At 33.1% G+C, this 71,455-nt stretch overlaps 5 protein-coding genes, 2 non-coding genes and 1 pseudogene across 13 annotated transcripts; 5 read left to right on the top strand and 3 right to left on the bottom strand.

The window, feature by feature from the left end:
* Window positions 1–11,567: 11,567 nt before the first annotated feature.
* LOC112324278 (putative RING-type E3 ubiquitin transferase C3H69) lies at window positions 11,568–18,911 on the bottom strand. 3 transcript variants are annotated; one of them, XM_024586107.2, is made up of 8 exons: window positions 18,538–18,906; window positions 18,015–18,102; window positions 17,124–17,911; window positions 16,714–16,783; window positions 13,188–13,276; window positions 13,007–13,070; window positions 12,731–12,825; window positions 11,568–12,009 (listed from the first exon to the last, which is right to left on the bottom strand). In XM_024586107.2, the coding sequence occupies exons 1-6, from the start codon at window positions 18,546–18,548 to the stop codon at window positions 13,034–13,036; spliced, it is 1,083 nt and encodes a 360-aa protein (XP_024441875.1). In that variant the 5' UTR covers window positions 18,549–18,906; the 3' UTR covers window positions 11,568–12,009; window positions 12,731–12,825; window positions 13,007–13,033. The 3 variants fall into 3 exon arrangements, with proteins under 3 accessions (XP_024441875.1, XP_024441871.1, XP_052311372.1); XM_024586103.2 differs by having other exon boundaries at window positions 12,743–12,825; XM_052455412.1 differs by lacking the exons at window positions 11,568–12,009; window positions 12,731–12,825; window positions 13,007–13,070; window positions 13,188–13,276 and adding an exon at window positions 13,283–13,597 and having other exon boundaries at window positions 18,538–18,911.
* A 1,065-nt stretch (window positions 18,912–19,976) lies between these two features.
* TRNAA-UGC (transfer RNA alanine (anticodon UGC)) lies at window positions 19,977–20,049 on the top strand. The gene has a single exon. It is a non-coding gene; the product is annotated as a tRNA-Ala (tRNA).
* A 7,892-nt stretch (window positions 20,050–27,941) lies between these two features.
* On the top strand, window positions 27,942–28,554 carry LOC18095109 (thylakoid lumenal 19 kDa protein, chloroplastic-like; annotated as a pseudogene).
* Window positions 28,555–30,554: 2,000 nt separating this feature from the next.
* LOC7480086 (uncharacterized) lies at window positions 30,555–31,272 on the bottom strand. Its single transcript, XM_002298402.4, has 2 exons — window positions 31,041–31,272; window positions 30,555–30,944 (listed from the first exon to the last, which is right to left on the bottom strand). The coding sequence occupies exons 1-2, from the start codon at window positions 31,240–31,242 to the stop codon at window positions 30,715–30,717; spliced, it is 432 nt and encodes a 143-aa protein (XP_002298438.1). The 5' UTR covers window positions 31,243–31,272; the 3' UTR covers window positions 30,555–30,714.
* A 5,759-nt stretch (window positions 31,273–37,031) lies between these two features.
* Window positions 37,032–39,874, bottom strand: LOC7463856 (zinc finger protein WIP2). The gene is made up of 2 exons (XM_002298401.4): window positions 39,004–39,874; window positions 37,032–37,764 (listed from the first exon to the last, which is right to left on the bottom strand). Exons 1-2 carry the CDS (start codon window positions 39,574–39,576, stop codon window positions 37,330–37,332), a joined length of 1,008 nt encoding a protein of 335 aa, XP_002298437.2. The 5' UTR covers window positions 39,577–39,874; the 3' UTR covers window positions 37,032–37,329.
* Window positions 39,875–47,968: 8,094 nt separating this feature from the next.
* TRNAA-UGC (transfer RNA alanine (anticodon UGC)) lies at window positions 47,969–48,041 on the top strand. The gene has a single exon. It is a non-coding gene; the product is annotated as a tRNA-Ala (tRNA).
* A 6,091-nt stretch (window positions 48,042–54,132) lies between these two features.
* LOC7463855 (ADP,ATP carrier protein 1, mitochondrial) lies at window positions 54,133–57,526 on the top strand. Of its 3 annotated transcripts, none has more exons than XM_002299912.4 (4): window positions 54,133–54,299; window positions 55,336–55,847; window positions 55,941–56,312; window positions 56,952–57,526. In XM_002299912.4, exons 2-4 carry the CDS (start codon window positions 55,347–55,349, stop codon window positions 57,246–57,248), a joined length of 1,170 nt encoding a protein of 389 aa, XP_002299948.1. In that variant the 5' UTR covers window positions 54,133–54,299; window positions 55,336–55,346; the 3' UTR covers window positions 57,249–57,526. The 3 variants fall into 3 exon arrangements, with proteins under 3 accessions (XP_002299948.1, XP_024441975.1, XP_024441968.1); XM_024586207.2 differs by having other exon boundaries at window positions 54,166–54,321; XM_024586200.2 differs by having other exon boundaries at window positions 54,166–54,421.
* A 6,756-nt stretch (window positions 57,527–64,282) lies between these two features.
* On the top strand, window positions 64,283–68,335 carry LOC7463854 (E3 ubiquitin-protein ligase BIG BROTHER). 3 transcript variants are annotated; one of them, XM_006369570.3, is made up of 10 exons: window positions 64,283–64,441; window positions 64,674–64,780; window positions 65,165–65,249; window positions 65,344–65,527; window positions 66,005–66,233; window positions 66,528–66,562; window positions 67,008–67,052; window positions 67,525–67,652; window positions 67,873–67,981; window positions 68,077–68,335. In XM_006369570.3, exons 4-10 carry the CDS (start codon window positions 65,387–65,389, stop codon window positions 68,125–68,127), a joined length of 738 nt encoding a protein of 245 aa, XP_006369632.2. In that variant the 5' UTR covers window positions 64,283–64,441; window positions 64,674–64,780; window positions 65,165–65,249; window positions 65,344–65,386; the 3' UTR covers window positions 68,128–68,335. The 3 variants fall into 3 exon arrangements, with proteins under 3 accessions (XP_006369632.2, XP_052308613.1, XP_024467145.2); XM_052452653.1 differs by having other exon boundaries at window positions 64,300–64,441; window positions 64,662–64,780; XM_024611377.2 differs by lacking the exon at window positions 64,674–64,780 and having other exon boundaries at window positions 64,300–64,441.
* Window positions 68,336–71,455: the final 3,120 nt, after the last annotated feature.

The following is a 71,455-nucleotide window of genomic DNA, read 5'->3' as shown; positions in this document are numbered from 1 at the left end:
TTCCTTTCTTCAGAATATTCATACCATTCAAACACCTTTTCAACCTTCTGAATCCACTCCAGGTATTCCTCAGGTGAACTACTTCCTCTAAACGGTGGAATCTTAAGTTTGAGACCATTAGGAGGATTATAATTCTGCCTTCTTGGTCTGCCCCTATCGTCGGCCTCATCATCCCCATTTGGATCTTCGTCAGCTTCTATAATATCATTTCGTGGCACCCTAAGTGCTTGCCTTTGTTGGGGTTGCAAATTACGTCTTTGCATCATTTGCATAAGGGTATTCAACTGTTCACGAATTCCAGTCATTTCATCCCGAATCTCAGCATGAGATCGTTGTAAGCCCATAACCTGTGCCTGTTCCAAACTTAACCCTCTTGGCAAATCTTCTTTATCTCCAGCCATAATTAAGTTTATCAACCTTAATTCCAGCAAGCCTTTCTTCTGTTTTTGGCTCCTGCCTTAGATCGCAACTGATGCTCTGATACCAGATGATGTGCCGTGAATGATTCGAAAATCGGCAACAATGAATCTGACGAAAATGGATGAAGGATGGGTCTGGTTGTGTTGTCTTTCTTTTGGTGTTTAGGCTGGATTATAGTGATTTCAAGGTAAATAAGATGGAGGATAGACTAGAATGATACTTTGATAAGTCGATCTGGACGCCACAAAGATCAATCTAGGATTTCGACGCCACACTCTTTGTGATTGAAGAGTGATAAGTCAGGTAGGGTTCTTCACAAAATCAATTTGGAAGAACAACTCTTAATTCTGTGAATTAAGTTTCAAATCTTGGCCAAAAGTTCTTTATTACATATTCTGATACTATATTTATAATTGGAACATCCCTCCAAAGTTAGGAATAATTCAACATGGCAGAAGTCAAGCCCAAAAAACAGACTTTGACAAACTAACCTAGACAAATTAACTAGCACACGTTTTTTGACCTTTCTAACACAAACAGACCAAATTTAAAACAACCATATCTTCTTACACAAAAGTCCAATACAATCATGGTTTGACAATCTAGAAAGAAGACGTTCTGAACTTGAAATCCACCTTGATTAGTCTTGTTTTCACATGCAATGGATGACTTCAAATTCGGGTTCAAATTCATTTGCTGTTCTGACCATAAACAACATCAATTCCTTCACTTATTTGCATATCAACCCAAATTCGAGTAGCCCAGCATCAAAAGAACAATTAAGGGCTTTTCTCATCTCCAAGTTCCAATTGTAGGCAAATAAACATCCTTGAACCAATTTCAAACTGATTGCTAATTTTTAACTCTGACGCAGCTTCAATCATTCCAATTTGACTCGTCAAGGCCCTTTGTAGTTGTTTCGCTCTCGCTCTTGTCATTGGACCATCTGAATCCTCTTGCACATTAGTTTTAGCCTTACAAGATGGATTATAATTCCCATGATGCACATCAAATTTCCTCAACCTTATGATCTAAAAATCACGTTGTCCTCCTCATTTGCCATTAGCTTAGCATCATCACATATAAAAACTAACGCGGAGAGAAGGGATGCATGCGTGGCCCATTTTGCCAAGTCAAAGCCCAGCAATCCAATCCCACACCGACATTCCGTTTTAACTACGTTAAATGTTCCGTATGGGGACTGTCTTCGTGTTAGGTTAACGGTTTCGAAGACAGGGTAAGAAAATTGGGACAAGTGCCCGCTAAATCAAATTTTTCTTAACAACCAGCCGTTTTCTTGCTGGACTCAAACTGGTTCCCGTTTTCTCTCCCTCAACGTGTCTCTACAGTTGTCCACGTTCTCTATGGCCCCACGCGTTTTCTTTCTGAAAACCCACACGTACCCTACTCTATAAAAACCCCTCCTTGTCACTTCTATTCTCATCACCATCAAGATCAACAATTGAGTACTCAAGATTTGGTTTGCACCCTCAGTACATTTCTTGAAAGATTTTTTTTTTGTGTCTCGAGATCCAATTCCCTGCTCAATGGAATTTGCCACAATGAAGTTTCTCGCTGCTGTTCTTGTAATGGCGATGTTTGCTAGCGTTCATGTTTCTGCTCAAGATTTTGGAGAGATGGCACCAGCGCCAGCACCAGCAATTGGCGCGGGCGCTGCTTCTTATTCTTTTGGGACTTCCGGGGCTCTTATCTGCTCTTCTCTCTTCTTGTCCATGCTCGCTCTTTTGAGGCATTAGATTTTTGCGATCTGAGGGTTATTATATATAGATTACTGGGATGGGGTTTATACATGTACTCTTTTGAGAGTGATTTTTCGAGGGATTCAGGAGTTCTATTATTTATTGGTTTGTCTATACAGTTGAATAAAGGTTTATTTATTACATATGGGTTCTCTTGTAGACTGGCAGATTTATTTTTACTGAGATGAGGGATATGTAATACACTGATTTACAACTACTTATGTATTTGATTATTTATTCTATATTTCATATATAGATCATTTCATTTTAGCTACTTAAACGGGCTTCGCTTGCTTTTCTTCTTCTTCTTCTTCTTTGCTATCATATGATAAGTTCTCTTTCGGGTGGATATACAGTGGTCAATTGCAAAATAAAAGGTATGTGACTGTCAGATCAGTGTTCACTCACTTGTTCATAGCGATAGACCATGGACCATTGAGCTCTGTTCCTGGTTAAGAGGATGAGAATTTTGAAAGAGACATTCGATGCTCAAAAGCTTGGCAATTTCTGCTTTGCATAGTAAAATAAATCGATTGAAGTGTATTGTTGGGAAAGAAAAAAAAAGGTACCAATTCCTGAGCCCTCCCCTGCTGTTATGTAAAAGAACGATTAATCTACGAAAAAAACTATTGTAATCACAAATATCCATATTCTATAACAAACAGTTATTCGATGTCATAAGAAAAAAATAGAAATTCAACAAGTTTCCTGAGCCCTCCCCTGCTATTCTCTTCCCAGGGGATATGGGTGGCTGATATGCAAATATGCACTTAATCACTCAAAATTATCTTTAATTTTAGATCAAACTAAATGAGTTTTTAAATTTTTTAATTTAACTATCATAAACGTGCTGGTGGCTCCAGCTAACACATACACCGTACAGAAACCATGAATAGCAAAGGTGAGCGAACTGCAGAGCAAAGGTCTCCAGGTCGTATGAATTTTGGATTTCTAAGCAAAGGAGAGGGAGAAGGGAGAGATGGGGTTGGTCTAAGGAAGAGGGTGGGTGCTGCTGCACATCATCATATCATACATTGGAAGTTTAAGACGTCATTGAAGCAGGAGGCGCGTTCAGATGGTGCTTTATAAAAGTTAAAGCTATGTTGTGTTCATTGGCTTGATGCAGGAATGGTGCGCACTGTAGGGAAACCTTTTTTTTTTTTCCCCTTTGAAGAGAGATTTACGGAGAGTGAGCAGAAAATTCCGATTTTGTTTTAAAAAAATATTTTTTTTTTCCGGCTTGGAGAAAAAGAGATGATGTTTTAGACACGTGTCATTTTTTAATAAAAATTATTTTTATAATTTGCATTTTTTATCTAATAATTTATATATTTAATGATAGTTTACATTCTTAACAATGCATTTTATTTAAAAATTTTATTTGATTCAAGATGTAGTGTAATTTATAAAAGTATAGAGATAAATTAAAATTTAGATCAAACTAAATGAGAATTTTTGTAATTATCCCTAGTTAAAATTGACAGAAACATGAAAATCTAAATAAAACATGAAAATATTTATTTTTTTATTATAATAATCAAATTAAAAATTTAAAGCTTAGAGACTCATTTTAGTTATTTTTTTTTTAAAAAAAAAAGAGTTGTATAATTTAACCTACAAATATGTTTGCATGGAACTTTGAAGAGAGAACATCCTACATCAAATCTAAGTCATGGTGGTTCTCCTTCTCCTAATGGTGTAAAAACAAGAAAACAAATTGATATATTATAAATTATAGATCTTAAACTGTTTTATTTATTTTTTTTAATTGATATATTACTTTTGTTTCTTTTAAATTAGACCATCTAGCGAAAATTTTATGTAAGATTAACCTTATTCACTACAACATCTTCATAATTTTGAATCATGACAAAGAATATGATAGTTTCTTCGGACATAATATTGAATTTGTGGAAAGGAAATTAAATTTGACATAAACTTGCAAATTCATCCTGGAAAACTTGTGGAGAGGAAATTGAATTTGACAACTAAAAGTCAGAATTATTTTTCTTTCTCTTGACCGATTAGCTGTCGATTTTCGTTTCATTTGGAGGACTTTTTCATATATATTTTTTTTAATTTTGAATAATAAAACACATATATAAAGGGTGGGCATGCACGAAAGACTTATTACAAGCATTCACACCCCGGCAATTACAATCAGCGAGACATTTATCAAGCTATTATTGGAGAATTTGGTGGAAACAAATGGAAATAGACAAAAATATGAGTGCTTTTCCCCGGTGTGTGCTACCCCTATATATAAGCCTTCGTGATGAGTTTAGATATTTTTAATAAATACCTTTCACCTGGTTATTTTGAATGATTTTGTTTATCAAATCAAATTTTCATTCAATCAAAAGATAATAAAAACAAGTACACATGAAATTGATTGAATAAAATAAAAAAATATTATCTAAAAATAAATATATTTTATTTATATAAAACATCAAAAAAAATTATAGATAAATTAGAATAATCTCTTAAAACACTAAATACATATGTCATTTAAAAGAAGCTATATATATATAAACAAAATAAAAGAGAGAATGAGTATTAATTTAAATATAAATAAAAATAATAATTTCAAAAAAATACAAATAAAAAAGCATCAATTAAAAAAAAAGATCAGGAGCTACTTGGCTTAGTATATTTCGTTAGGGCTATATTATTATTTTTTATTGCAAATTGGCTGAAAATCAGGGTTGACTGTTTTTTACTCATAAACTCATTTTGCAATCCATTTTTTACTCCAAACACTTAAAAAAAATATCATATGAACCTTGATAAACCTATATATCCATAACCTCAAAAAACTATCTCGAGACCTGAAATCAATCCGAAATAAAAAAATTTCCTGGCTGAAATTTGTTTTTTCAGGCACTTCCTAGGTAAAAAAAAAGAAGCACTTATACCGAGCTCCGCTCGTCAAATGGAACTATTTGACACAAAGATCAACTATTTTGGTGACCTAAACCGGCACTAACAATATTTTTCTCTCTACCACTGGAATTTGACAACCTCTCTCTCTCTTCCTCTCTCTCTCCTCTCTCAAATCATACCAAAATTAACTTGAAAAAATATTGAGAGATGGAATATGTATAATTTTTAAAGTGTGAGGACTAAATTAATTTTTTTGTGTGAACTTTGAAACCATCAATGTGGTCCCATGTCTTTCAATTTTGTCTTTAGTCAACAGATTTGATTTAATTTCCCTTGAATTTGGTCTAAAAATGATGCAATCAAACAAAAAAAAAAGGATGAAATTAAAAATAAAGCAAAATTTTAAAATAAAATTATATAGTTTTTAAAGTATGAGGACTAAATTAAACTTTTTATGTGAATTTTGAAACTATCATTCATTTGTGGCGCCTTTTTAAATTTGGTCTCCTGTCTTTTAATTTTATCCTTTGTCAACAAATTTGATTTAATTGCCCTTGGATTTGACGCAAAAGGATGCAATTGCATAAGAAAAAATTTGAGGATCAAATTGAAAAGAAATTGAGCAAGAAATCCACAGTAAAAGGGTTAGCCATGAAATTTGCACACGCCTTTTAGATATTTAGTTATAATCAATATTCTTCTGTAGGTGGCGCGTGTTGTTGTTGAACCTTCCTTCCATGTGTTTTAACGAATATAGCTGTAAAATTTGCTGAAGCAATCGAGATTTTATCGTTTTTAGACTCAGCTCACCTAATTAGAACGTGAAAAGTCAGAAATTGCACTGTCTAATGCGTTGTCGCAATCTGAACTAAGAATTATCTTGTAATTGGTGTTTGATTTTAATTTGATCATATCACATGTGACAGAAAATACTTTTGGACGGAAACCAAAAAGAAAGAGCATGCATTGTATTCAAAGACCCCTTAGAACTTTCACTACACGTTGAGGTCCTGAGTGTGGAAGCAGCTTAGCAAGCCCAGATCATGTGGATAGCAAGCAAAAAGTTGCCTTCACATGCTGGAATCAAAAGGTTCTCACCTGTGAACATGGCACAGCTGTTCCAGGTTTTGTTTTGGGGTCCCACAAGCCTCCACAAAACCTTTATAAATACCCCTCTGCCCTAAGCCCTCTAAGAGCACACAAACAGCACGAAGAAGAAGCACACAAGCTCTATAATATACTCGAAAACACCAATCTTTTCTTTCGCCATATATTTTGCTTTCTGTCTTCATGGCTCAGTTAGCGAGCACATTCAAGGCTATGGCCATCTTCTTTGTTGTGGCAATGTATTCTGCTACTGTTACTGGTCAAGATTTTGAGATGGCACCAGCACCTGCGCCAACAATGGACAAGGGAGCAGCCTGTTCTTTGGGGATGTCTGGGGCGGTGTTTTGCTCAACCCTGTTGTTGTCTCTGCTTGCTCTCTTGAAGCATTAAATTACTTTAGTTATGCTGCTGTTCGCTTGACATTCTTTTCGATAAATTGTTTGAGGGACTTGTGTATAATTATTTGGCCTTTTATTCTTGATTTCATTATTTGTTAATGCATAAAGAAAGAGATGGTTTGATGATGTACATGATTTTATTCTATGTTGATAAATAGAGTAAATAAAATATGGTTCATAATATATTATTTTTAGTGAATTACTTTATTTTTTGCCATTATTTTATTACGTTCATGTGATCAGGTGCTTTTTTTTTCCATATTTGTATTTGCTATACCTTTAACCGTCAGAATGATACTGTACATACATCATAATTCACATAAACTAGGAGATGGCACAAATCTTCGTGAACGCAGCCCTGAGAAGAACTCAACTTGCTCATCTCCTGAGTTGGAAGTAGTTTTAAGAAATCATGGACTGTTCCATATTTTTGCCTCTAGAGAAGATTCAGTTTTTGGTAATTGTCCGACCATTCGAAGAAATTCTAAATTATGACAAAAATTATTCGATAGGGAAAACATTAGTACTTGCAGTATTTGATGCTAGAAGCTGGAGTTCATTATTGTTTTTAGCATGTAATAGTAATTACAGACTTCATCTTACCAAACTATGGATCAAAGGTTGATTTTTATGAATTCACCGTCACAGTTGAACACAATAAAAAAAAAACATGGTATGCCTGCGCTCTGGGGATTTTACTATCCATCATCATTTAATTTTAGCATTTTTTTCTCATATATATATATAAAGAATAAGAAGAAGGGAACAAGATCCCTCTAAATGTTGGAACAAAAATAGAAGGAACGAAGGAAACACAAAACCATGGTTCACAAAAAAAGCTATATGTCCTAACGGAACAGTCCAACCGCTTCAAACCTTGAGAAAAATGGAGAGGAATTTAGTGATGAAAATGGACTATCCCGAAGTGCAGTGGAAGCCTATTGACCCTTTCTTCCGAGGAAACAAGAGCATTTACTGGGGAAGTGGCAAGCTTGGCGAGATATACTGTCCTGTCTTGGATGGTAGTCGGAGATTTTAATGATATTTTATTGGTCTTGGAGAAGGTTGGGGGGTAGCAGTAGATATGAGGAGATGTATTAGATTTGGGAGATGGGTGCAAGATTGTAGATTGGTAAATTTAGGGAGTTAATGGACATAAATTCACTTTGAGAGGAGCTGAAACTCTGGGTTATAGCAGGGTTTATGAGAGGTTAGATAGAGGTTTTGGGAATCATCAATGGAGGATAAAATTTCAGGAAGCTAGAATCAGAGTATTACCTAGAGTTCGATCTGATCACCACCCTATTTTGGTGGAATTGTTAGACCAGAGTAACAGACAGCATAATATCAGATTGTTTTGTTTCAAGGCAGCTTGGGTAAGTCATGAAAATTTTGTAGCTTTTATCAGGAGTACTGGGAGTGTATGAGGTATTTAACTGATAATTTGGATTCTCTAACTCTCCAATTGAAAGTGGCAATATTTTCCAACGGAAGCGGAGGGTACTGACTAGGCTTAATGGGATCCAGAAATCTTTACGAAAGTCTAGGAATAGATTTTTGGGTAGATTGGAGAATAAGTTGTTAGCAGAGTACTATCAGATTACCAGGAAGGAGGAAATTCATTGGTTTCAGAAGTCGAGATGCAAATGGATTATTTATGGGGACAAAAATTCTTCCTACTTCCACACAAAGACAGTCATCAGAAGGCAGAGGAATAAGATCAGAATGCTGAAAAATGACAGTAATGTTTGGGTGGAGGATGAGGACTTTTTGAGGGATATGGCCAGGTTGTTTTATCAGAATTTGTTTAAAAGAGAGGATTCCTTGGTTTAGGGAGTTAAGCTTCATGACAGTTTTCCAGAGATCGATCAAGCTCACTTAAGTCAGTTAGCAGAGCCGGTATCTGATGAGGAGGTTAGGGCTGCAATCTTTGACAAGAAGCCTTATACTACACCTGGGCCAAATGGTTTCCAGCCTTTTTTTTCCAATCTTAGTGGACAGTAGTAGGCCAGTCAGTGTGTGAGATTATCAAAAACATTTTTCATGGGCAGTCTAAAGTGGCAGAGGTGAATCAAACTCATTTGATTCTTATTCCGAAAATGAATGCTCCAGAATATCTCTACTAGTTTAGACCAATTGGTCTATGCAATGTTAGCTTCAGAATGGTGTCTATGATTATTGTGAAGAAACTCAAATTGATCTTGCCGAATCTGATTAGTAAGGCCCATAGTAGTTTTGTTCTAGATAGGAATATTACAAATAGTATCATAGTGGCCTAAAAGGTGGTGCAGTCTATGAGATAAATGAAAAGGAGAAAGAGAATGATAGCTGTCAAGGTGGATCTGGAAAAGGCTTATGATAAATTACAGTGGGATTTCATTAGAGATACTCTTACTGAGGTAAGATTGTCAGTTGATATGGTTAATTTGATCATGAAATGCATTTAATCTACATTTTTTAATGTGTTATGGAATGGTAAACCTACTGCGGCTTTTAATCCATCTCGAGGCATAAGATAGAGGGACCCATTATCCCCTTATATATTTGTTTTATGTCTTGAAAGATTGTCGCAACTTATCAACAGGGAGGTTGAGCAGGGAACTTGGTGACCTTTCAGAGTCAAAAGAAATGGTCCCTGTGTTTCTCATCTATGTTTTGCAGATGATATGTTTTTATTTGCTAAAGCCAGTACTGATCAAATGGATAGGATTTTAGGTTGTCTGGAATCCTTTTGTGAAGTTTCAGGTCAGAGAGTTAATATGGCTAAGACCAAAATCTTCTTTTTGAAGAATGTTTCCCATGCTTTAACCAATAACATTAGCAGAATCAGTGGTTTTAAGACTACAAAAGATTTGGGGAAGTATCTTGGTGTACCCCTGCTTCATTAAAGAGACACGAAGAAGACCTACAATTATATTATTGAAAACTTGGTGGGTGGAAATCAAATAACTTATCTCTTGCAAGAAAGATTACCTTATGTAAGGCAGTGCTCTCCAAAGTTCCTCTTTATCCTATGCAATCGGCATTGCTCCCAAAGAGCATTTGTTATGACATTGAGAAGTTGTGTAGGAGATTCATCTAGGGTCAAAAGGATAGGAGAGATAAGGTGCATTTGGTGACTTGGAAAACTATGTACCAGCCTAGAGGGTATGGGTTTAAGGAAAATGGATAGCATGAATGGGGCTTTCATTATGAAAGTGGCCCAAGGAGTATTCTAGAACGGTGATAGTTTATAGGTGCGGGTCTTAAGGTATAAGTATGTTAAGGAGCAAGAGCTCAATCCAGGTTTTCAAGATAAGAAAAAAGATTCAACTTTGTGAAAGGGTATTTGTAAAGTGTGGCCTTATGCCACACAAGGTTTAAATTGGGCTTTGGGTTGTGGAAGAAAGGTGCTGTTTTGGAGACTCTTGGTTGAAAGGGTATGGCCCTTTGAATATGCACACTATTCAAGATATTCCTGAGGATTTGTTGAATTGTTCGATAGCTGATATGGTGGATGATGGAGGCCAATGGATGTGGGAAACGTTTGCTCATTTACTTCCATTCCAGGTGGTTATGGTCTTGGTAGGTTACAATCCTCGTACATCATATATAGGGGGAGATAAAGCTTACTGAAGGCATTCTGCAAGTGGCCCATTCTCAGTTAAACCGGCTTATCAGTCTAGGAAGAGAGTAGAGATTTTCAACAAGAATATGACCCTTTGTGGAACATCATCTGGGATTGGAAGGGATTAGAAAGAGTGAAAGTCTTCCTTTAGACAATCGCTCATGGTGCTATTATGACAAATGAGGTTAGATGGAGAAGGAGAATTACAGCTAACCCTTTTTATAGTCATTGCTTGACAGATGTGGAAACAACCATCCATGCTCTTCGAGATTGCCTAAGAGCACGTGGGGTTTGGGATAGAATTGTTAGGGCCGGAGAAAGGGAGGCTTTCTACTCCCACAACTGGTACACCTGGCTAGTAAACAATTTAAGAAGTAATCATATGAATTCTAGTAGGAAGGATTGGGCGATTGAATTCGGGGTTGCATTATAGCAGATATGGAAGGAGAGAAACCAATAAATGTTTGGTTTTGTTGCTAATTCTTCCCATAACATTGTTCATGTAATCAGGAGGCTAGTTGGTGATATCAAACAATCTATGTTTGGTGAATTTGGAAACATAAATAATATCAAGCATATGGATTTTATAGGGTGGAGATACCCTCCAATAGGTTGGGTGGAGATTAATGTGGATGGTTGTAGCAAAGGAACCCAAGAGTGGCTGGTGGTGCTGGTGGAGTCATAAGGGATGATATGGGAATGTGGATTGTTGGTTTTGCTATTAATATTGGGATTTATATGCCAGTATGTGCAGAACTATGAGCAGTTACCAATGGTTTGAATTAAGCTTGGTCCAAAGTATCCCAACAAATTATTTTGGAATTAGATTCTACCTTGCTTGTTGATTTAATCATTAAAAATAAGATTAACATTGAGAAGAATTATAATTTAATCATACAGGCTAGAGATTTATTATCAAAAGACTGGGAGGTGCAGGCGTTTCAGTAACGGATTAGCTAGTCATTTATGATTTATCCAGAAGTTTATTGGATAGATCATCTAGTCTTCTTAATGACCTTCCTGTAGGTCTTTATTATAGTTTGTATTATAACACAATTAAATCAACTTTGTCTCGCTTAATTTAATTGGGCTTTCAACCTAGAATTTAACCCAAAAAACAACATGAGCATTTACACCAAATAAACTACCAGACACAAGAAATCTGGCTTCAAGCAGAAGAAAAAAAATCCGGCTCGCATGGAAATCTAGCATCTAGAATTCTGTCATTACGAACCTCGACCTATTTTCACATTAGATTCCATACATAGATTAAGCAATTTGTGTGAAAAAATCGTTTCTGAAGCAAACATAACAAAGAGGACCTTGAATAAGAAAATAGCATATGAGATGTGGAGGTCGAGAACCAAACAAATGCCACCAACAATTTCAAGCTTTGTGATGGAAGCGGTAAAATAAATTCCACTTTGTAATCGTCATAAGATGTACATGGCTTAGGTACAAATGAATTACATTGTATCAAATCTCATGTATACCTCAAAGTTCAAAACTTTTATACAGAGGCAACACCAGTATGATGCACCACAACATCCTGACATTGTCCTCAAAACTTCAAATTATTACAAACCATTAGGGCGAAACCCTGTAGTTTTCGCCGTCCTTTCTGGTGTGAGGGAAGCAAACTATAATCGCAAACATCCATTATTCAAATCATTTTCCTTCACAAGTACATAATTTATCAACGCTGTTCAAAACCTTTCAATGCCTTGACATGTTCTTCGTTTTATTATTTCAAAATAACTTAAGATGCAGCTTATAATGACACAACGGCACATCTTTCAGCTTCCCACAAATTAGTCTCCTCCAGAAAGCCATCCTACATTTGACACAAAATTTCATGAGGGTTTTCGGAAGCATAAAAACTCTTTAAGTTGTGAGAAAGTAGATACAAGAGGGATATCGCAATAAGGCCTAAATAATATCCACCCATAAATGTTTAGATTCGAGAGCGACTCAAAGCACCCACTTATTATTCAACCACAAGGAAAATCTAATTGTAATTCTTTGCGAACTTTTAAGTTTATCTTAAGATGACAAATAATTTCCCTCCAAACTGAATTTTATGCACGCCACCTGCAACCCCAGAGGGTCATTTAAATCCCTACAAGAGAACCTACCAGAACAGAACTCCAAAGGTGGGAGCAACTATTGAAAGTATAAAAGGAAACATCACAGGAATAATGAGACCCAAAATTTCCGTCATGTTCACATGTTGTTTAAATGATATTTCTGAAGAATGAACCCTTGAACAGAGTTGAAGTATTTCATGAAATCCCATCAGCTCAGGTTTCACAAGGAAATCCAAGGAAAGAAATGATGATTGGTATAGCTGCTGATGGTTAGTAAACAAAATTATCACAATACAGATTATGTAGTTAGAGCCAGGAAGATTGGGAGAATTCCATGCATTTTCACTAGAAATTTGTATGTTAAAGTCAAACCTAAACTTAAAAAACACAGGAGAACATTTTTAAAAGCAAAACCTCAGAAAGTCCATCATACAGGATAAACTGATGGGTGTGGAATATAATACTCACAAGGCAATTTACCTCACAAACAACATGATTCGGCACTGGAGATTGAAGACCTTCCACAATAAAGTTGAGTGCATGTCTTGACATTGATAGATATCCTGCATATTTTGAGATGGTTAAAGGCACAGTTACTTTGACCATTAAGAGACAGATGTTGCACAAGCATGCATGTCTGTCCACATAACACTAGCATGTGCACATGACAGAATGCTCAGGCATGTACAGTTCAGAAATCAGGGATCTGAAAAACCAAATCACTGCTCACAACTTTAAACTTACCTTTAAAAGCATTCAAACACCACCAGCTCACCTTATTTGTAAGCTACCGAGGAAATCAGACAGCCTGAGAATAAAACAAATTATTAATGGAAGGGATCAAACACAGCAGTAAAATAAATGAAAGACAAGAGTGTCATTAGCTACTTATGTGAAACATTAAGAGAGTAGGATCAAAGCGAACCAGATATTTTTAGCTATCACAGTCTGTCCATCATCAGTTCCAAGATGACGTAAAACAACTTCCTCCAGGCGGCCATCTCGATATGCATGCTGCAAATTGAGAATAGCGATGATCGAGAACTTTATGAGACACTGAAGTTGTTAGCATAAAATGTGCAGAAAAGCAACACATGATTGAGAAGTTATCCATTCATGATACCATATCATATGTTGCTACTTATGGTCACATACTGAGCCATCATTAGTGGCCCATCCATGCAACAATACAATTTCATATTCCTACCTTCCTTTCTTTCTTTCTTTTTTTGTCTGTTTGGCTCAAGGCTGTTCATTCAAATTCTATCAAATCCAAAGTAACGTTTTACCAGTAGTCCCACTTAATAAACCATCAAAGGTTTGCTACCTTCTACTCTGGAAGAAAACGTAAACAAGAATAGCTTGACTTCATCAATCAGAAATTGCTTTCTCGAGTATAACAGCTAGTCAGAGAAATTTTAAGAGCGACAGAATAACTTTCTGAAAACAGAATCATTATGAAATCCACATGCATTAACAGCACAACAAAAGACTCTTTTTTTCTTATTACTAATATGCAACAAAAGCAGGTGCTTGAAATCTTGTCTATTTACAATAGCATTTCTTAGCTGGTTAACTTCCAAGCAAAACTGCCAAAAACATACCACAAAATAGAACCAAAACGAAAGCAGAAAAAACAACACTTTAATCAGGACAAATACATTTTCATAAATACAAAAGAAAAACAATTAAGAAATTGCGAGTTCCATCTTTCCCAATGTGATTGTAAAAAAGAGCTGCTAGAAAGCCAGAAAGACTAACCCAAAAGATAAAGCAGAAGAAATGTTTCCAGCATGCTAAATTGGTTTGAAATATACATAAATTGTCCTGATCACTGAAAAGAGTAGCCTGATCTAAGATCCAGCTACACTGCTAAAAAAACCATTTTCATCACTTGATCCTCAGCACAAAAGATTTGTGCATGGACAGGGCATCCATGGAGAGGGTCTGTGATATATTAATTCTCGTAGATACCAGGTGGAGGCCTATATGCAAAAGAAATGTAGTGAAGGAATGATTATCAGAACATCATTAAAGGTGCATAAATGATGGGTAGAAGAACAACATGGAGGTTGTTGCAAAACATCAAGAACAGGGTGGTTGCATGTGCGATGGAAAGATGATGACAGAGATCAGAGGCAGATGAGATAATAGCAGGTAGTGGATACGTATCAAGATGGGTTGCTACTTCTGTTTGCTAAGTTGACAACGCATCCTGTTGCATTTTTCATCCCAAAAATGCAGTGGTGCTTCTATAAACAGCATTTCACTGCTTTTGTGGATACCAAGTGAATTTCATTGTTCCTTGATTTGTAAACATTTTCAATTCAATTGGTCATTCTTGAATGAAGATTCACTTGGCATCAAATTTGTACTGTGCGCTCATGCTTTCTCAAGATTAGCCAGATTGTGCAGTGTTCCTTCATACCTTGTCAACTGTTTCTACCATGATGTGCTAGCAACGACAAAAATTCCTATAAAACTATAAACACCTATATAAGAGTACATGCTGCTAGTCACCAAAGATGACCAGCATTTAGCAAAATGTTGCACATTGATTAAATGCATACAGGCAACACATAATGGATTCTGTAAATTCCAGCATAAGTCAATTGATTGAGATATTCACATGCACCACTAGAATAAGCATATTCGTTACTATGTCTCCCTCCTTTGTAGATTGCATGGACATAGACATAAATTGAACATAACATGCACCGAAACACATAGACAATATTTGTTTATAGGACCATGCTATGCTGCAGTTCAGAATTTTTTTTTTTTTTTTTAAGCATAAAGAAAAATGTACAAGAGTTACTAATGTATTTTATATTTGTAAGATTTTGATTATGAACTAAAATTTTAATGTATCTAAAGTAATTTTTTTTTCAATTATTGAGCCGACAACATCTTCGATCAACTCGGGCTAACCAAAGCTATCCCCTAGAACCCGTGACTTTAATCAAATAGAAATATGAACATGAAAATCATTAAAATAATTTTTTTTATTATGATTAAAAGGTTATTATTCAGATACAATTCATAGAATAAATTACTCCACTCAAATCTAATATAATTTGAAAATGCAGATATTTTGAATTCAATTTCTAAATTCTAAACCAAATTTGAAATAATAACTCAAATATATTCTTAATGAATTTAAAAATTCAATATATTTATTTAATTATGATATTTTAAATACAATAATTTAGAAAAAAAACCAAAAATTAAATTGAAAGAAAAACCAAATAGGCCATGGGCACGAGCCTGGCTTGAATTAAAAAGCCTAGGCCGCGCACATGGGCTTTTTTTTTAATTTTGGCCTTATGATCTCCCAACTCAAAGCACCCTTAAAACAATTCAAAAACACAAAATCAAACCTTAAAAAAATCTCTCTCAAGTCGATCTACTTTTACAGACAACAAGAAGGCCTAAAACCACCACCATCAAACTCCTTTCGTCGAATGAAAACCGACAACTTTCTCTCTCCTCTCCATTTTCAGACTAGTTTCTCTCTACTCTCTCTAACCCATAGACTAAAAAGTAAACAAAATGAACTTGTATACCAAAATAAAAATTGTCATGAATTTGGAATTAGCCATATATTTTCTTCATGTTTCACATTTTAGTCTTTTATCTTTTAATTTGCTATTTTAAATTTTTAATCATAATTTCAAGCCTAATTTCATCTTCTTAGGCTGAAGAAGGGTCTAATTGCTAGAGAAAAAAAAGTTTGAAACTAAAAAAAAAAAAAATAGAGGAGCTTCATTGTTCATATGCAGTGTAGCTAAATAAGAAAGGCGAAGTCTTTCAGATGTGTAAGATAATGGTAATAGTATATCATCTGAGTAATTGAATCCTTCCCTTCCTCCTAGAGCACCATATGCTCCTCTCCACTTGTGGCACTATTACTGCTACCAGCCAGTTTATTTGGTAAAGTCTTCACTTTCAGTCCAAAGGGCTGAAAGCTAATCATGCTCACTACAAGAGAGAAATGGGATCACAAGGGAGGGGAAGTACACCCCTTTATGCATGCAAAAGATATAGAAAAGAAAACTAGGGCTTGAAATCTAACTCTACTTTCTGTAAAAAGCCACTTCCACACTTTCCTAACCCCAGCAGGACTGTGTAAGGCTGCCACAGAGGCACATATATAGCACCAAAAAATATGTGTGTGCACGTGTGAAAAGCAACATTTAAGACAAAAAAAAAAGGAGTCTTGAACATATCTGAGGTTACTGCCTAGCAGCACATGTTAGAAGCCGATAAGAGAAGTATTCACCAGCAGGGAAAGGGAGAAAAAATGGGGCAAACGCATCTACAGATGATAGATAGTTTTTGGTTGTCTAGCATTTAATGAGCAAAAGAAGAGTTGACAGAAGAAAAATGTCCAAACTACAATGAGAATCTCAACGTAACATTCCAATGAACAGACCAAGAGGGCACTTTACCTTGTAAAAACAGCTGGTTCCAAATGGGCAGTTCCCATTCCCAAAGTCGAAGTGTTTACAATCTATTGACCTATAAAACTCAAAGTAATTATATTATTATTCAACAAATTAAAAAAATCTCGAGTTTTTTTGGTTATCTACCTAGTTTTTAGTCACCAGTACAATTTATATACATGAAACTAATAGCCTACATCATCACAAAACAGCCAACCAATCTTCTCTGAGAATATGCAAGATGTTTCTGTTTTCCTTTTTTGCCATATCAAGAAAAATGACAGTTATGTCTTAAAACATTTCCAATATCAGAACATAAATTTCACAAATTCTTACAGAGTTATCCAAAAATATAACGATGATCCAGGAATTGGGTAGAAGGTAAAGAAGCAGTATACTTATGACAAGAAAATCACCTGAGTTTTGCCTTGTAGGTATCAACAATTTCCTGTTTTTCCTCTTTAGAGGAATACCAAATAACGCTTGGAATGACAAAGTATGAAAGCTTGCGACATATTGGGCAAGCCCTCAATGAAGTATTGACATCCATTCCAGAGGTTGGGGAACTACTACGCCAGTTCCTAATACATGATATGCAGAATGGATGATCGCATTCTGATAGCAGACCAAACTTTCGTTCAGCTGCCGTGGGCTTTGAAAGTACACGATCCAGGCATACACTGCATTCTATTTCTTGACTATATTTTAACAAATCAAGGTTCTTTTGCTTCTTCTCGCATGCTTTCAAATGTTCATCTCTTTCTTCAGGTCTGAAAGGGTGTAAGCAATGCTTTCCACAATAGGCACACAAGTCACCGTGAATATGGGGGCATTTATCTCCACGAGGACAACTACCAGCAGCAGCAAATGAACAGATAGATCGGTCAGCTGGTTTAACATTCCTAGGCTCTATAACCTCACCATCTTCTAAGAAGTCATGTTGTGCAGACTCCAAATTCCATTCTGGTGCAGTGGGAGCAATAAAGGGTCTACTTGAAAGCTCTGGAGGAACACCCGGTACTGTTGTCACCCCATTCGATACATTTCTTGCAGGAAGGGCCAGGGACACGGAATTTGAGCCCAGAGGTTGACAAGGAACTGTCAATGAAGATGATGCAGTAGATTCAGGCCTAGAAGGTTTAACATGTTCATATCGGCATCGACTACCATAAGAGCAGATACCTTTTTGATAAAAGGTGCAAATCTGCATTAGCAAACAATTAAATATCACAATCATTTCACTGCATATAAACAATCAAACACAGAAAAGACAAAAAATAGAACCATTGCTAAAGCATAGTATTTACATTATTTGGAGGATCTTTCCAATCATGTGAAAATTCACAATGCTCCCCTTTCAAGCATGCCCCATGAGCAAAAAACTTGCAAAGTACCCTGAAACAACAATAATAATAATAAAAAAAAAAAAAACCCACAAAATCATGATCAATAGAACTCATTCGTACCCCCAAAACCATAACGAAAAAAAAAAGAAACAAAAAGCAAAATCCCATCTTCCACCTTATTGCATCCTCTTATTATCATTCAACTAAATACGTGAGAATCAACCATATCAAAACAAAAGCTCAATCTTGATAAACAAAGTCTAGCACTTCCTAATCCATTAATTCCATAAATTTAACCACTAATATTTTAATCATTTCCCTACAATTCTATTAAAATAAACACGCCATCAACTAAAAGCTGAAAAGCATGCATTAATCACGAATTGATGATCACTAACTAAACAAACAAGAACAAGAACATGAGCAAAATCCAAGAAAAAATAACAAAGCAAAAAAAATTTGAAAAGGTTAGAGAATTAATTACCTTTTAGACATGGAGAAGGATATTAATTTGAAAGAAAAGGAAAACGATTTTATTAAAAAAAAAAAGGAAAAAGAAAAAGAAAGGATAACTGAAACCCTAGCCTGTCTGGTGCCTGTATTTGTTTAAATGGTTATTATTATTATATAATGATTACCAGTAGTAGCTGGAAAGAAAAGAAAACGAGAACTAGAGGAGGAGATGAAACGGAAGCGAAATAGAAGGGTGTCGTCGATCATGTGAATTTGCAATTTTTACAAAAAAAAGTCTCTCTCTCTCTTCTATTCTCTATCTATCTTCCAATTGGTGCGCTTTATCGCCTACTTGTTAGGGTTCATTTTGGCGGTTGTTGAAGAGGAAGGACGGATTGTACAAAAACAAAAATTGGCTAGTTTTGAGGGGTCGTAGTGAGATTATTGAAAGTAAAAGGGTGTTTATATAATTTTATAGCTTATTTCAGGCAGTTATTTTTCATAATATTTTTTATATAAAAAAAATTTTTATTTAAAAAAATTATTTTTAATATAATTTTTAATAAGATTAAAAATTAATAAAATAATGATTTAACTGCTGCGCTAAACATGATTGTGAAGTTTGATGGTTTTTTTTGGCTATGAAGGTATCTAAGGTAAGATTAATTGCTTGCTCTTATCTTCAATGATGGTATCTAAGGTAATATTAATTGATGGTTTTACGCTATCATACGAGTAGTGTGGAGTTAATAGCTTGATTGATGTTTAAGTAATGATAATTTTTTAAAGTATATTTTATTTAAAAATATATTGGAATAATAATTTTTTAATTTTTAAAATTTATTTTTTATATTAGCACATTAAAATAATTTATAAATACTAAAAAAAATAATTTAATAAAAATAAATAAAAAAATAATTTTTTAAAAAAATACTTTTAAAGGAACTAAGTCTTTTTTTCTAGGCAGGTAATTGACATTTGAAAATAGTAAATTATTTTGTTTGGTCCCTCTCTCCCTCGGCTCTTAGGGAATGTTTGGGAACGCAGTTCAACTCGTGTTCCCAAAAAATTTGAAACTTTTTTTTTTTTGCTAAAATTTAATATGGTTTGTATGTTTTGGATTGTTTTGATGTGCTGATGTCAAAAATAATTTTTAAAAAATAAAAAAAAATCATTGGCATGCATTTTAGCACGAAAAATTATTTAAAAAGCACTCGCAACCACACTGCCAAACAAGCTTTTACCTTTAGTTTTGTGGCTTGGTGCATTGTCTTTTTCTTTTTCTTTTTCTCTTTCTCTTTTCGTGATCAGACAATGCTTTTATATTCAATTTCGAAAAAGAAAACTCACCCGAATCAGGTTTTTTAAAGAGACTCCACTATATTCCTGGATGTAGCTAAATTGAATTTAAAAGAACAAAAGGCAATTGGATTGTTCTTTTTAATAAACTTAAGGAATTCGCTTGTCTGCGGGGATGTAGCTCAAATGGTAGAGCGCTCGCTTTGCATGCGAGAGGCACGGGGTTCGATCCCCCGCATCTCCACGTTTCTATTTTTATTTTTTTTATCAATTTTAATTTTGCTACTTTTAAACAAATATCTTGAGGAGTTTTAATTCCGGTGTATACAGTCCACTGAACCGGAGAAGTAGATTTAACCAATACCAGCTTGAGAATATTCCAGCTGTGAAAATAAATAAAAAAATAACTGTAAAGTATTATTGAATCAGTTTTGCAAAACTGATTCTCAACAAAATTTGTGAAATTGAACAATGCATTTCCTAATCAGTACCATCCAAAAAATCTAAGCAAAACACACGAGTGCAGAACATGACCTGGCAGGTGTTTATTGGTCCAACAACATTGGCAACCAATACTTTGCTCTGATGAACATTCTCTCTCCTCATTGCTGGAATGGATAAGAAAATGTTGAATAGAAGATAAAACACAAGAAAGCACCATATCCACCATTAGCCGATCCCATGTCGACCATTCTATCTGCCCACATCTCCTCCTCCTCCACCCAAAAGCCACCACAAACCCCATCATTCTCCAAAACCCACCTGCCCATTTCCCCCACCAAACAAGCTTCATTTATCTATTAGTTTAATATGCTTTATAGTCAATCGATTGGTTACACATGATATTATTATATTTATATAAATACATATTTATTGTTAATAAAAGCTTAATTTATTTTTAATATTCATATAATATTAGATTAATGAATCTAATATTTAATTTATTAATCTATAGTAAAGAAAAATATTTTGCAAAGGAGATTATAAAGTTATTATAATTATGGGATTCTTATTGCTTCAAAGCGTTGTTCCTAAAATTTCCTAATCGATGCTCTCTTAAATATTAGACATTCATTACATCCGTAGAGACCGGTACATATTATATTCTTTTCTTTATGAAAGTAAGCAATTGTTCTCATAAACTAAGGTATAAGAGATACCTAAAACTAATATGTAGATGTTTGTCATAAGACATGTACACTGAATTGACCTGCATGAAAACTCCATGTAAAGAGATCACTTATATCTATGGAAAGGCTATGTGACGGTTGTGTAAGTAATTCTTAGACTTTAGATCACCAAGTTATCTTATATAGAGAATGTTATAATTTGATTTTATTACATGTTATCTTAATCGAGGTAACGAAAGACAGATATTAGTTATAACATGAACTATATGAAGATATTTGAGTGATCAATAGAGGATTCATCACCCCAGATGAATTAGAAAAAATATTTTATCTGCTCTCAAATAATATTGATTGAAAATTCCTTAACCAAGGTGGAATGCAATTTGAAAAAGGTTTTAAATCTTATTCAAACAATCATTTACTATTATGTAGAGAACAAACATGATTTAACATAACAGACATAATTCATGCTTTAATGTTAAATTGGAATATTATTGATGAAAAGATATTAATTATATTGAGAAACCGGTCACCAAAAATTTAAGTTAAACTACTAATGTCTTTTCTAATATTTAGGGATCATGACATGCAAGGGCGAAGCCAGGAATTTTTCCTGCCATGTGCTATTAAATAAATAAATAATTTTTTTAAGATCAATTATTAACTCATGTACATGAATTTTTGAAGTTAACAGTAAAGTTTTAATTCAAATACACTACCCAAAATATTAAAAAATAAATTTGAAAGTACATAACATTAAAGTGAAAGTAAAAATAAATCCACTATTGAAGTTACATCCTTCGATGTTTTGTGGAATATAATTCATCTATAATCGAATCTGAATCGATATTGTAATAACCCCTCAACCGGGATAAAATAACAATTTCATTTTAACTGGAAAACAAAGTAATTAATTTTTTTTTGTTAGCACTACCAAGCTCCGTTCATCCTAAAATTTTAACTAGATTTTATTCAATATATTTTAAGATCCCTCGTAAAATTTTAGCTCAATCTGATGGTCGGACTGAAAATTACGCCCAATAACGTAAAACTGGTCAAATTGTGATTTTTCATCAAATTTCTGAATTTCTCCAAAAATTCTGAAATTTTAACCCAAGCTAAAACATCATATTAGAGGGCTTCACATAAATTTTCAGAATTTTTTGATAAATTAATCAAGAATTACAAAAAAAATGTACATAAAACTATCAAAAATAAATATTGATAAAATCTTGACCTGGGCTATAGCCTATCCAAGCCTTTAACATGTCTTCGCCCTTGATGACATGTTACTAGACGATGCATCTGATCTTTAAATATAAATTAATCAATTATTTAATTGATAATAAGTTAAATTATTTAATTAGAATTATAATTTATATTTGCGCCAATATGAATCACACACATTAAGAACCATTAATCATAAATTAAACTGGGATGATTTAATTAAGTATGAATTGATTAAAATATATTTTAGAAATTAAGGATTAGAATATGATTAATAGAGAGATTATATTTCTAGACCTAGAAAAATCAAGTAGGGTCTTAATTGAGTTAATTTCTAAAATTATCCTGAATAAATATATGAATATTATTCAGGTGCTAAATTGATATTTTTATAATTTATAGGGTTTTTTAGATTTTCCTATAAATAATAAGTTACGCCTCATATTTTTAAAAGAAAAGGTGGTTGTCTGTCAGACAGAAAAATTACAAAAACACGAGTGATTCATGTGGATTGTCGTTGGAAACCAGACAATTGAACGACTTGTAGTTTGCGATAACTTAGTCTTTAAAAAATTATTCAAAGCCGAAAAAGATTAGATTTCCAGGTAATAAATCTCTAAACAACTCAAGATCTATCTAACAGGATTTTAGAAACTCCCGAATAATTTTGTTTTATAACTTCCGTTGGATGCATGATATTCGGAACTCAACACTATCAACACTCAATGCCACCATTACAGCCACCACAATATTAACTGCCATTACCCCAGTTGAGTTTTGTAAAGAGATTGAATTAATGTATAATGTGTTGGACGCCAATCACAGCAGCCCTTCCTTGATATTAATACCTTTAGGGTTGTGTATAATACAAGGGTGGAATCTATTATACATGATAATTATTCCTATACAAGGTATTTACATATATATAGGACTCTTTCCATAATATGCCCCGTCAAGCTGAAGGTGGAGACTCCACCCGAAGCTTGGATCGAAAGAAAACAAACGAAACTGGAGGGAGAGGCTTGGTAAGAACATCAGCTAGTTGATCCTTGGAAGAGATGAATCGTACCTGAATTTCTTTCTTAGCAACGCGATCACGAACAAAGTGATAATCAACTTCAACATGTTTAGTACGTGCGTGAAACACTGGATTAGCAGACAGGAAAGTGGCCCCTAAATTATCACACCATAACGTCGTGCTGGGTGAAGATGGAAGTCGTAGTTCTGACAATAAAGAGCGAATCCACAAGATTTCAGCAGTACCATCAGCTAAGGCTTTGTATTCAGCTTCTGTAGAGGATCTAGCAACAGTGCGTTGTTTCCCAGATTTCCAGGAAATAGGAGTGGAACCAAGGTACACAAGATAACCACCTGTGGATTTTCGATCATCAATACTGCCAGCCCAGTCAGCATCAGTAAAGCCATGAAGAGACAAGGAGGAGTCCCGAGTAATATGCAGACCATAGGTGGCTGTAGCCTGAAGGTAACGTAAGATGCGTTTAACTGCTGCCCAATGATCCTCAGTAGGAGCATGCATAAACTGACACACCTTGTTTACTGCATAGCAAATATCAGGTCTAGTGAAAGTAAGGTACTGTAGAGCACCAACAATCTGTCTATACCGTGTTGGGGTAGAGTGAAGAGTACCAGGCACAGATCCCAATTTAGACGAGGGAGACAACGGAGTATCAACTGGTTTGCAAGAAGTCATACCTGCTCGTTGGATAATGTCTAGTGTGTACTTGTGTTGACTGAGTAAGAGACCCATAGAAGTCGATTTAACTTCTATTCCGAGGAAGAAGTGGGCCGACCCTAAGTCCCGAAGCTTAAACTCTGAACTCAACAAAGTAATTAGTCGTTGAAGCAAGGTCGAGTCACTCCCAGTTAATAGAATATCATCAACATACACAAGCAGATAGATCATTGCACCACCAAAGGATAGAATAAACAGAGAAGTATCAACCTTGGATGCCTGAAATCCAATGGAGATGAGAAACTCACTTAACCGATTGTACCATGCTCGAGGTGCTTGTTTCAAACCATACAAGGATTTATGAAGACGACACACATAAGATGGAAGTGTAGGATCAACAAAGCCAGGTGGTTGTGCCATGTACACTTCTTCCTGAAGAATGCCATTCAGGAAGGCATTATGGACATCTAACTGATGAATTTTCCAACCATGTGTGACAGCAATCGTGATCACAAGTCGAACCGTGGTAGGCTTAACCACTGGACTAAATGTCTCCAAGTAATCAATCCCTTCTTGCTGCGTGAAACCGCGGGCAACCAACCGTGCTTTATATCTGTCAATTCGACCATCAGCGTGCCGCTTAATCTTATAAACCCACCTACTACCTACCACATTCATGGATGGATGTAAGGGCACCAGTGACCAAGTGTGATTACCATGAAGTGCCTTGATTTCCTCTATCATAGCATTATGCCAAATCAAGTACCGGTTGGCATCTTTGAAAGAAAGTGGTTCCTGTTGAGGTAGAGAAACTACCCGGGAGGCAGGGGAGACACTAAAATTTGCTGTCTTGGATACACGTGGGCGAAGTACCATGGAGTGGGTGCGGGCAGCAGGAGGGGGAGTGGCAGACTCACTAGTCGTGGCTTGCTGAAGGGAGAATTGAGACAAATCAACACATAAATTAATTCCAGGAGAGGAAATAGATGAAGAACCTGGCGATGAGGAGCTCAATACAGGGCCAAGCCGAGAAGGGGAAACAGCAGGTGAGACAGTCACAATCTGTTCACTCCTGGGGAGACGAACAGGGGAGCTGACAGGGGAACCATCAGGGGTGACCTCCACACGTTGTTCACTGCTGGTGGGAACAACAGGGAAGACGGCAGATGAACCAGCAAGAGAGAACGGCAAGTCTGAACCTGTACCTGAGGAATGATCATGACAGTGATATGCAGGTAATGGTAAGGCTGCCCAAAGGGTTGTGTTATGTGCAGGGGGTGCAGGGGGTGCCGGGTGAGTGTTTGGATAGGATGATGGGATGGGCTGTAAAGTAGCAGCAGGAGGTTGTATGGGTGAATCTACAATCTGTTCAGTTTTGTCAAGAGGGAAAACAGTTTCATGAAAACGAACATGACGAGCAAGATAAATACGGTTTGACGACAAATCAAGACATCGATATCCTAAATGTGAATTGCTATATCCTAGAAAGACACAAGGGGATGACCGAAAATCTAACTTATGAGCATTGTATGGACGAAGAAATGGAAAGCAAAGACACCCGAAAGTGCGGAGGAAAGCATAATCAGGAGTTGATTTTAAAAGACATTCAAATGGTGTTTTATGATTAAGAACAGCAGTGGGCATGCGATTAATCAAATATACTGAACTTTCAAAAGCATAACTCCAGTATTTTAGGGGAGCTTTACATTGGCCAAGAAGAGTGAGCCCAGTTTCAACAATATGTCGATGACGACGTTCAACCATTCCATTTTGTTCATGAGTATGCGGACAAATAACACGATGCTGAATACCAATGGTTTTGAAATATGTATTGAGTTTGCGATATTCACCACCCCAATCTGTTTGAACAGACTTAATTTTTAAAGAAAATTGGCGTTCAACGAGTGCTTGAAATTGATGAAATATAGCAAACACATCAGATTTTACAACCAAAGGATAAAACCAGATAAATTTGGTATGGGCATCCACAAAAATAACAAAATAGCGAAAACCATCGGACGAAAACATAGGGGAAGGACCCCAAACATCACTAAAAATTAGATCAAGAGGAGCTTGAGTTTGATGACCCGTAGTTTTTAAAGTCAGACGAGAAGATTTTCCCAAAGGGCATGCTAGACAATTAAAATTAAATTGTTTTGACGTACAGGACACCTGTTTAGTTGACACTAGAAAATTCAGAATGCGTGGACTAGGATGTCCAAGCCGACGATGCCAGACATCAGTAGAAGTAGAGACACATGTAGATGAGAAGACTTGAGGCAACGACATTGCAGACGATGCAGATAAAATATATAGACCATCTCTACTCCGACCGGAAAGAAGCACCTCCTTTGTCATGAGGTCCTTAACATAAAATAAAAATGGATGAAATTCAAAAAACACATTATTCTCAAGACAAAACTTTTGAACAGAAAGTAGAGGTTTTTTAATGTGAGGCACATGTAAAATATTGGATAAGGTAAATGTGCGTTTGGGTGAACGAATTTTAGAGTGAGCAATATTAGAAATAGTGAGGCCCTTACCATCGCCAACATGTAAATGATCATTACCACAATAAGGTTCTGAGCTCGTCATACTCGCAAGGTCCGGTGTCACATGATGATTTGCACCTGTATCAGGAAACCAAGTAACAGGAGCAGTTATAGGAGCATTATTAAATGCTAAATTGGCATTAGCTTGTAGATTATGAGTAGCCAATTGAGAGCACTGCTGGGCGGTATGTCCATAGTCATAACACAGCTGACACTTCGCAGTTCTGTTATAGCCTCCCAATCGGTTTCCTTGTTGCCCAAACTGCTGACCAGAGCCAGATGAAAAACGGTTTTGCTGTTGTCCAAATTTCGGACCTGAACCATAACCATAACTATTATTTGCTGAGTCTGAACTATAGCCATGATTCCCACGATTGTAGCTACGATTACTCTGTCTCCAACCCCCACGAAACCGGCCCCTTCTTCCAGTACTGGAACCAAACTGACGCTGCCCAAAAAATGCAGATGGCTGCTGTGATGGAGTTGGTAACAGAGGAGCTGTTACAGCAGGATGGAGTGAAGCCTTATGGAGAAATTCATGTGTGAGGAGATGGCTATGGAGGTCTGTGTAAGAGATGGGATCAGCCTTAGTGGACAGGCTGGTTACCAGATCCTTAAAATCACTGCGTAACCCCCGAAACACATACAAATTAAATTCGGCCATGGAGATTGGTCTGCCAGCAGCTGCAAGTTCATCAAACAAGGCCTTAGCCTTCTGCAAATAAGTGCTGGCAGAGTCATCATGCTGTCGTAATTCTTGGAATGCACCGTGGAGCTGCATAATCCGTGAGTTTGAAGGGGAAGCAAGGGCAGTTTCCAGCGTTGTCCAGATTTCTTGAGAAGTTTTACAATCCACAACTAGATGCAGCACTTCTGTGGAGAGCGAGGATAAAAGAGCACTCATGATTAGGTGATCTTGTTGTGTCCATAGTAGATATGAAGGATTGACCGATGGTAAGGATGTTGTAGTAGATATAAGATGAGAGGGAGGACATGGTGAGGTGCCATCAACAAAGGAGTACACACCTTGGCCCAAGAGAAACGGTTTCATCTGCATCCTCCAATACAAGAAATTGGTATTGGAGAGTCGTAAGGAGATTACCTGCTGTGTATTAGAAAGAGGAATGATGGCAGACCTGTTCATGGTATCTAGAGAAGAGTGTATAGGAACTATGCTTGCAGTAGCAGCCGCTAAAGAGGATTGAGAGATTGGTGCAACAGCAGCACCTTGTTGAAGTTCTTGGTTGTCCATTGTTAAGAGAGAGGGAGAGGCAGACAGACAAGTGAGGGAGGAAGGGCTGAAAGAAACTACCCTGAATGAAGACGGAAGCAGAGGAGTGCAACGGTCTGGAGGAGATGACCGAACAATAAACCAGAAGCGTGAAGGAAGATTTTGTTGCTGCTCTGATACCAAGTTGAGTTTTGTAAAGAGATTGAATTAATGTATAATGTGTTGGACGCCAATCACAGCAGCCCTTCCTTGATATTAATACCTTTAGGGTTGTGTATAATACAAGGGTGGAATCTATTATACATGATAATTATTCCTATACAAGGTATTTACATATATATATATATATATAGGACTCTTTCCATAATAACCCCTTCCCTAGTAGACCCTTCACAAACTTTTCACATCTACTACGGCACCGCATCCAGTGCTGCCAATTATGGCTGTACGGTGGCAACTCCGACAAGAAAGCTTCTGCTGAGCACGTCTATGATGTCCCTGATGGGTGGAAAGAACGTTAGGTCTCCAAAGTTGAAAAGGGTACCAACGGAACTGATCATAGTGAGTTCTACAATCCAAAAAAGAGAACTGAAAAGGAGCACTTAACATTTCTTGCTGGTTTCAGGCAGCTAGCTCCAAAAGATGCTGTGTAAATAAAACCTGGCCTTGTCCGACGTGGACTTGCAAGACTTGATATCTACTGCAGATGGTGTGGTGAGCGAAGAGAAGAAAGACGGGAATGGACAGCTGTATTATGTTTGATGAGATTGATGGTGTTGGGACACATAGCTTGATCAAGGTTACTCGTGTTAATAATAAGTTGTATGCTCATTTTGTCAACGCACCAACACCTGGAAGGAATAGGGATCAAGAAACATTGAGGCATCTTCATGAGTCATTTAAGACTGCTGTCTAGTATTGGAGGGGCGTGCGTGAAAGGCTTGGTTTAATACGAGCTGAAGCTTGATTACTTGTTCTGGGTGTCTTTGATCTTCAAATTTTATGTAAAGAAAAGACTTCTTGTTTTTATAAACCTTTTGTTATAGCTTATAATGTATCTTTATTTGTTAATTTAATTTGTAGGTGGAATTTTGCCCTTTGAAACTCAGCACCAGCAAGAGATAGAAATCAAGTTTGTGAAATGTATTCTGTACTGTGGTCATCTTATGATATATAGTAATTGCAGAAAGTATACAGCAGGGAGTTTAAATTAACAGTTGCTAACTGAGATCATGACAGGTGAACATTTTGGCGGTGAAAAAGTGAATTAAGATGTTGGACGAAAAGCATGGAAGATAAACCTGACAGATCTCAAGTGATCATCAAAATGTTCATTTCCATGATGTTCTGTTTCATAGTGTTGGCCCTAACTATAGTGTAGCCGTTCACTATGGATAGCTCTTCATCAACTGCTTCAAGTATCAAGATTAGGCATGGTATCAGAGAGAGACACATTGCCCTGAAACATGAGCTTTTGAACTGGATAGACATGCATATTGTATGAATTCCGTATTCTCCGCTGGCTTTTTAGTTGAATTGGTTCTTTAATATAGTATCAGAGTTTTGATGACCAAGCGATTATAAGTTCGAATCTCATCATTCCTATTTATTTGATAAAAATTGAACACAAGGTAGTGTGAGCCTATATAAATTTCAAGCCCAAAGGGCTTTCACTTGATGGGGTGTGTTAGAGAATAATATAAATCATATCATGAGACCTTACCTAAAAACTTAAGTTATTGGGTTGAGATGATTTTTTGACACTCTGACTTCTGCTGCCTTTTTTTTTAATCAAAATACATTCCAACAATGGTTTTGGTATAAGTAGTAATACAAAATAGATATTTACATATTGCCAAGGAATTTTATAGCTTCGGTTAATGGGGACTCTGATAATTGTTTTTGAAAAAAGACTCTGTTTGGTAAAAATTTTAAGAAAATAACATAGGTTGGAAAAGTATTTGAAAGATAATATAGTTTGAACACAACTATATTTTTGAATATATATTTTGTATATAACAATAGTAGTTGTTTAGTCAAAACTAAAATTCATGTCTTATACAAATTAATTACACTAAACAAAAATCAACCTAAAATTTTATGAAGTTTTAATGGCTGAAAGATAAGATTCAAGATTCAATGTGGCCAAAAAAGAGAAACGAGATGAGATGATGTGGTATAAAAGAGAAATATGAAGAAAAAAAAAAGGAAGATAAAAAATGGGTCATCGGATACATATCGAAGTTCTGAATTTTTTTACATACCAAACATTGTTAGAAAAATTTCAACAAAACAATTCTAACTATACTTTAAAAAACCTTCAAACAAGGTCTTAAATAACCCTACATTAACCCTGAACAAAATCTCTAGCTAATTAGGACCTTGTTTGGTTTCAAGGTGTGGTTAAAATTGTTTCGTCAAGTTTTTTTTAATGGTATCAGGTGCGTCGAAAACAAAGTTTAATGTATCCCCAGTGATCCATTATTTCTTTATTTTTCCCCCCTCATTCTCTCTCCTGCTACATCAACTTATTTTCTTATTTTCTTGATTATCGGATCTTAAATCTTATCTCTTAATCATTTGATCTTCATAAAATTTTGGATTGATTTTCGTAAATGTTGAATGAGACATGAATTTTGAATCAACCTCAATTACAACTCTCACTTATGTTATTTTCCCAAAATTTTTACCAAACTTTGCTAGAATAGTTACCCACTGTGTGAAAGCTTAATTTTACATGTATCCTATAGTAGAATACTTTGAATTCCAGCTTAAAAGCAAAGCATTTTACCATCAAATAATATTCTGTCAATTATAATCATACCCAACAGCTTACAAGCAATTGTGGCTGTTGAACGCGTCAAAAAGCCGAAACAAATCAAATTGCTCTGTTTAGCCAGAAAAGAGAGACAGATATCATATGAAACATGATTGCATTTGCATTTCCACTTCATCCAAAATGCTTTACATATGGGTACATAAAAACAAAGAAACATACACAACACAATTCTTGATATCCTTCAGGATTTGCAATTGTTACTTGTGCTTCTGGATTTTGCTTACAAACCAATTTGGGCTAATACAAAGTGAAGCCATCATCATATGAAACATGCCACCCTCGTCTACAAGGTGAGGCATTTTCATCATACTCAGCACAGCAACTCCATCTTTTCTTCCAATTGACACTTCCAGTATTTGGTCTATTATTCTTGTCATTCCATTTATACACTATCACTCCAGAGCGGTCGCTCCACTCTCCGTCAATCCCTTGGTGAGGAGGAGACAAAGAAAATAAGCCCTTCTCCCCTGCACAAAACGTTGCAAGCATAAGACTCCCATATAAAAATGGAAGACAGGGAACCTTTAGCAAGTTGGTGAGGAGGAATATGCATGGTTGCATACCTGTGGTGTGGCCATGGAAAGAGCAGGCAATTGGGGAATTATCTTTGTCAAGATAAAGAGTGTTGCACCTCAAGCAACGCTTCTTGGTTCGGAGTTGAGTGATATGTGGTTTTGTTCCATCAATTTCTGAAGATGACCTGATTTTTAACACATTAGGTGGCGTGTGGTCAAGGGTTTGGGAGAGAGGGTATGTCATAGCCATGCTTGCAGATTCACCTGACAGAGATAGAGGCCATCGATGGGCTGGTAAGAGTTTATAGTAAAGCCAAATCATAGAAAACTGTCCAGTACAGTATATAATAGTGGCCCATGAATTTCGAACTGAACACATGGGCCTATAATCTATATCATCTTTTTGCTTCTTTTTTTCCTTCCTCTTTGCTAGTGTTCTTGAACTCCAGCTGCACCATGGCTCAAGGTGTCTACAGCTTCATTGTCATCTTTTTGGCTTTTCCCTGATTAGATCATAGAAAGGATGGTTTTTCCCTTCCATTTGTTAATTTATTTTATCATCAAGATTTTGTTTCAAGTTTTTAAATAACAAAGTGTGGTATAATGATCATCTCTGTTTGAAGTGAAAATAAGAACTGATATAGGTCTCAACTGGGACTTCGTTTATTTCCCAACATTTCCAATATTTGGTTTTCCTATAGAACTTTCCTTTATTTTCCATTTCTTCTTACTAAACAAAACATGAAGTCAGAATTAAACTATCAAAATGGTTTAAATTAAAGGCTTCAAGCCATAACCCCGCATGCATATAAAGGCTATGATCTTGATCAACTCATATATAGGAGGCTACCTGCTAGCTAGCTAGCTAGCTATCCTGAACCAGCTTCTGAGCTTAATCACCCTCCTTTTCAACTCTTAACTCAATCCAAATTATAGTTTCATCATTTACAAGAACAGAGGCAGATAGAAATTAATCAAGGCCTTTATCATAAGCGTATTAACAATTCCAACTCACATATAGGATTTGTTATTTGTGTTTTTCTTTATCTTTATTAGTTATTTTACTTTTTTTTATTTAGTTTGTGAGCTATATATTACGCTAGTTAGATTTTATTAACCATGTAACTTTAATAAGAATTTAGATCTATGATTAGTATAAACATGTTTAATTTATCTTCTAGAAAATTGATTATTCATAACTTTTTAATTCAAAATCTTTTTTTCATCGGCTATAATTTTGAAACTTCTTTTTTACTTTTTTTTTATACTTTAATTAATTTTGTAGGCCTTAAAGTTAATGACCATATAAATTTTTAATGACCTTAAAATTTATAAAACTCGAACTGGTATTTTCTAAAAAACAAATTTAAAATCTGATCAGTTGAGTTACACCCTTCATAATTATATCAGTTCTTTTATTAAGGTGGTTCAAAAATCTCAACTCAGACGTAAGAATGAAAACTTTTACAAATCATTTACCTATAATATAGATAATTTGTTTTTAACGGAGACATAAATTTAGATTCCATTTCTTATATAAAAAGTAATCTGAGAATAGCCCACCCGCAAAATGAAAAAATAAAAAATAAATATTTTATATTTGCACTGCCATATATACATGACCTATCGTTACACAATTACGATACATGATTTACTACCTCTCTCTGTTTTCGGGTGCCATCTAGCGAATTTTTTTATTTTTTTTAATGCTGGTTAGCTAGTGTATAGTTAATTGACGAAGTTTCGTTAATTATTTGCCTGATGAATTTTCAAAAAATTGATATGTCGAAATACACAAGACAAGCACCTTTGAATTATGGTTATTAATACTATCAGCCTAATTAATATTTATATAACCATGAAGAGAGAAGGATGAGCTGCAAGTAATATGCAAACCACAAGAAACTATACCTTTTAAATAACACTGAATGTGTTTAATAACAACCCACTATATATTAATAAAAACATGCATAAACCCACATACTTTATTTATAATATCCGGTCTCGTAAAAGTAAGATATTAAAAAGTACCAATAATTTGATAAAATAATGTAAGATCAAAAAACATATAATCAGACAACATATGTATTTTGGAGGTGAAAGCAAAATTATCAACTAATCTGCAACAAAACATATCTTGTAACAACCGTAAATATAATCACAAATTATAATACATACACCAGTAGCTACCACTTTTATTTTATATATATATATATATAATCAAAATTTCAGCAGAGTCTCCTTTGTATTTTTTTTATACCAAGTTATCGACTAAATATATATTTCTCAACCTGTAAACATCAATCACAATAATCATCCATCATCTAGACCTTTAAAACTCAACCATAATATCAAATTATCATTTCCATATTCTATAGAATAATTATTTAAAGCTAATTAATTCATAGCATGCATCAAATTCTTTCAAATGTAATTATATTTAAAATATGTATACAACCAACTATAATTCAACTTAATAAAAGCAACATGTTAAATTACATCATACATAAGTAATTAAGTTAAATATTACAATTCTTAAATACAAGAGTGTAATACAATAAAATATTGGTTCTTCCAATAACATCAATTACTTAACAAAATTATCTATTCATGCATCTACTTTCTAGTTCGATGGTGCGATGTACCTAAAGATATAATCATATTAAACATGGTTAAAATTGAACATTACAATAAACAAATAACTAAGGACTAACTATTCATATGCATTAATGTAATTCTCGCATCATTAAATGAAATATCTTATATTTAGTCATTCAATGATTTCATCAATTCTTAATACAAAATATAAATAAATTTTTTAAATTATCAAGAGTGTTTCTAACAAATTCACATATTTAACATCAATCTAAATCAATTAAATTCTACAATTATCCATTAACCAAGTATTTATCTCATTAATCATGGAGTTAATTCTCTTAACGTGCCATATGTCAGGACACTATTTTTCTTAACCAGGAAATCATCATCTTCATGTACCCATTTATCAAGGCATTATTTCTATTAACCATGAAATAATTTTTTTAACTTGCCCATTCAACAGAGCATTATTTCTATTAACCATGAAATAATCTTTTAAACTCATCCATTCAACAGGGTATTATTTTCATTTACTAGAAAATAATCTTTTGAACTCGCCCATTCAACAAGGCATTAAACTACATCTTTATTTCATAACTTTATACTAAAATTATTATCTAAGAAAATTCCTTCTACAATAATTTGAAATAAGTTATTAAGTTACTTCAAAATGTTGAACACCAACCTGGTGTTTGTGCTCGTGAAGAGGTCCATTAAATTCGAATAGATCAGGTAGTTCAAGCATTACCAAGAATTTCTAAACAACTAGTTGAATCAAATACTTCTCAAGAAAATGATGGTACAACATTGAGAAGATCTACTAGAATGAAGAGATAAGCAATTCTTAATGATTATGTTGTGTATCTACAAGAATTTAACTATAACATTAGAGTAAAAATGATCCTAAATCATCTTCACATGCTATAAGTTGCATAAAATCATAATTTTGGTACAATACTATGAAGAAATAGATGAATTCTATGAAAAGTAACAGAGTTTAGGATGTTGTTGAGTTGCCAAATAATGCAAGAGCTATTGGATGTAAATAGGTCTTTAGGACAAAGATAGACTTTTTGACAGCATTAAAAGACATGGTATGACATGTTGCTAAGGGATTCACTCAAAATGAAGGAATAGATTACATAGAGACTTTTTTCCTCATATTTAATAAAGATTATCTGCATATTATTTTGATATTAATAGCATATTTTGACTTGGAAATGCAACAAATAAATGTGAAAATTGCATTTCTCAATGGAGATCTAAAGGAGAGGTTTACATGAAACAACTTGAATGATTCTCCTCTAGTGATGGTGAGCATTTGATCTGCAAGCTTAAGAAATTCATATACAATTTAAAATAAGTATCTCGATAATGGTACTTTAAATTCCATGATGTACTTTTTTCATTTGGGTTATAGAAAACATCATGGATCAATGTATATACCAAAAAGTCAGCAGGAGTAAAATTTATTTTCTTGTTTTATATGTGGATGATATTTTACTTGTAACAAATGACAAAGGTTTGTTGCATGAGGTGAAACAAGTTCTCTCTAAGAATTTTAACATGAAGGATATGGGTGAGACATCTTATATCATTTGTATTAAGATCTATTGAGATAGTTTTAAAGGCGTTTTAGGTCTGTCTTAAAAAACCTATATCAATAAAGTTTTAGTGAGATTTAAAATGAAAGATTGTTCACCAAGTATAGCTCCAATTATAAAGAGTGATAATTTGAACCAATGCTTGAAAAATAATATTGAAAGGGGAGAAATGAACATTTCATATACTTCTATTGTAGAAAGCCTGATGCATGCTCGGGTCTGTCCAAGACCTGACATTGCATTTGTTGTGGGAATGTTGGGATGATATCAGAGTAATCCAAATATTCGTCTATACATAAACATGCAATATTTAGTCCCTTAAAGTAGCATGCAATATTTAGTCCTATCTCTGTACTTTTCTTACAACTATCTAGTGGTCTGTGTTGATTCACACAAGCCAACATCAAGATGTATTTTTATGATGATTGGTGGAGTTATATCTTGGAAAAGTGCCAAACAAATTTTAATTGTCACTTCCACTATAAAAGTTACGTTTGTTTTTGTTTTAAGGCTACTGCGTATGGTATATAGTTAAAAAGTTTCATATTTGAGATTAGAATCATGAATTCTATTTTTAAGCCATTAAGAATATATTACAATAATTCTGCTGCTATTTTTATAGCTAAGAATAATAGAAGTGGTATTAGAAGTAAATATATTAACATCAAGTATTTAGCCATAAAAGAACATGTCAAGAAAAATAAATTAGTCATTAAACACATTAATTCCTATTAGTATTTAGTCATAAGAAACACATCAAGGAAAATAAAGTAAACATATCAACAGAATTGATGATTGCAATTCCTTTGACTCAGGGCATGCCAAGTGAAAAATAAAACTTGGTTCCATTATCTGATTTTAGTTGTATAAACTATATTATTTTTAAAGAAGTTCTATTTATTGTGATGTTTTTTTATATTTATACGCACCTTAGTTTATTTGAGAAAATTTATTTGTATAGTACCAATAATAAACATAAGGCTTATTCGTTTAGTAAGGTTGGCACATATAAAATAACACTTGAAAAAATTTATGCATTGTAATACATGGAATGCAATACTTGTTATTCGAGGACTTCTTGCTATGATTCATGCATTTGTTTTCTAAGAAAGTTAAGGAATGGGGTTAAGTTAAGACATTGGATTAAACGTATGGATCAAGTGAGGGAATGTTAAATTTATGTTTTACGAATCCCCATTAATGTGGGATTCGGTTTTTCCATGAAATTTAATTTAATCCAATAAATTAACTCACATATTAATATTTTTAAAATTAATGGCATCACAGTTATATCAACAGAAGTTTAATGAGATTCTTGTTATATAAATAAATGTTTTTGATTCCTAGGCTTATACATTGAAATCCAGATTTTTACTTATAGAAATACATAATTAAATTTGAGGGTATTAAAGTTTAGAAGTACTAAAATTTTAAAAAAATCTTTAATTATTTTTCATCAATAGCATACTTAAATGCAAATTGTTTTATAAATATGTTTAGATTTATGGAATCTAACAATTTCGTGCAAAATAAAAGGATTTGGGGATAAATCCTGCATCATACATACCTAAGATGAAAGGGATAAGAAAATGGAAGAACATTAGAACTTCCAATTGATCGTCTTTTCATTTGTAGAAAGGGAAAAAAAAATCCTGCACCATGTTCAATGAAAATTACATAATGCATGCTTGTTCCCGACACAAAATTTGCATTTACTAATATAGCAACATGCACTTATTATAAAGACTTGGCAGCACTTCCAATGGATTAAAAGAAAAGGAAGAAGAATCACAATAATCTATTCGAAGTCCACTGCTAATTAACCAACTGCAGTTCATAATTAACAAGGCTTGACTTGCAAGCCCTTATCAGAACTTAATTTGCTCTTAACTCCATTTGAGAAAAGAAGAAGAATAATAAGACTTCACTTGTTTAGTTTCTTCCTTGTAAGTGGGTGGATTTACACAACTTGGTCTAACATAGTCATGGAACCTAATTAACATTATGCCTAGAAATACACCGGCGAGAAAAACCGGGGAACTAAACAAATTAATGCACCCATGAGAAATTAATGGAAGCTAACAAGAATATGTCCATATGAAGGTGGTGAAATTCACCGAAAACCCTATTGATGATCACATACAGGATTCCCCATCATGTTCAGTACTTTCAGATGCTAGTTCATCCTCTTCTTCAAAGCAATCAATGCCAACATGGCCATGGCCAAAGGCCTTAATGTGGTCTTTTAGAGACCTCTTGTGCTTAAAATCAGACCCACAAATGCAATACCATATTTTCCCACAGTTCTTTTCATGTGTTCTCCAATCTCCTTTCACAGCAAATGGCTTACCACATTTTCTACACATAAAGGGTTTGATCCCATGCTTTCTCTTGTAATGTGTTTGGAGAGTTCTAAAATCTTTGAGCGGTCTTGCACTTGGATGATCAATGTTGTGCTTGCAACCTGTTGCACAACAATAACATGGAAGTCTTAGCATCGCTGTTGGCTGGGTTCCTCTTAAAGAGTCAGGTCCTTTTCTGTACTGAGATCCATGTCCCCACATATGCATCTGCAATATTAACCAAAACCCAGTGAGATAGCTTAGATATAAATAGAGACCGAAAGAGCAAAGCATCAATGTATACAAGGAACTCTTAGGGGTGATTGGTATTCTAAAGGAAGATTTTTAAAAAAATAATTATTTTATTTGAAAATATATTAAAATAATATTTTTTTATATTAAAACATGATAAAATACTAAAAAAACAATAATTTAATATTTTTTTATAAAAACAGAAGAAGCTGTGTAAAACACCTAAAAAAAGCAGCACCTAGAAATTTTTGCAAATGGTTACATAAGGAATTATAACTTTCCTTTCCCCAGATGGAAACTATATGCATCCATTTAATTGTGCAAGGCCTACTTTAATTTAAGAGAAGTGAATGTGCATGTGAGCTTCTAGGTACGTAGAGGGGGACATGACTAAAAACTTGACATTTGATCCATGTGAGAGGACTACTGGGTCATGAGTTAATTATATATACAATAAAAGAAACTAGGCAAAATTGATTACAAGAAAACGAAATCAAGGTTGGGAGATGATTTTAGCAGCCTCCTTACTATCAAGGGAATTGGTAAATATTCTGTTAACCTTGAGAGATTGTCCATGCCAGGCTTTATTCTTGATTTAGGGTTGCAGAAATACTAGTATTAGTTATAACAGACATTATGTTTAGTATTTTTGTTAACCATTAATAGGTGCCTTTAGAGGGACACAGTACTGATCAGGTTTTAGTAAAAAAAAAGGGATCCAGGGTGAACTTTCACAGGCATGAAAAGGATCGGACATCGGAGCACTCTGAATTTCACTGTTCAGCTAGCCTATCTGTTGATTCTCAGAACTCTGAAGCGCTCTATTTATTTGCAGTTTTTCTTTAACCCACCTCAGCAACTGACCTTAGCATGATCTTCAAAGTAACAAAAGTACAAGGACGTCTCATGAAAGGTCAAATCAAGCAAAAAATCTCAGTTGGAACTTGAAAAAAAAACGACAATCAATTATTACTCACTGCAGATCTCAAGATATATATACATGTATAGTGTATTCAAAATGGAAATCAACCATAAAATTAAAGACAGAGACCAATTCTGCAGTCTAGGCTAGCACTGTACTACTCGTACAAGTTAACTAATAATAGCAAATTATTAAAAATAAAGTACCTAGATCCAGCAGGAATGGAGCAAGAAAAAAGGAAAAGAGAGACAGGAAGAGCTTAAGGAGACGTCTTTCAAGAAAGCCGGGCATACCTGCAAGTTGTTGTATCTGTTAAAGGTCTTGGAGCAAAGAGGACATGAAAATTGACTTGGACCAATAAGAATCTGGGAAGGTGTAGGAATCCAATACTGACCCTTGTTTAGTTTCTCCAAAGGGTACCCTGAAACTGCACTCATCTCTCCCTTATCTGGTGCATTTGGAGATGGGAAAACCCTAAGTGCCCTGATCTCCAGATCGGAACTAGGGTTAGGGAGGCCTATATGCAGAGCTACAGTCACGGGCTCAACATTACCATCTGCAGTACTAAAAAAGAGGTTATCATCATCTTTTTTCATGTTCTTGTCCTCTTCCATGGAACTGCATGAGGAATCACGATGCTCTTCTTGTTGTCTTGCGGGACTTAAGTATTCTATCAGGGGAAGGGCTTCTTTTGGAGGAGGCGATGAGGGAGGAATTGAAGATTTGTTGTCGAGCGAGTAGTTGTTTGAGAAAGCATGAAGGCTAGAAGGATTCGAGTAAGAAGTGAAAGCAGTACTGTAGTGAGGATTAAGAAGCACGAAGTTGAAAGATCCAGTACTGAAGAGATTAGAGCAAGGGTCTGCCATGGTGAAAGGAGCAAGAGAAAGAATAGGTTGATTTGGCACTTTGGCTAGCAGAGGGACTGTAGTAGTATATATAGCACAGAAAGTAAATTGGGGCTTGGGTAACTTTGAACATGAAGAGCATACAAGGCAATAGTGAAAAGAAAGGGTATAGAAAGTCAAGAAATTACCCTCTGCGTTAACTCAAGAAACCTATGGACATGAAATGATAATGAAGAGGAAAGGAAAAGCTAAAGACAAAAGTCAGGGATTAGGCTTGCAGCAGGTTGTCTCCCAAGAGAGGATTGCACCACACATCCTCAGAGAAAGAGAGAGGGAACATTCTGTTTTTATTGTTATTATTTTTATCAGTTTTCAATATTATCTTGCCTGAAACAACTAGTAATTAATTCCTTCGGCATTTGCTTTGATGGGTGTGTTTTGTGTTCTTTACACCTCTGAGCTTGCCAATATTTTCATGGGAAGAAAGCACCTCAACTCCAAAATTTCTTCAATTTCTAATGCGGGTGGTGTTACCCATAAATTAAAATAGTGCTCGATATTGTTAATGACTATAATTAAATGAATGAATCTCTAGAATTTTCTTTTTCTTTTTTAAAAAATAAAATATCATCTCAAAATTGTGGATTGAAATACCCCTTTTAATCACCAGCGGCATTCTTTACGGCTTCGGCTCGGCCAACAAACTCCTTAAAAATCAGTGCTGGGTTTTAAATTTTGATGGGTTATGATTATTTATGTGAACTAATTTACTTTGATTTTGAGAGATTGGTCTGATAATTGAAAATGTTTTGTTCTTTGATTTTCTAGGTTTAATTAAAAAAAAATATCTAAATTTAATGAAATTGATGTAAAAAATTAATATGGTCTTAAATTAAATCATCTAGAAATAACTTAATCTCATTAGATACATAAACTAACTCAAAAACACTTTCATCTAGAATTTCTTTTAAAAAAAGCTCTATATTAATTTAGGAAATATTTGTTTTTGCAAAATCGTGAATTTTTTAACTTTTTTAAAATATTTTGATATATTAATATTAAATTTTTATATATTTTTAAATAAAAAATACTTTAAAATAAAACTAATATAATACTTTTATACACGGCACATTAATTTATTTTTTTTTGGTAGAACCAAGGGTATTCTGAGCGCTGGCCCAGACTAATCTCTTTGCGCACCGGGTGGCAAGTGCTCCTCAAAAAACCGACTGCAGACGAAGAGAAGGGTCGAACCTCAGACCTTATAAGCGATAAGAGCACGCCTAACCACTCCGCTATTTTAATGTGAAATCAACCAGGTTTGTTCTGGTTACATGCATGGTATGAGGCTTGGTGCGTATATAAGTGAATAAGGTGACACGTGTTGACAAATCCAAGACACCATGCATGTTAACATGCATGTGAAGTCACATCATTATAGTATAGCTTGCAACGATAATGACAAGGAAGACAAAATGAACTGACCTCTTCTACAATGCTAAAGGATAAGACATGTATTTCTTCCGGATTTTCGGCTGCTTGGTTAATTAAGTAAATAATTAAAAGAATGTTTTGTAGTGTAATACCAGTTATTTTTTAAAATATTTTTTATTTTAAAATATATTAAAATAATATATGTTAAAAAAAATTTAACGTTAGCATACCAAAATATCTAAAAACATTAAAAATATATTAATTTAAAGTAAAAATATTTAATTTTAAAAAAAAAGCCTTTCAAAACACAATATGATATCATTTTCAATTCTTCATTCTTCTTTGTTGAGGTTAATTTTCCACTCAACACTCTGTGTTTGAAACCAGAGGGAGATACATATATCAGTTAATTTCAATAACAAATATTATAACATATTTGGTTAATTTCAAGGGGCTGGATAAAATATTAATTTCAATAACAGAAAAATGCATTTTGAGATTTCTTTTAATTAAAAACCTCAACTTTTTCTATCGGGTCATGTTGAATTTTATGTTTCAAACTCTTATTTTTTAATGATAAAATAAATATAATATTGTCAAATTAGTTTATTTGTTAGTCTTTATCAAGTTATTTTTCAAATAATCTTAAAAATATATTCTTGTATTGATTTGATTTGATGTATTTTTAAAAAAATTAATAAATGTTATTTGAATGTCGAGCTCAAAATTTAAATTTCAAGACTTTTTTGAGACTGTGTGGAAATATGAAATATGTTGTTTTCAAAGTGTTTTTTATTTAGAAATATATTAAAATAATTTTTTTATTTTTAAAATTTATTTTTGATATCTGGACATTAAAGTGATCAAAAAACACTAAAAAATTAATTTGAAAAAAAATTAAAATTTTAATTAAAAAAACGGTTTACACCACACCCCAAACAGGATTTAATGATAGTTTGAAAATACATTTTTAATTGTGTTTGTGTGTGTTTCAAAAGTATGTTTGCCTCAAAATCATCAAATTAATTTTATTTTTAATAATTTTAATATATCAATATTAAAAATTAAAATATATTTAATATATTTTAAATAAAAAATATTTTTTTAAAATCACCGCTCCACAACAACTAAAACACACACTTAGACGAGTCAGTAATCAGTACATGATCTTTCAGCAAAACAGACCTTGGAAAAATACCCTGTGAATCCATTACTCCAAAGTATCCATGGAACTTTCCACGATTAAAAAGAGTGTTACACGTGGAATACACATTAGACGGGGGGGAAAGTGTTGATCAAATTAGAAAAATTTCTAACGTTATAAATGTTTTTTTTTTTTTTGTGTCGGCATTAACACCATCTCGACGCGTGGAACACAAACTTTGGCATGAAAATGAAATGCAAGTGCAAGATGGAGGCTAGAAAGAAATTTGGCAGTCAGCCAGCAATGATAGTGGTAGAAAAGGCTATCAATTCTTGTAAATGCAAAAATAACCACTCTCAAGGGCCATTCACAAATTATATATATATATATATATATATATATATATATATATATATATATATATATATAATGCATTGGTAGAACATGCATGTATGAGCATATCTTCGAGAAAAAAAGTTCATAAGTTTCTGATCATAGTAGCAACTAGCTAGGTCCTTCTCCGAAGCAAGGAGACAGGCCCTTTCTAATGATGGGGCAGAAGAAATTGGTAGAGAGTTAAGGACGAGGATAGAGTTATTTATGTCTGCTTTAACACGAGCTGCTGCAACTCACCAGGAAAAAAATTGCAGATTGAGATAAGTGTATGGTGTGTATATTTACCGATTTTAGTTCATCGCCAGCTACTAGTGAGGCTTCGATTTTTCGCTGATATGCCTGCCCAACAGATTCAGCTTGGAATTTAATACTCTATACCAATCCTCTCCCCTTACTTGGATTAGAACATAAAACCAGTCACATGAAAAACTTAAGATTTTCAGACAAATATATATTTTTTTCCTCTTCTCCTCACGATCAAGTAGAGTATCAATGTCTCCCTCTACGTTTTTTTACCGAATCTCTTACTCAAAAATCTCTTTTATCAAGTCTCTACAAGAACTGGGACGTGATTGATTTATGCAATCTATGTGTATATTTACGTCTCGAATGATTGGTTAGGTGGTAATGGGAAAATTCATTTATGCAATATATATATGGTTAGGTTTGAGATTCAATTCTCATCCTTGGCTTTTTCGAAGATGTGACATATCCACATACAATCAAATTCATTTACAAAAATATTTGAATTCCAACTGATCTGGTAAGGTACAGTTAGGTCTTTCGAAATGAATGTGAAGACATAATATTGCTTAGTACTCGTGCTTATAGTTAATATATATATGGTTATTTATACACTTATTTTTAAATCAAAGAAATTTTGAGTGTAGATTATGTAGAATACTCCTTGCTCATCAACTCCCAGGAGATTTAGAGTTTAGATCAACAATTTATTGCACGTATCATCTTGGAATGGTAACAAAAACTTACTTAAGATCAGAAATTCATACCAATTTCACCGCCAGATGGTCTATACAATTAAAAAACAAAAGAGACTTCCAAAGGGAACCGTGATTTAGAATTCCTCAAACCATGATAACTATACTTGGTCTTGAACGAAGACTTTTTGGGAGCTATGTTGACCATTATATATATATATATAAGCGCATCTCATCCCAACTTAAACTGATAAAAAGTACATGCCTCCTAGTCAGAATATTCAAGGATTGTGAAAAGAACAAATCGAACTTCCCAAATCATTCATGTTCTCGATACATGAAAAGTTAGGTGCGCAAGGATTAATTTGCTAAATATGTATATCTCTACTTCCACGATTTCATTTGTGAATGTCTAAGGCATGCATCTGGTGAATAAATCAGAAGGAGGGGAGGATGGGGGCGTTGTTTGTTGAGGTGAGCTAGCTGACTAGCTCTATAACTCACGAGGAAAACAAAATAATTTCAACTTCATATTTTTCCTACTCCAGAGATATATAGTATTGATTAAACATTTTGAACTTCTGAAAAATCTGTCCAATTCAATAGGTACTTGAGTTCCTTAAGGAACGACAATCATGTTTTCCAAGGCTAGCTTTAATTTAAGAGGGGTTGTTCTACTCATTTCGGTAGAGCCCCTCTCTAATTCTTTGTTCTAATTAAGTTGTCTCGAAGTCTTTGATTTGACCAGAGTCCATGATCTTATAAGTTTTTTGTTTCCAAGATTGCACGAGTGAGTGTCAACGGGAAGTGGGAATGGCCTTTTGAGTCCCCATGTCCAAGATTGTTTTGAAAATACCAAACAACTGCCTGCGAGATTGGAAATCCAATAAAGCCCATACCAAATCACAAATATTTTTTGTTCACATTTTGCCTGTGGTCTACAGCCAAAAGATCAAGGAGATTTGCTAACAAAATTAAGAAATTTGTCTTTGCTGCTTTATATGGTTATGTCTTAGCTGGGCACAAAATGATCTCTCTCCCATCGATCAAGAAACAATGAATTGTAGTTTCAACAATTAATAAAGCTAATTTATTTTACCAAAATATTACTTCTAAAATCAAGAAACAATCTCATTCATTAAAAAAGTTTAGCTGGTAGAACTAGTGAGTCTCACGAATTCAATAAGCAGTGATCACGAAAAAAATTGTATCTCTCTAGAAATAACTATTAACGGTTACTTCAGGTAATTATATTTTGAGTTTGATAAATCAACTGTCAAGTTAGAAATCTTAAACAGTGATCAAAGGTTTAAATCCTGTCACGCAGGCTATGAGTTCCCTCATGAAGAACAGGCCATAAGATGTGTTATTGAATGACGACAACACTTGTGAGGGTGACAGCTGACGAGGACCTACATGGGATGTTTACAAAAGAAGGGTGGGGGGAGGGATACTCCGACGCCATGATTGGAACTCACTGTTCACTCACTGTTGCGACATCATCGTCTCTGACAATTTTCTCTCATTGCTCCTTCGCCTAATAGACGAAAGGGATGGGTTATTATCTGTCATGCCTGGGTTTCACCAGTGAGGTAGTAGAATCGAAACCCTTTTGGGAAAAACAACAGGAGGAGCTGAACAATTAATATTGAGTAGATAAGAGGTAGGAACTGCTACTGGTTTACAAACATTTATAAGTAATATTCTAGGAAGGCTTTAATTTCAGAAGTTTGTCAAGTTGCTTGTCACATTAATTTTAACTGGCTTTCACTTGTCATTTACTCCCTCTTACAAAATTAAACCTTGTAGGACCTAACACTTTCATTGCAGTCTCAGACTGCTAGCTTTCTTTCTTTTTCTTTTTTGTTTTTTTGTCTACAAGAACCGATCAATTGTCCTCTAACTGGTCGAAGCAGGCCCATGGTTCGAAGTTTGCCATCATAAATAACCCAGAAACTCAGTTTGGGCCCTACAATTGTTGTCTTCTGCCATATTAAACTATCAATTGCATAAAGCATTCTTTGAAAAGTCAAGGCAGGCAAGTTTTGTTCATAAATTACTTCTCAATATTAATTATGTGTTCTAAAATATATATTTTTTTATTTATATTTTATATTAGTACATCAAAATCATTAAAAACACTTAAAAAAATATTAATTAAATGTTTTTGTTTTTTAAAGTATAATAACTAAGAACTAAGAACATACATTGATAATTGAAATAAAAGCCAATAAATGACAAGATTATCAAAGGCAACCAAAGCAATTAACTATAGCACGTAAATGAATCGAAACCTGCAAATCAAAACAAGACACTAGCACGATGGGTGCAGCCTTGTTTCGAGGTTCATGTTGATTAATTGCGTATAAGAAGGATGCAAGAGTACCATACATCATAATTAGTCAAATATCAGTTAATGGCTATATCAACCTCAACAAAAGAATGACGAATTCATGCAAAATTAGCGCAGGTTTGCCTAAGAGGAGTCATTTTAAAGTTGTAAAGAAATAAACGCAAGCTTTTCGATCGGTTATTGGATTTTTTTTTATTGTAAGGATATATATATTTAGCAATGTAATAGTAATTTATCTCTCCGAATTAAATTATGTAAATTTTAGTGTGTGTGTGTATATATATATATATATATATATGTATGTATGTATGTATGTATGTATGTATGTCATGTAGCCAATTAATTAGTAGCCTATTAATTGGTTATATATAGCATAAACTTTATTCATGTAAATATATTTAATTTTAATAAAAACTTATTTAACTTTAATATTCATTAAATATTTGATTGATGAATTTAATATTTGATTAACGAGTTTAGAGTAAAAATAAAGTCATTGAAATAAAAATATTTTATAAAGAAAATTATAAAGTTGTTATATATATGAAATTCTTATTTCATCAAATTATTGTCCATAAATGTTCGTATCAATGCTTTATTAAGAACTGGCCTGCATGAGAATTTCATATGGAAAGATCACATGTGTATATAGAAAGGCTCATATGAATGTTGTGCAAATGATCCTTAAACTTAAGATCATTAAGTTATCTTATATAGAAAATATTATGTTTTGATCCTGCTATACATTGTCTTAATCATGGGTTACATACATGTAAATATTAGATATAATATGAATTATATGAAGGTATTTAAATAATCAAGAGAGAATTCATCATCCTAGGTGAATCAGAGAAAATATTTCATATGTTTTTAAATAGTATTAATTGTAAATCTTTATGTAAGTGGAATAAAATTTGAAAAAAAATTAAATCTTATTTAAATAATTAATGAATATGACTATGGAATAAGATTTCATATGATACACATTGTCTCATCAATAGTACAGTAGTCCATCTGCCTAGATTTCCAGTCTACTTCTCCAACAAAATTAGCTACATGGGGAACATACCAGCATCGTGCATTCAATGGATTCAACGAACGGAGGGTAAACCTGCATTTGTGTTTTGCCCAGCAGCACTGCAAATCTCCAGAAGAAATTATTTTGTGAACAGTGTGGAAAATGATTGGTGTCCCCATTGAAGCAGATGGCTACTGTTCTGAAGGGTTAACGGAAGGATGGTGTGGCAGAAAATGGGCCTCTCAATGAGCTCCAGTATTGCTAAGTTGAAAAGGACAGCTTCCATGACCTAATTCGATTACTGGAAATTCAATTACTGGAAATTCAATATGGCTGTAATATACCTGTATATCCCTACATACTGATGGATGGATAGAGTCATAGAGACAGTTTCCATCGCCATAACCTGAGGCTAAAAAATAACTAAAACCCTAAAAAGAATGACAGAAAGACAACTATATTATTTAGTAAGAGTTGTTCATCAACAATCAAAGCGAATACGTCCATTAATTTGGATTTTGGACTCTCCAGCCATGAATACTGTTACTTTTCTTCCCAGCTCGTGGCCATTCCACGTACAACTGTATGGTTTCATTTCTCATTCGGCATTGGAATTTCATTCCATGTCACACTTGCAAGGACAGGGGGGACATGCGCGTGCGTAAAGAAAAGGCAGCCACCTGCTGGGCTAATAGCAAAATATATACAAGTTGAACACGAAGTTCTCTAAGGAATATATAGATATACCGATTTAAAAAAGTACGTAGAACTGATCAATATAAAATAGAAATACTTTAAATATCCATAGAATTATAAATATGATTTTAAAATTGATATTTTATTTTCATAAATCTCATTTCTACTTCTGAAAAAAGAATTAAATCTTTATCATAAATTCTATATTAAATCTTTGTCTAACTAACATGGGATTGGAAGTGGTGAAAAAGATCACTCCATTATCATAGCGTGCAAAATTGAGTGGTTCTATCCGTACCTGAACATGACGTTTATTTACATATTTCCAGGACTGTCGTTTCTTACCTGACCTATCATCACTTCACTTCACAGTGGTGGTCATGCCACCTAAGGTTTTTGAATTAATTAAGCTAACGAGGTAGAACTTACAACAAGGGGATGTAGCTCAAATGGTAGAGCGCTCGCTTTGCATGCGAGAGGCACGGGGTTCGATCCCCCGCATCTCCACATGGGTTTTTCTTCTTTATTTATTATCCATTTTTGCAAAGCCCAGTCACATGCATAGAAAGGCCACTCCATAAATAAAGCCCAAATTTGAGTCCATTCTTTCTACTGATAAGTTATCCCAAAAAAAAAAAAACAAATTGTTTTCTGTTGATTAATAAATGGAGCTCAATTTTGCTATCCTATTTATTTTTGTGTTTTAAATTTTTTTTAAAATTGTTTTTATTTTTTTTTATTTTAAATTGATTTTTTTATGTTTTTAAATCATTTTGATGTGTTGATGTTAAAAATAATTTTAAAAAAATAAAAAAATATTATTTTAATACATATATGAATAAAAAGCACTTTGATAAACAACCACAACTATACTCTCAGGCTATTAAATCCCTTCCATGAGTCCTCAAGATTTGTTTGATGGCGATCTACTGGGATTAGGATCATGTAAGCATTTTAGTATCAGAAAATTATTTTTCTTCTTTGTTTTAAGTTTTTTTTCTTCATTTTCAATTTTCAATTGAAAATTATATTCATTCGTTAAAAATGAAATAATTTTTTTCCACTAAAAAACAAACTACCAGGATTATAGCTATTCTCATGAAAAATAGAAAAAAATAATTTATAATAACATCTTAATTTTTTGTAGTTAATGCTATTCAAATTATAAATTATCAAAGTTATTTTTACAAACTAAAAAAAATCTTATCTAAGGTTTATGATAAGAAAATAAATTTACGATATTTATCAAATATGAAGGATAAATATGATAATATAAAAGAAAATATTTTTAATGTTTTATGTTCACAAAAAGTGATTGTGTAAGATAGAAAAGTATTGTGTTATTTCTTAGAACTTTTGTGCTTTTAGAAAATGGGAAGAAATTTATATATGAAAATTGTGAAAACCTTAAAAAATATATATTTTTAATTTCAATATAAATTCTAAAAACCTTAAATAAAGAAATATTAAAAAAAAATATTATTTTATTTTTAAACGGCTCATAGTGTATTAGACTAGGTCAATGGTTTGCGCTCTGTCACAAAGCATAGTAAAATAAAATAAGTGTCAAGAAAAGAGTCTAAGCATTGGTAATGTGTCTTCTAAATAAGAAAAATAGATTACAACCATGAATAGAACAATATTTTTATCTAATATTGAGATAAAAACATATTAGATTCATCTGGGTTAACTCGGGCTGGAAATTCACAGGGATAATCTTGAAAAAAAAAAAGTATGTGAACTCAAGTCAACAAAGAAAATTCATGATGCAATTCATGCACGCCACCGGATTGAATAATTTTTTTCTATCTCATAGATTATCTTTATTTAATTATATGATAATAAAACACATAAAATTTCTTTGTATGGAACTTTTTTTTTAAAAAAAAAAACATGATAGGTGTGTGGAACCAAAATAATTAAAGTAGATCATTAATAACAAATGATGAAATTGTGTTTTTTTAAATTGAGGGACAAAGCATGTATTAAAGAAAAATAAAGGAAAAAGTAATAGTACGGATGCCGCGAATTAACTTGTCAAACCTAAGGCTCGGCTAATGAATTCGATTGGGTTAAATGAAAAAAATTTTGGAATAAAATATAAAATAAAGAAATATTAAAAATAAAAAAGTAAAATGAAGCCCAAACACGCAGGCTTGGTGACCCAACGTGCTGAGGCCTTAAAAAAACAATCTAGACACATGGGGCTTGTAGCCTAGCCCGTGCACCTAGCCCAGATTCATATTTAAAAAAAGAATTAAAGAGGTGTCTTTGTTTTTGTTTGGAGAAATAAAAAGAAAATGTGTCATTTGTTTTCTACAGAATTTAGTTACTATGGGTGGACGAAAATAGGGGTTTAAGTTTTTCAATTTTTAAAAAACTTATTTGACTCAAAACATCTTAATGACCTTAGAAAAACCTATAAAACATCTCAAACAACTCAAAATCAACTTGAACTTGAAATTTTTTATATGGTTAGATTTGCCTCGTCGTGTAATTTGAAGGTAAGAAAACATCCAAGGAAAACTTCCCTCTTTAAATGAGACCTATTGACACCAATATCAATTATTTTGATGGTTGAAATAATTGTCAATGATGATTTTTTTTCTGCATGAGAATCAAAGAGCCTCTCTCTCTTATCATAAAAAAATTGAAAATAAAAAAAATTACATCAAAATTAAATTCCTCACAACTAAAGGAACTAGCAACATATTAACTAAAAAACATGAAGGACTAAAATGAATTTTTCAACTGAAATTCAAAGTTACCATTAATTTTACCTATTATTTTCACTTTGAATCCACCCCTCTCTTTTAAAAAAGCAATTATGCAAAAAAAAAAAAAGAGTTCAAGAACTAAATTAAAGAATTATATATAAAAAATACTTGTTTCATTCCACATTAATTTGTAAAAGAGTGCATACATAAAAGGCTCCAATGATTTCGCCTCGCAAATTAGTTTTTTTGTTAATATAAAAACAATCCAATTACATTTGAAAAAAACGAGGTGATCCGGAACAAATGTGCCGGCCGTGTTATTCCTAATCGCTTCTAGCTTGTATAAGGTATATTTTTTAGTTTAATGTTTTAAAAATATTTAATTTTTTTATTTTAAATTAATATTTTTTTGGTGTTTTCAAATTATTTTGATATGTATGTTAAAAGTAATTTTTTAAAAATAAAAAATATATTATTTTGATATATCTACGAGTAAAAAATACTTTGAAAACAACCGTAACTACACTTTCAAATAATAAATTAAATATTATTTTTTCTTTTTAATTAAGTTGCATTCCCTAAAGCTAGATTTACGTTTTTTTAAGGAAAAAGAAAGAAAAAAGAAGCAGCAGATAAGCCTTAGCGTCATGCTCTCCCTTTTGTTGAGTCCGGGCCCAGACATCAAATTCGAGCAATTTCCAACCAGTGGTTGAAAAACGGGAAGAAATGCAAGCAAAAGCATCACCCATGAAATTGGAATCTATTCTCTTAAGCTTTCAACATTGCTAAATTTAAAAGAAATAACAACTTAACTTTTCAGATTTTAAATTTATTTTTTAAAAATTATTAATTCAAGTTTTACAAATCTCAGAATCACTAAAAACTTACATAATTATTAACTTTAGAACTCATAAAAATAATTAAGATACATCCATGTTAATCTAAAAAAATTCACCCTTACTTGTTACTTTTTTTCAATACTCAATTATCTCCCCTTTTTTTTTAATTATTATTATCAGTCAACCGAAAGCAACTATTTCCCTCCAAGAGCTTGAGAAAACGAAGATTTGAAAAGGTAGCAGCCCAGTTTGACCATTTGGCCGTAGTAACCGCGTGGTGCACGCCCCGCCAATAAATACCATAATTGTTTCTAATAAAAATAGATAAATATTACATCTTTCTAATGTGTTGCTTAGAATACATGGAAAATATATAAAATCATGACAAAAATAAAAGGAAAATGCTTTTTTAACATTCAAGATGCCACGGTCAAAATCAGAAGATCTTACGCTGCCAAATTGATATTTTCCACATTTAGCTTTAATTTCTGTTCTTTCTATTTCTTTATGTTACTATCAAGATTGTTTATCATTTTCAGAATTTCTTATTGTAGAGCATGCAATTTCTTTGAAGAAGAAATCATGGTGAAAAATGGTTCCTTGCCATAATAATATTTTTAAAAAATTACTAAACCCACACTATTTCTTTGTTTGTGTTTTTCTTTTTTTATTCGTGATGATTTTTGTCAAAATAAAACAAAGAGAGAGGGGAAGATTCAAAGATGATCAGTTTACTAGCCCAGCAGCTCATGTATTTACCGTTAATCACAAGGCTATTCTTGGATGATTTTCATTTCTGAGTATGTTTTCTTGTTTGAGTTATGGAATTCTCTAAGATGAGTAATTGAATTTTAATTGGCTTGTCTGTGTTGTCTTGTGTAATGTGTAATTTAAAATGGGCATTTCTTGGAATTTCTAAAAAAAAGTAGGCAAATTCAATTTTATATAAAAAAATAACAAAAAATATTATGTTAAATATAAACAATTGATTGTTGTTAAACAGGCATTGATACCCATATCACTACAAGATTTCAAAGTTTTACCGACTGACAGATTCCGTCGGTATGAGATTCAGAGTTCGTCGATAATTTTTATACCGATTAAATCGCCGACGGAAAACGTTCGTCGGCTTACTGTTCGTCGGTAATACCGGATTCCAATTATGCAAATAAAATTTTATTAAACATAAAAAACAAAAAAATAAAATAAAATAATATTCATTACAAATTGAATGTGTTTCAAAAAAAATATTAAATTAGCACAATGACGGAGCTGGAGGAGGAGGAGGCTGGTTGTTATACGACCAAAAAGGGGGCGCACATGTATCACCACTTTGTCCAAGTCATGTTCATGACCATTAGACGGAGTTGTTCATTATTCATCGAGAGTTGCTCATATTTCTCGGTGAGATTAGCCATGTGTAGTTTCAAGGCCATGATATCCTCATATTGGGTGCTCGATACTGATTTGGAGCTCCCAACGGTTGAGACACTACGGGTCACTCGCAAGTTCTCGGTCGTAGTGTTGGAGAGCCTGTACACCTGATTTTTATCGAGTCCACCAGACGATCCTACCTCCATCCACAAATCCAAATCGAAATCTGGCTGGGTCAAAGGATCGTCCTCATATCTCTCCCTCAACCGGCTATTATAGGTCTCCTGAAAATGAAAAAAGAAATCATCATATTCAATTCAATAAAAATAATAACTTACGAAATAAAATGGTTGAACAAACATACCACAAAGTATTAAGCGCGGTTGTCAACGAACTATTGTGCTCCTTTTTGGCGGTCTTGACTCCGTACGTGCGTTTCAACAAACAGCTCCATTGGACGTCGTAGACATAGGTAGATAGATTTGTTATGTTGACATATTTTGAGATTTCAATTATTAGAATGTTGTATTATTTAAGTATTTTATATTCCTTTTGCATGTATATATGTTTATTTATTTGCTTTCCTGAGGCTACTTGTGATTATAAAATATGAGAATTTATTGTATTTAATTATTGTAGTTATTTGCAAGTATTTTTAAGGAAGACAAACGTTTAGATATATTTCGTTGAATAAGGAAAACTCTGCCAATATTTTGTTAAAATTATAAAATTTCTTATTCTCTAAAATCACTAACTAAATTAAATGTAAGATTAATAAATTAAATAATAAATCTCATAAAAACCATTTTTTGTTAGATTTAGATGTAGAGGGATTTTGTTGTTGGATTTTCATGGAATAGCTGAAATGATTTCTGGAATTTAATTAATATCGTAATTCAAACAATGACGTTTAGTTAATGTTTTGGTTCTGAAATGCGACATCATTTAATTGTCACGGTTCAGAAATGCAATATAAATTATATGTCATATTTTTTAACCATGACATTAATTAAATGTTGCGGTTTTGAACCATGACATTTAAAATTATGATATTTCAATAAAAAAAAATTTGCCCATTCTTTTTTCCTTTCTATGCTTATTGTCCAATATGCCTAAAATTGATAAGGTAACAAATCACAACCTACCCACTTTCTCACATGGTAATTGATAAGCAAAACAAAGCAACACATATAAGCAGAGATGATAATTTAATCTGAATATGATGGATACTGACTCGGTCTGACCTGAATGTAAAGAAATTTTTTGGATTTGATGGATAATGAGTATGGTTTGAATATAGTCAAACCTGACCAAAAACCCGCTCAAGCCTAATCCAAAATATTTATTTATAAATGTATTTGTAGAATATTTAGATTTTTTTAATCCAATATAATATATATATATCTTAATATCGATATAAAATATAAGTATGGATGAATAATATTTATCATTTAATAAATATATACATGCTTCAAAAATATATATATATATATATATATATATATATAATATTAACTATTTTATTTTTTATTGATTAATAAATAATAATAAATATTTCTTGGATACTATAATTTACTGAATAATTTTAAAATTTTAAAATTTTAAAAATTTTTAATTAATAAATAATAAGTAGGGTATGAATATTAAGAAATTGTATAGCCGCTGTCATGTAGTTCCGTTTTAAATACGCGACGGTTTCGTTCATTTCGAAGTCACTCCTCCTCCACAAATCTCTCTCTCTTGCTTTTGTATTTTCTTTCAACGCGCAGCGAAAGTCGGAGAGAGCCCTAAATATCTCTCTCTAGCTTCGTCCTCCAATCACAGCCACCAATCAGGTTAAACACAGAGAAACATTCGGTTCTCTTCTCTTCAAATCTACTCTCATTTGCTATCATTTCTATTTGTTTTCTCTTAGATTTGTTGATTTCTCCAAAGCTAAAATCGAACGATCTCTCTTGTCAGTTCTAATCAGATCCTGTCTCTACAATCTGTTTTATTAGATCTGTTCATCTACTGCTTGTTCTCGTAAATCTGATGTGCCGCTTCTGCATTAGTTTTAGGCATATATATTGATTCTTGAACTGTCGTCGTTGTTTTATTTATTAGATCTGATTGTATTTGTTCGAATTGTGGTGGATCTGTTTAACTCTTATTTTCTTGCTTTGTTCTCTTCCAAATTTTGCAATACGAAAAATTAATTTCAGATCTGTTAGAATGTTACATGTTTGAGTTTGTCATGATAATATTGGAATTTATTGCGAAAGCAATTCACTCCTTTCTTTCACTCTCTTAATTTTCTATCTGCATCTGTTATTTTTTGGATGTTTTAACAAAAAATGTAATTCAACTAATTTATTTTGATAGTTTCATGGAATGTCTCACATCACGTGCTTATCTAATTTCAGTGTTTTACACTTTTAGATGAATTGAATTGAGCTGTTCATTGAATAGATGTTGTATTTACTGGCTAGCCTCAATAATTTGTCTCTTAGCCTCTTCTTTTTTGCTTTTGCTTATTAATGTTTTTGTGCTTATTTGCTTGCTATAAATGTGAGTTTGGCTTCATAGTTTTGATTAGTAATTTTCTGTTGAGAACTTGGGCTCTTTGGATTCATGTCGCCCCAGTATTCTTGGAAGAACCCAAAACTTATTTGTTTCACTTTGTATGATGCTCTACGGTAGTTATTATCCCCGTAAATGTTCCTTGTTCTGCTTATACAGATGGTGCATTGTCTGAATTTAGAGTTTTTAGCCTCTTGCCAATTTTACCTTTACGTGTATCATTACGTGTCAATTTGCATAGGCCTAGGCTTTTTTTTTATTGCCTTTAAAGTAAGCAGTTTTTAACAGCTTGTACTTGCATCTTTGCAGGGAAAGGCAAAATGGCCGATCAGATTCAACACCCTTCTGTTATGAAGAAAGTAGCTGGCCAGTTCCTTCTTTCCAGCGTTTCCCAAGATTTTGGTTGTGATGGGGCTTTCCAGAGGCCGGCTCTATACCAAAGGCGTGCTTATGGAAACTACTCGAACCCTGCTTTCCAGTACCCCATGGGACGGACATGTGCAGTTGCCACTGATTTATCTATTGTTCCATCAACTGCTTCTTCTGTTCTTGTTCAAGCCCCCGCAGAAAAAGGTTTAGCCAGCTTTGCTATTGATTTCCTTATGGGGGGAGTATCTGCTGCTGTATCCAAAACTGCTGCTGCTCCTATTGAGCGTGTTAAGCTTTTGATTCAAAACCAGGATGAGATGATTAAATCTGGCAGGCTCTCTGAACCCTACAAGGGCATTGGTGATTGTTTTAAGCGAACAATTCAGGATGAAGGGTTTGGGTCCTTGTGGAGAGGAAACACTGCCAATGTCATCCGTTATTTCCCCACTCAGGTATGCTAGCATCTTCAAGTTGATATCTTTTCTATTTAGATAACCTTTTTTTTATAATGAATTATATGCTCATTGCTATTGTGAATCTGTCAGGCCTTGAACTTTGCATTCAAGGATTACTTCAAGAGGCTCTTCAACTTTAAGAAAGATAGAGATGGCTACTGGAAGTGGTTTGCTGGAAACTTGGCCTCAGGAGGTGCAGCTGGTGCTTCTTCCCTTCTCTTTGTCTATTCATTGGATTATGCTCGAACCCGTTTGGCCAATGATGCCAAGGCTGCAAAGAAGGGAGGAGGGAGGCAATTCAATGGGCTCATTGATGTCTATAGGAAAACAATGGCTTCTGATGGTCTTGCCGGGCTTTACCGTGGATTTAACATTTCCTGTGTTGGAATCATTGTCTATCGTGGTCTCTACTTTGGAATGTACGACTCCTTGAAGCCAGTGCTTCTTACTGGTAGCATGCAGGTTAGTGGAAACAATTGTACTCATCTGTCTAATTATTGTGGTTGCAAGATTGTGTTGGCCACTAAAGTAGGTTTACATTTTAGCTGCTGAAGAGGGTGTTTGGGAGTGTTGGTATGGTTTTTTATTTTTTTTGCTTGAAAATGCATTAAAATGATGTTTTTTTATTTTTTAAAATTTATTTTTAACTCCATTATATCAAAACTATATAAAAACACAAAAAAATATTTTAAAGCAAAAAAAAAATCAAATTTTTATAAAAAGCGGGTTAAACCGCAGCCCTAAACAGGCACGGAATTTAATCACTTCTTGAGACAGGAATGGTGTTTTTTTTGCTTAGTAAATGCATTTAGCTCTGTTGTAAATGTATTTGGCTTTTTTATTCCCTCGTCACTATAAAATCTTTGACTGGTACCACCGTACTAAATCTTGTGCTCTTAATTTCAGTGCTTGAAGCCCAAGATTTTTTTAATTATCTACTGGAATTAATTGTGTCTGCAAGATGGTTGCTTTATGTTTTATTAATTTTGAAATCAGATCACCGGTTTAACTCTTTTTGTTCAAACTGCCAAAAAGCTTTCTGTTGAATAAATTAGTGTTTTTGGGTTTTTAACACTTAGTTTTCTGTTCTGATTTTTACAGGATAGTTTCTTTGCTAGCTTTGCCCTTGGTTGGCTCATTACCAACGGTGCTGGCCTTGCTTCCTACCCCATTGACACTGTTCGTAGAAGAATGATGATGACATCTGGTGAAGCTGTCAAGTACAAGAGCTCACTTGATGCCTTCTCTCAGATTTTGAAGAATGAAGGTGCCAAGTCTCTCTTCAAGGGTGCTGGAGCAAACATCCTCCGAGCTGTTGCTGGTGCTGGTGTCCTTGCTGGTTACGACAAGTTGCAGCTGATTGTATTCGGCAAGAAGTATGGATCTGGTGGTGCTTAAACAAAAGCTGAATCGTCAGTCACTTTTTTTCTTTTAGGCTAGATGGTGATGAAAATCTTGACTTGTGAGAATTTAGGCCGGCGAATTTTGCTTCAAATAATTCAGTTTTAGGGGAAGCCGCTCCCTGAACCAAAATTTACATTTTGGATGGAATTTTTTTTATTTCAGAAGAAGCCTTGTGATGGTTGTGGCCGAGGCCACAGCTGCTTCTTGGAATTTTAGTTATATAATTTGAGGAATGCATTTTACAGGTTACGTGATAAATTTACTTTTTTATATTTTGCTGCGTGGTGCTGTAACCTGTTTATGTTTTTGCTGTGCAATAATGTTTTCTCAGGCAATCTAAGACTTGAACATGTTAAATCTTCAGTTGCATTGAATCCCTTTTTTCCTGTGTTTGGTCGGTGTCGTATGATGTGGAAGAAGGCGACGATTGAGTTATTAAAGAAAAAGGGGGCGGTTCAGGAATGTCACCGACGAACATCTTGTTGAATTTCAAGTCTCCCCAGTCCCAAGCTTTTGTGAAGTTGTTCTGTTTAAATCAAGCCTTGTTTTGATTTTGATCAGGGCTTCTTCCAGGGATGATCCTGTCCTTCAGGATTGAATAGAGTAAGTGCTGGGCTGCCCTTTATTGTTCTATTACATTGTAGTTATTTTTTTTTAAAAAAAATATTAAAATAATTTTTAAAAATATATATATATATATATATCAAAATGATATAAAAATATAAAAAATATTAATTTAAAAAAAATAAAAAACATTAATTTTTTAAAAGTACTTTTATAATACAAAAATAAATGATCTTTTAATATTCTCACCATTTCTGATAATTCAAATATCTTTAGTTCCTGTAATTTTCAAAAGCCTCAGTTTAGTCTTTGGTCCTTGTATTTTTATAAAAGTACAGTTTATATAGTTCATATAGTAAAATAATCTTTTCAATAAGTCTTTTCATCGTTACTTTTTAATCATGTATTGATTCATTACATTATTGTTCTTCTTATGCCGTGTATCTGCACATTACATTATAATTATATAAATTGTACCATTAAAATATAAGAATATAACAAGTCATCATACCACATGTTTTATTACATGTAATTAAATTTAAACATACCGAAAGAGTTACTGGTTAATCTCCTTTTAATATCTAACTAGTATGTATACTCGGGTTTCGCTCCAAAGAAATATTTTATTTTCTACCATTTAGTATTATCATGGTAAAATTTCCCACCAATAAATGTCCCGAATCTACCTACCATACTGAGTTTATATTTTCCATACTAAATGGATGGTGGGGGCCTGCAAGGCTTAAATAAAGAGTGAAAAATTTTTCGTTGTAATTCTAAATCAATTTCAAATTGCAACTTGTTGTAGTTCTAAATAAATTTTGGAACTCAAGGAAGAGTATTTTGAGGTAGGTGTGAGGAGTATTAATATCATATTTCAGTATATGGATGGACATAAAATGCTTATGGACATACTAATATTTTCAACACTTCCACGATAAACAATCTCATCTTCCACTAATGCTATTTTAAGATGCTCTTGGGTAATCTTGTATCGTTTTGGGTGTGTTTTGTAGTGGGAAAAAAGAGAGGGAGGAGGGTCGTTGATGATAGCAAAAGTAGAGGGGTGGGTGGCTATTGGAAGAGAAAGAAAAGAGAAATGAAAAGAAATGGGCTATGATTATTGATTTTGAATAAAATCACAAATGTCATTTTTGATTCGTGTGTCATAAATAACAATGACAAAATAAGAGTTGTTGTTGGTATTTGCTACTCGAGCGTCATAAATAGTAATTGCGACTCGTGAAACCGTAATATATCTTAAAATATTTTATCCACTATGTTACTTTATTATTTTTTTAACTATGCTATAAACCAAAAAATACTCCAAGAACTGTTCATGTGGTTTTTTTGACAGCAAAAAGCTATTCTATTATTTATCTAGGTACAACAAAGAACAAAGGATATAGCTAAAACATATAGTAACTTCATGAATTGTTGTCAATAATAGGTGTGATGTGCCCTCGGCAAATCATCTTTATTATATTTCAATTTATTTATTTTTATTCCTAATAAAGATAAAAATCATGAATCATCCCGAGTGATTATTTACATAAAAGTACTGATAAATAATAGATTTGTGGTTGTTAAAGAAGGGTACAACAGTACCTTTAAAATGATGGCATTATTTAGAATCATCATATATAATATTCCGTACACCAAACTGAATGAGATATATATATATATATATATATATATATATATATATATATATATATATATATATATATATATATATATATATTCTATGATCAACCTCTCTTATTTTTTTTACCAGCTTTTAGTTCAAATTAAATAAACTCAGTCCCACTCTCTCTATCCGCAAGACACGTGTATAATGGTGCAAGAAAGAGTACCGATTCCTTGCTTGCAAACGAGGCTTCTTAGGTTCCATGAGAACATGTGCTCATGACATTAAATAGCATCCGAACTCCCCGAACTGGATGCATGGAGCTTTTATGTACATGTTTTTTTTTTTTTTTTTAATGTTGTAATGATTATTTTTTATAATGTTTTTATTAAAATAATATTTTTTTATTTTTTAAAAATTATTTTTGATATTAGAATATCAAAATAATTTAAAAACAATAAAAAAATAAAAAAAAATTTAATTTCTTTCAAAAATACTTTTGAAACCCAAAAACAAACGAGCTCTAAAAAACAACTCTGCATTCATTGAATGCATATACAACTTAGTGGGTTTTTAATATCGTGGCAAAGCCTTTCAAAAATATTTTTTTATTTTTTATATTAATGTTTCAAAATTATCAAAAAAAAATATATTTTAAAACAAAAATCCAAACCAGTTAAAAATATAATGCCAAACCAGCAATTAATCGGATAGCTTTTTTTATTAACCTGTTTTTCTGTGTTTTTTTAGATTTTGGTGTCCCTAAACGCAGCACTTCTTTTCCGGAAAAAGAAATGAAAATGAAGTCAAAATGTTAATTATCGAGGAGGAATGGCAGTGTTCTGTGCTCATTTTAATAAAATACACGACTAAACACAAGGCAAAACTTCAATTTGCAGAGGAGAGAGGTTATATGCCAAAACAATTGTTACATGGGATCTTGCAGATACAAGTTTCATTTTTAACTGTAAAGTTGCCATGTTAGGTTTTGAGGTAATTACCGTTTTACCAACTCACAAGTTTCACAAGGATCAAATGGAACAAACCCAAGAAGATAATGTCAAAAAATGATTTTTCCAATCATTTTAGCCAGCTAGTGTTATACTACAAAAATATATGGAAATAAATAAATGTTATATGATAACTAGGATTAATTAAAAAAAACTTTCAAGATAAATGTTATTGCCACGTATAAAAAAGGAACATGTATACAAGATTAAATTTACAAACAGGTGTAACATACTATGTAATTAAAAGATATCAATAATTTTTGTGAACACAAGATCGTGGAAAGAGTCTTGAAAGATGAGAGATTATCAGCGGCAGTTGACAGACAATTAATGAAAACATCGTACAATTGACTATTTAAGACAGGTTACAATGAAGATTGGCAACAACAATCAATAACTCAAACTCAAATAATTGCATTGCAGTTTTGTCAAGTTCTCATGACCTTTCAAACCTGAAACTATTAGGTGATAATTTGTAGGTGATAGTCTGCAGGCGATAGAATAGTAAGCGATAACTCTGTAGGTGATAATCAAGTTCCTTTATAATTTATAAGCTTGCAGTTTCAATTCTATAAACAAAAAAAAAAACCAAAAAGATGTTATATTATCCAATGATTATAATTCGTGGATGTAATCAGAGTAAGAATCACTCTATGAATGTAAGTATTCATTTTCTAAGTTATTGAGTTTACTTTACATTCAAGTTGTTTTAATTATTTGGATACTTCTTTAGTTGAACTATTGTTTGTATGAAGTAGATTTAATCATGTTGATACTCGTGTAACTTTGTAATACAAATTTGAATTTACTTGAGTAAATCTAGGACTAAATCCAAAGTTCAAGCTAGTTAACTTATAACTTCAATCTTAAGTTGCAAGGTCTTCCTAATTGAGGTAAACACAAAAGAACTTACAACAAACAATTGACGACCACAATGAGAGTGTCAAATTAGTTATTTTATGGCACCAAAAAAATAAAAATTACAAGGAAGTTTAGAAGAGAAAGATGAGTTAATTGACTTTCCTATTGGAACAGAACATGGAGTACCATTTTTTTTTTAGGAAATAGAGTTAGAAAATGAAGAAGAGAGAGACATATATATGTCATTATAAGAGAGATATGCAATTATTGAGCAAGATTAGAAGAAACTAATAGAATCATTAATGAGAAATATCGATGCCTTGTTGAAGAAATGAAGGAAAAACACAAGATAAAAGGAAAAATTTATGAAGATTATTACAGTGGGATTACAATGATGAATGATAGGTCAACTCATGTTGTGCTAGAATTCAATGTTAAATAAAGGCATAATTGTAAAGGAAATTTAGCAGCAAGCTTCGAAAGGAACTTAATGCTTGGTTTACTTGGGAATTAATGGTGAAAATTAGAATGATTTTGCTAATTGATTTTAGGGAAGCCAAAATTTTAAGCAAGAGAATAGGAGGACATTTTGTTTTATTTTTATTAATCTTGTGTGAACCCAAAATGACCCTTTTGTTTAAGGTTTTTTTCTTATAAATATATGATACTACCTATTTCTGCTTGAAATTGTAAGGGATTCCACGGAATAATATCAAAAGTCATACCTAGTTTATTTTAAATACTTTGGTTACTAATACAATTATGTTCACTTAATAAGAAAAAAAAGAGGACCTATATGGCTATTTCTGTACTAGGACTGGCTATTTCTGTGCTAGGACTAGCTATTTCGCTCCAGTTAACCCCGTGATCAACTCTCTGGTTGTTATCATTCTACCCCAAATAAAACCCTAATAACCTGTCTAGTATCCTCAAAACAATAACAAAACCTCATGTCATACCTCTAAAGTCCCACCATTTGTTGCAACTTTTGGGATTGCCTTGTCGGAGGTTCTTTAACAATGTAATTTCTGAAGCTTTACAGTCTTGCGAGAGTGCAAAAATAGAGTTTTTAGAGAAGGAGAAATGTGAAATTGGGAATAGAGCTATATAATTTAGGAGTCAACAATAGAAAGTTTACTCATTCTTCACGAGTCAAATATGATTTTATTAGTTTTTAAGTTTTTAGTTTGATTCTGCACATTAAATATATGTTAACTCATAAAATCATATGATTTTACTAGTCAACTTTCGACAAAAATGAATTAACCCTTTGTTTATTACTTGTTTATGCTAATTACTTATTGGTTGATTTAATCATCCTTGAAGTATTTTTGCCAGTTTAGTATTTGTAGATTGATGTTTTCAAGGGTGAGAAAAAGCCAACTTCTATTATTTGGGTATAATCGTGTTGATGTTTGTTCTTAACCTTAGGCTCTGTTTGTTAGCTAAAATATAATTTTTTTTTGAAAAATGGATTATTAAAAAGTGAATTATTTTTTGATATTTAGCAATGTTATAGAAAATGAGTTGAAAAATATTTTTCAATGTTTGACTATACCATGAAAAATGAGATGGAGAATAACTTATTAATATTTTTTTTCAAGTTTATTAAAAGAACAAGAATCAAATCTAACATGTGACAAAGTTGAAGGAGGATGAAATTGAAAAAAATAATAATTAATTTAATAGATTATTTCAAATAATATAAATAGCAATCAGAAGAGTGGGGACCAAATTTAACAGATAAAAAAAATTGAAAGAGGATGAAATTGAAGAAAAATTTTAATTTTATAAATTATTTCAAATAAAATAAATAGTAATAAAAAGAATGAGAATCAAATATGATAGATAAAAAAATTTCAATTAAGAAAAAGAAAAGAGAAAAACAAGTAACAATAAAAAAAATAAGGACCAAATATAAAAATTAAATTATAGCAAATATTAAGGAATGAAATTGAAAATAAATAAATTCAAAAACAAATTCAAAACAAAACATACAATAATAAAAAAATTAATGACTAAATTTGATATAATTAATAAATAACATGATTTTTTTAATTTATAATTTCTAAAAAGTCTAATTTACTTAAAATAAAAAATATAATTTTCTGAAAATCAAACCAATTTTTTTTAATTAAAAAGCATTTTTTTTTTGTTGATCAATGTGTTTTTAATAATGAATAAAAATAGAAAAAATTAGAAAATAGTTGTTGAAAGACGGCTTTCCATGAAATAGTAGAAGAGGTGTCGTTAATTGTGGTGCTGTTTCTACTGTTTATATGGGTACCAGAACTCTCTTTTAGAATTTGGATTTTTACGTGAACAAATTGTAGGGATTATTGCACAGCTTTTACGGCAAAGATTGTGCAGACGGCTTTTACGGCGAAGATTGTGCAGACGGACGGCACTCTGATTAATGCGATGCGGCTGCTCAGATATCTCACCAGCTCCGCAACCGCCTTTACTTACTTCTCTTTCTTTGTTCACAGCCAATTTTACGACAATCCTCCATCCTGAAGTTTTCACTCTTAGTTTTTTTCTATATTGACCAAAAAAAAAAAAAAAACTATGCTAAGATAAAAACATAAGGCTAACTTTGCAATAAAATTTACGATCGTGGGATATTTGAAATTGCGCACAAATCATATGCATATCCACATAAAAATTGTACAATCAGGTTCAACATGATCTAGCTCGAAATTAACTAGATTATGCAAAAAAACTCGGGGGAATTTATAAATTTTTGGTTAATAATCCCCCCGTCTTGGAATAGCTTTGAGTTGGTAGGAAAAGCGAGTTAAATGCAAGAAAGTAACGTGTCTGTCTGTACGCTGCAATAAAAAACTCATGCATAAAAATTAAAAAGCGCCACTGAGCAGGTGGGAGGAGGAGAGAGAGAGAGTTGTGCTGTGTGAAAAAAACTGATATATCTATCATCTATTGTCCATTCCCTCTGCTTTCACTCTACACTCCCTCCCTCCCTCCCTCCCTCCCTCTCTCTCACACACACACGCGCGCGCACACACACGCACGCACTTCACATACCACATACCAACACACGGAAAGAGATTAAAGAAGAAGAGGGCCTCATCTTGCTTCCCATTCTCTCCTTTTCTTCTCAGGTGTCTTCCCTCTCTCTCTCTCTCAATTTTTTTTTTTTATAAAAAAAATACTCTTTCTGTTTTTTTTTTATATATAAATTTATCTCTTAACGTTAATCGAGAAACTGCTTTGAATTTTGATCAATGTGATTACCCATTTTCCTTTTTCATTGCCTTCTTTCTCTGACTTCCCTGCTTTTCTTTATTTTAACTCCGTTTTCTCTGTTAATTAACATTATAGATATCTTTGCAGAGTTTCTAGCTGAAATGCCGAGCCTTTTTGCTAAATGAGTTGTAGTATCATTAAAAACAGTGTTGCAGAATATCTGTATTCTCTGTTTGGTTTCTGAGAAAACCAAGGTAAAGGATTTCTTTTTCGTTTTCTCTATTTTTATTTTGTTTGAATTTTGTGGTTCATTTCTGCTGCTTTTGAGGTTTGAGAGTGTAAGAAAAGAGATAGAAGTTATGGGGTTCTAGGTTCTGCACAGCTAAGTTCTTTCAACATTTGCTTTTCAAATTTAGTTTGCAAAGTGAGAATTTTTCTCTTGTTTTCTGTCATTTTCCCCCCATCATGCATTTTCCTGATTTTTTCTTCTAGTTTTGACTGCCGTTTCAATCTTTGTGAGTTTGACCGTTTTAACATCCTAAATTTGACAATTTAATTGATTATTTATTGGCTGACATGTTATAATTCAGTTTTTTTTCTCTGAAATCAAATTATGAATTCTTACTGTTGTTTTCCAGGATTATGGAATTTTGCCAGCGCTGATGGATCTTGATGTTATTTAAAGTTGTGTTCTTTCACCTTTTACTATACAGGCAACAAAAGGTTCGTTACCATGCCCCACTTTATGATTGATGGGTTTTATGGCAATAGTTTTCTGATGGGAATTTGATGTTGTTAATTCCTGTCGACTTTGCAGCTTTATGATTTGTTAGAATTGGAGCTAATTTAGCGGTGACAAAATGAATGGGAATAGACAAATGGAAGTGCATTATATGAACACCGACTTTCCTTACACTACCACTGAAAGCTTTATGGATTTCTTTGAAGGACTAACTCATGCTCCAGTAAATTATGCTCACAATGGACCAATGCATGATCAGGTACTTGGTAATTTTTATTCAGTTTTTGTGTTTGAAAAGAAAAGAAAACCTATGAGATAAGTTTTCCAAAATAACTTGTCAGGTTCTTCGTGCTTCAGGCACTGTTTTAAATGAAAAGAGATGTAGGTTGTTTTGTTGATGTATTCATCCTTTTCCAACATCATAATGTAAGGTTAATAATAGTAATGTAAGGTGCACACTGTAATGAAGTGGACTGCCCTTGAAGTAATTGTGAAGCTCAAAATGCTCTACTTGCGTGCTTATTGCTATGGCTCTATTTTCTATCCTTTATTATCCCTGCAGTCTGCACTATTGATGAATGAAAATATTCATGATTCCATTACACGCTTAGGTACTCTGTTGAATGTTCTTAGCTAGCATTTTCGGTTTTTTTCTCCTGTTATTTGGTTTGGTTATGAAATGGTAGCTGCAACTTCTCTTATAATTCATTTTACCTTTCTAATGTTGTCTATTCAGGACAATGCATATTGGTCAATGAATATGAATGCATACAAATTTGGATTTTCTGGTCTGGGGAGTACTTCTTACTATAGTCCATATGAGGTAAATGATAATTTACCAAGAATGGATGTGAGCAGGATGGCTTGGGAATACCCTTCAGTAGTGAGTGCTGAAGAGCCCACAACCACAGACACACAGTTTGAAGGAGATGCGAACATGGGAGTGCATGCCATACCTGAAGAAAGTTAGAAGTTTGTTCCATTTTTGTATTTCCTGTTAATCGATACATGATGTACAATAGATGGCTTGTCTTTTTTGTCGATCAAGGATCTTCCAATTTACTAGTTATTGGCTAGTTCGAGTTAGAAAGCATCTTTTTTCGGCGTGGTAGATGTACAGTAATGCATTTTAGGTTTCATAACTAAAAGGGATCCACAATGTTTGTCTCTTGCCAGTTGATGTTTGCGTGGAGCTGTTTTCTTGTGTTCAGTTTTTGTGAACATCTTTCTGATCTTTGAATGTTGTGTTGCTTCTGCAGGCATTTCAAATCAGGTAAGCACCAATAGTCCACAGGTATGAAGTTCTCTTTCTGATGTAGTCTTACGCATTTGCATAAATTTCTTACTGTTAGTTTATGTTTATGACATGTTATGCTCCAGTTCCTGGCATCATCTTCAACTTGCTCATTACTTAAAAGTGTCCTGGGCTTACAAGGAAAGAAGTTCATCTTAATCTTCATTTATTGATTTATTATCTAGTCAAAGTGCTATACTAAGGTCATCATAGGACAACTTGATAAAGCAAATGAATCTGTATTATGATCCCTTTTGGTCGATTTTTTAAATGAGATGATTGTCTTTCTACAGAATATCTTACAAACTTCAAATATCTATTGATTTGTTATTTTCAGCATCAGATCTCATGCAGTTTGCTTGCTGAATTATAGTTGCGCACTACAGTGCCAGTGTTAATGTACAAAACTAATTAAGCCTTCAGGTTTTTCCTTGAATTTTTGCAGGCTCTTTGGCAAGATGATGTTGATCCAGATACCATGACATATGAGGTATGGTTTATGTAAATTGTCCTGTTAGATTCCTTGCAATAAATTGCGTTTATGTATTATACAAACCTTGGGCAAGCATTTACAAATATCAGTATATATTTACCCTTCTCTTTTGCTCTGAATCGGATACATACATTAATAAGGATATAATATTTTCTTTCTTTACAACCATCCCAATTAATTGCTCTTTTCTGTTTAAAGAAATAGAATGTTGAATGCCATTATTTAAAGGCATAGACTCGGTGTTTCTTCAAAGTTGCACAATACTTGCATATTAAATTAGGGTGAGCAAAAAAATGCAAAGGGTTTTATTGGAGAGTTTTGATTCACTTTAAAACTGGATGGTGTTGTACATGTTATGCACATCTCCGGGTGTTAGTGTCCTCTTATATCGAATGCTCTCAGGATATTGTTGTTATTAGCTTAAAGTTTAGATGAAGATTTTATAGTGGCTATGCTTTCTGTGCCTCAGGAATTGGTCGACCTAGGTGAGACTGTTGGAACTCAAAGTAAGGGTCTATCTCCTGAGCTTATCAGCTTGCTTCCAACCTCAAAATGCAAGTTTGGAAGCTTCTTCTCAAGAAAAAGATCTGGGGAAAGGTAATGTTTTGCATAACTGAACTGTCCATTAAATTTTTTGATAAATATAAAAGGCATTAGAGGCAACTTAAAACTCACATAGCAAGTAATAATAAAATTATTAGACTCTTATCAAGGTAGCTAACTGGTGCAAAACTCGTTGCTCTCTGGTCTTTAACCCTTCAGTTAATCTCTTTTAAGCTGTTCACCATTTTCTTATTTTACTATTGTTGCGAGACAGATGTGTAATTTGCCAGATGAAATATAAAAGAGGGGATAAGCAAATAAAACTGTTGTGCAAACATGCTTACCATTCTGAATGTATTACCAAATGGCTTGGCATCAATAAGGTCAGTCCATGTCGCTTCAAAGCAAAAGTTTTCTGAACCTTGCAAATTCAGCTTTTCATATCTTGTCTCGTACTGTTCTTGATGTGTTTTGTCAGGTATGTCCTGTTTGCAACGATGAGGTATTTGGAGAGGAATCACGGAATTAACAGATCTAGAGAAAAAGAAAATCACTGCTCTATCGTCTCCTTTTCTTTTATTTTCTTTCTATTTTTTATGGGTGGTTTGTTTCTTTTTCTTTTTGTACACGTAGGATTAGTCAAGTAACAAGGCAATTCCCTCATTCTCCACAGAAGTTTTGTTTACTAAAGAAACCGTATCATCTGAGCTTCTATAGCAAGATAACTTGAGTTTTAAGCCTCGTGTTGCTGAAGTTTGAATCTGTGTATCTGTGAGCTTTGCTCCTTTGTCTGTGTTTATGTTTGTCCTCATGCCCCACAGTTTTAATCAATCACCCAGTAATCCTTTGGGATAGTGTCAGGAATATGATGAATAGTCCACCTGAAAGTGTTCAGGTTGCTGTTACTTTTCATTTGAAAATTAAAATGATATTTTTTTTGTTTTTTAAAAATTATTTTTTATATCTGCATGATAAAAGATATTAATTTAAAACAAAGAAAAAAATTATTTTTTTATATTTTTTTCAAAAATGTTTTTAATTAATTTTTTTAAAAATATATTTTTGAAATGAAAAACAAACTAGAAGTATACGAAACAATCTCAATCCTTGAAATGCATCCCATTAGCCCTTGTCCTCTTTATTAACTTGTAAAATTTTACAAGTAGCGGAATATGCGATTGAGTTTTGTTATGGAAATTAACAAGGATGGATTTAGGTGCTCTGATACATTTGCGTCGTACCTGTCTGTTGCATGCAAGCTTGCCACCTGCACTACTAGTTGATTAATGCGCTCTCCCCATATATATATATATATATATATATATATATATATATATATATATATATATATAAACCAAAATAGTGCATGAGTTTTTTATTGTAACTATAGACAAATTATTATGAATTATAATAATAAAATTAACTCTTTCTTGAGAAAAGAAAAAAAAAGTGAAATTACCTCTTTGCTTTTAAATAGAAAAAAAAAAGTCTTGGTGGGTGGGGGTGCTTTGATTTTTTTTCACTAGTTTAGTAGTCATTAAAATATTGTTCAAGGGTGTTAAGGTTTTTTTTTTTTTTTAATAATGTACAATTAAAGCATGTTTTTGGCTTTGGAAAAGACAAAATAAGGTTTTTATTTGGGGATATTTTTGTATTTTGACACCGGTTTTTGGGTAATTATCAAGGTCATGAGAGTGTTTTGATATTTTCTTGTTGATTTTTTTATTTTTAATAAAAAAAGTTGTTGGTGCGTATTGAGTACGCGTTAATGAGTGGGTGACGTCTATGCCATCAAGGCAACGCGTGTAAAACCACTTGGTGGCTAAACCTGACCTTTCGTTGTTTCTTTGGATGTGCCATTAAGTCCTCTTTCACATGGTGTGACACGTGATGGCGTGGTGGTCAGATTGTTACCGATGATCATTTTTTTCCCTTCTTTTCTCTCTTCTGCCAGGTAAAATGCATGGTTGTTCTTTTTTTTTTTTTTCAATTTCAATCCTCATTCTTTTAGTTTCTTATTTTGTTCTTATTCCTTTTATAGAAGTTTTGGTTTTTTTTATTTCAATTTAGTCATTCAATTACAATTTCTCATATGTTTTGTTTTTCATTTTGATATTTATTCTTTTGATTGTTAATTTTTTTCCTTGACCTTTTTGTTAAAGTTTTTCTTGACTTTCAATTTCATACTTCAATCAAAGTTTTTATTGTTTTTATTTTTTTCAATTTGACTCTTATTTTTTTTTTCTTTTGTTAAAGCTATTTTTCAATTTGATTTAACCCTCCAATTGCATACATACTAATAATAAAATTAATCATGCTTAAATTAAAACAAGAAGATGTTTACTTGTTGAAGCCATTTAAAGTAATGAATCTTTTGTTGTTGTCAATGATGAATATTTTATCCTTAAAGCTTTATTATTCTTTACTTATACAACTAGGATGCTTATAATATGCCTTTTAAGATTCCAACATCATCACCTTGGTTTAGAAACACTTTTAAATAAGGTATTTGAATAAAAAATTATGTAATTTAAATATCTTTTAATAAGATAAACTTATACTTTAGATTTGGAAGTAAAATCAAAGCATATAAAGGAGAAGAAAAATAAAAAAAATGAGGTGAGGAAGAGTATGTAAAATCTCAAAAATTTAAGTTAGAATCTCTTCTTTTACCCCCTCTTTTTGATAGTGAATTTTCAAAATTAAGAGTATGAAGAATTAATAATGATTAATTCCCACCAATATCAACCTTTAATTAACCACCATAAATCAAGAATTAAATCTAGAAAACCAAGGGTTCTTTAAGTAAAAAAAAACAAGGATTCTTTAAGACTAATTTTCCATTCACCCATAATTTGTTTAATTAAAAAAATCCAACAATCTCTCACATGAATGGAAATTGTCTCACAAGTTTGAAAATGACTTATAAATTTGTTGAGAGATACTAATTTGGTAAATTACTAAATCAAGATAGGTAGCTTTTGGTTTTGAACCTTTCTTAGTGAAATACTATCGGATTTACTCAGCTAAATAATGAATGTGGTTTCTTAAACTATTCAACCTTTTATATAAACAAAGACAATAATACTCATATAGTTCTTTACCTAGAGATTTTTGTTGTTTTATTTTGGCCTTGAATAACTTTTGGATTCATGATTATTTTATAGAATTCAACCTTTATCAAGAAATTCTCAAAGAAACGACCATATTTCTCACTCGTATTGGTGATATTTCATTAAGAGTATTATGTTATAATTCATTTGGTGAATCAAGATATGAAAATCATTAAGATCTCAACTCACCTTTTATCCTGTTATAACTAGCACTCATTTCATCATAGGAATAAAGAAGAAATAATAATTTTCTATTGCTACTGAAAATGTTGTATGACTTAGTTTTTCATTTGAACCTAATTCATGGAATCTCCAATCAACTGGGTATGGTTACTATCATTACACTTTTTCATATTTTAAAGACTTTAAGCCCATTCCATTCGATGAATTATGCACAAGTTCTCTAGACAAACCTTTGGTTAACAGATCTGTGATATTTTTCATAGGCTTTACATAGTCAATGAAAATAATTCAATTCGAGAGCAAGTGTTTAACAGTATTATGTCTACGACGTATATGTTTAGACTTCTTATTATACATACTACTTTGTGTCATTCCGATTGCTAACTAACTATCGCAATGGACACAAATAGTTGACACTGGTTTTAGCCAACATGGAATGTCCTCAAAGAAATTTTGAATCCATTTGGCTTCCTCTCCAGTTTTTTCAAGAGTAATAAACTCTGATTCCATCATGGACCTACGTAATACACGTTTATTTAGAATGTTTCCATGCCACATCTA

This window comes from Populus trichocarpa, chromosome 1 (assembly GCF_000002775.5).
Source record: "Populus trichocarpa isolate Nisqually-1 chromosome 1, P.trichocarpa_v4.1, whole genome shotgun sequence".
NCBI lineage: Eukaryota > Viridiplantae > Streptophyta > Magnoliopsida > Malpighiales > Salicaceae > Populus > Populus trichocarpa.
Note: the sequence above shows the minus strand (reverse complement) of the source record. Positions and strands in the feature narration are given on the sequence as shown.

What these genes read in the sequence shown, in the direction of transcription:
- LOC7463855 (XM_002299912.4), top strand. Translation starts at nt 55,347, where the DNA reads ATGGCCGATCAGATTCAACACCCTTCTGTTATGAAGAAAGTAGCTGGC. An exon ending in TCCGTTATTTCCCCACTCAG is followed by an intron (nt 55,848 to 55,940) that starts GTATGCTAGCAT and finishes TGAATCTGTCAG; the next exon opens with GCCTTGAACTTTGCATTCAA. An exon ending in TTCTTACTGGTAGCATGCAG is followed by an intron (nt 56,313 to 56,951) that starts GTTAGTGGAAAC and finishes TGATTTTTACAG; the next exon opens with GATAGTTTCTTTGCTAGCTT.
- LOC7480086 (XM_002298402.4), bottom strand. Translation starts at nt 31,242, where the DNA reads ATGGCTATGACATACCCTCTCTCCCAAACCCTTGACCACACGCCACCT. An exon ending in TTTCCATGGCCACACCACAG is followed by an intron (nt 30,945 to 31,040) that starts GTATGCAACCAT and finishes CGTTTTGTGCAG; the next exon opens with GGGAGAAGGGCTTATTTTCT.
- LOC7463856 (XM_002298401.4), bottom strand. Translation starts at nt 39,576, where the DNA reads ATGGCAGACCCTTGCTCTAATCTCTTCAGTACTGGATCTTTCAACTTC. An exon ending in ACAGATACAACAACTTGCAG is followed by an intron (nt 37,765 to 39,003) that starts GTATGCCCGGCT and finishes TTAATATTGCAG; the next exon opens with ATGCATATGTGGGGACATGG.
- LOC7463854 (XM_006369570.3), top strand. Translation starts at nt 65,387, where the DNA reads ATGAATGGGAATAGACAAATGGAAGTGCATTATATGAACACCGACTTT. An exon ending in ATGGACCAATGCATGATCAG is followed by an intron (nt 65,528 to 66,004) that starts GTACTTGGTAAT and finishes TTGTCTATTCAG; the next exon opens with GACAATGCATATTGGTCAAT. An exon ending in AGAAAAAGATCTGGGGAAAG is followed by an intron (nt 67,653 to 67,872) that starts GTAATGTTTTGC and finishes GTTGCGAGACAG; the next exon opens with ATGTGTAATTTGCCAGATGA.
- LOC112324278 (XM_024586107.2), bottom strand. An exon ending in ACCTACAAGGCAAAACTCAG is followed by an intron (nt 16,784 to 17,123) that starts GTGATTTTCTTG and finishes TGAGTTTTATAG; the next exon opens with GTCAATAGATTGTAAACACT. An exon ending in GTGATAGCTAAAAATATCTG is followed by an intron (nt 13,071 to 13,187) that starts GTTCGCTTTGAT and finishes TTTTATTCTCAG; the next exon opens with GCTGTCTGATTTCCTCGGTA.